This window comes from Mobula birostris, chromosome 1 (assembly GCF_030028105.1).
Source record: "Mobula birostris isolate sMobBir1 chromosome 1, sMobBir1.hap1, whole genome shotgun sequence".
Lineage (NCBI taxonomy): Eukaryota > Metazoa > Chordata > Chondrichthyes > Myliobatiformes > Myliobatidae > Mobula > Mobula birostris.
Window position 1 is genome coordinate 241,155,787 of NC_092370.1, and position 72,089 is coordinate 241,227,875.

Here is a 72,089-nt window from a genome sequence, read left to right on the forward strand (position 1 = left end):
TTTAATTTTACTGACATATGCCATGAAATTTGTTGTTTTTGCATCGCCACTACAACGCATTACAGAATAATAGAAAAAACATGTGAATTACCATAAGCACATACAAAATTGTCACATTATAAAAAGTAGTGCAAAAATAGATATAAGAGAGTAGTGAGGTAGTGTCATGGGTTTTATGTTCATTCAGAAATCAGATGGCAGAGGGGAAGAAGCTGTTCCTGAATCACTCAGTGTGTGTCTACAGGCTTCTGTACCTCCTTCCCAATGGTAGCAATGAGAACAAGACATGACCTGAGTGATGGGAGTCCTTAGTGACAGTGCTGCCTTTTCAAGGCATTGCTCCTTGAAGATGTCCTGGATACGCCAGAGGCCCATGTTGACTAAATTTATAAGTCTCTATGCGGCTGATTTTGATCCTGTGCAGTAGCCCCAACATCCACCTTAAGATCTGTGAGATTGCTTAACACTTTTCCTTTTGTAATAGCAATGGCGTTCACTCCTGCTCCCTGACACTTACAGACCTCTGACACACTGCTAGTGTCTTCCACAGTAAAGACTGATGCAAAGAACCCATTAAGTTTATCTGCCATTTTTTGTCCCCCATCGTTACCTCACCAGTGGTCCAATATCAAGTCTCACCTCCCTTTTACTCTTTATATAACTGAAAAAAAACTTTTAGTAACCTTTATATTATTGCCTAGTTTGCCCTCATATTTCATCTTCTCCTTCTTATACCTTTTTTAATTGCCTGTTGTTGGATTTCAAAAGATTCCCAATCATCCAACTTCCCACTCACTTTTGCAATCTTATATGTCCTTTCCTTGGCTTTTATGCAGTCCTTAACTTCCCTTGTCAGTCATGATTTCCTACTGCCATTTGTGATGACTTCTGTGGACATATCTATCTTGCACCACGTGAACTATTCCCAGAAACTTCAGCCATCTCTGCTTTGCCGTCATCCTCACCAATATCCTCCTCCAATCCACTTGGGCAAGCTCTCATGCTTCTGTAGTTCCCTTTATTCCACTGCGACACTGATACATGTGATTTATTCTTTTCCCTCTCAAATTGCAGTATGAATTCAATCATATTACGATCACTGCCTCCTAAGGGTTGCTTTACATAAAACTCCCTAATAAGATCTGGGTTATTACAAAACACCCAATCTAAGATAACCCTTCCCTGAGTAGGATCAAGCACAAGCTGCACTAAAAAGCCATCTATTAGGCATTCAACAAATTCCCTCTCTGGTGTACTGACACCAACCTAATTTTCCCAACCCTCTTGCAGATTTAAGCCCTCCATTACAATTGTGACATTACCCTTATTACATCCCCTTTCCAGCTCCTGTTGCAACCTCAGCCCCACATCTTGGCTACTACTTGGAGGCCTATATATGATTCCCATAATGTTTGTTTTTACTCTTACAGTTTCTTAACTCCACCAGCAAAAATTCAACATTCTCTGACGCTACGTCACCTCTTTCTATCAATGTAATTCCATCTCTCATCAACAGAGCCACACCACCATGTATGTCTTTCTGCCTATCCTTTCGATACAAAGTATATCTTTTGACGTTAAGCTCCCAGCTATGGCCTTCTTTCAGCCACGACTCAGTGATGCTCACAATGTCATACCAACCAATCTCTAACTGTGTCATGAGTTCGTCCACCTTATTCCAAATGCTACGCGCATTTAAATACCGCACCTTCGGTCCTGCATTTTTTGCCCTTTTGAATTTTGCCTCTGTGGTACGATTTAGTTCTTTGCTCTGTCTGCATTTGTACCCAATCATTGACTTGTCCTTCCATACATTCATGTTACACCCATCATCCACTTGTAAACCTGCTGGCTGATCTTCAGCTCTATCATACTGGTTCCCACTTCCTTTCCATATTAGTTTAAGCCACTCCCTACAGCTCTAGTATAGTCACCTTTTGAGTTCCCCAAGGAGGCATTAGGGTGGCGGAGTAGAGACACTTCTTTACCACAGGAGGTGTAAGGCACTCCTTGCTTCCACTGGTCACCCTTGGGCAAGGTGTAACATCTACTCACTCCCTGATCAGGGTCACGTGAAGCCATGGGAGCAGGTAGCGGATGATTGTGTGAGCAGTTGGTGCATATCACTAGTCCTGGTTATATGACCACTGACACCAGGCAGACAACCTCTGAAGATTATTGATAACAGCAGGGGTCATTTATCCTGTAAAGACACTGGCCAGAAGAAGGAAATAGCAAACCACTTCTGCAGAAAAACTTGCCAAGAACACTTATGGTCATGGAAAGACCTTGATTGCCCATGTCATACGACACAGGACATAACGAATGAATGAACAAAGGAGAGTGGTGAATCTGTGGAATTCATTGCCACAGGCAGCTATGGAGGCCAAGTCATTTGGTAAATTTAAAGCAGAGGTTGATAGATTATTGATTGGTTAGGGCATGAAATGATACAGCGAGAAGGCAGTAGATTGGGGCTGAGAGGGAAAATTGATCAGCCATGATTGAATGGTGGAGCTGACTCGATGGGCCAAATGGCCTAATTCTGCTCCTATATCTTATGGTCTTATATTGATAGATCCTCTCTAATCCACACAGAGACTGTACTGATAGAATTGGGGTTTGGATTTCCCAAATGGAAAATGTTGCTTTGCTAAGCAAAAACTTGAAAGGACCCTCATTTGCTTTCAGTTTTCGACACTACTTCTCTCAGCAAAGATATACTGTACTAGCTTTTGAGTCAAAGAAGCACAAAATCATGGAACAGTAGGGAATGAAGCCATTCAGCCCATCTTGTCAATGTGGCTCTCTACCAGAGTAATTTACTAGTTCCACATTCAGATCTCAACCTCACAAATATTTTCGCGCCATACTCCATCTTGGAGACCAGAGTGAAACCTGTCTCTGACAAATCAGCAGATAGTGTAGTCTAGATTCCAAACAAATGCTGCTTTAAAAGGTTTTGCTTCATGACACCACTAATCCCCATTACCTCTGCTTTGTACCTGGGAAATCTGATCCTCATATCTTCTACAAAAGGTTGTTATACCTTTTATAGTTATTATAAAATTAATAGCTTAGAATAGAATAGAACTTTATTGTAATTGCTCAAGACTGTGGTGTTCCTCCTGTGCAAAACAGATATTTACAATGCATGCAGTACGATTTAAAAAGTCCCATATTTACATACAACAAATGACTTTGAGAGTCCATAACAAACAAAGGCTACTGGCAAGCCAGGGTGTAGCATTATTCAGCTGCAGAATGGCCTTTGGGAAGAAGCTGTTTTTCAGTCTAACTGTTAAACTAAGTTGTTTCTGTATGTTTTACCAGATGGCAGGAGATTGAACAGACAGTGTCCTAAATGGGAAGGGTCCTTAATGATATTACAAGCATGCTATAGGCATCAAGAGTTTTAGATTGTCTCCAGGTCTGGTCATTGTCCCAGTGATGTGCTGAGATATCCTAATCACCCATTGGAGACTTTGTGATCTGTCTTGCTGCAGCTGGAATAAACACGCTCTCATTCCGTATGTTAGTATACTCCCTACTGCATATCGATAAAAGTTGGATTTACTATTGATTTCTAGGAATTACTGCGTTTACTTTCCTCCACCAAACCTCCCAAATTCCATTCTGCCCACTCCCATTATAATTTCATATTATGGAACCAGAGGAATCAACTTCATATTTTGTTAGAGTCAAAAAACCAAAGAAAAGTACAGCACAGAAACAGGCCCTTCTGCCCAACAAGTTCGTGATGAACCACTTAAGCTGCCCATTCCCATTGTCCTGCACCAGCCATGGGAGCAGCTGGTGGATGGTCCTATGAGCAACTGGTGCATAGCACACAAGTCCTGGTTATGTGACCACTGATGCCAGGCAGGCAATCTTTGAAGAGTGTTGATAATGGCTGGGGTCACCCGCCTATTAAAAACTCTACCCAGAAGAAGGCAATGGCAAACCACTTCTGTAGGAAAAATTGTCAAGAACAATCATGGTCATGACTAGAGAAAAGATTAAGAACAGTATGCAGATTAAAGACAGATGGAAGACCATCGTCGCTCATGTCATGTGACACGGTACATAATGATGACATCAAAAGATACAACGAAATGTGTCATTTGTGCTATCATCCTGCACAACCTTAGGATGTGCTGAGGCTGCCCACGAGTGTCACCACACATACCGGAGCCTACATAGCCAGCTACACAGCTCGGCAGAACAACATAAAACACAACAAGCAACAAAATAACAGCAAAACAAACCCCTTTTCTCCCTGCCATCCAACCACACACACACAGACAGTCTTCCAATCCAAAGACAGGACTCTAGGCCTCCAATCTCCCGTTTCCTGGCTTTGTCTATTGGCTTTTGACTTGCAGACTTCCAATTAATCTTTGAGGTTTCATCCTTGGTATCATCCCCAAGATCAACCAATGACAGGACCCTGAACTCCAGGCCTCACCCCGTGCCTCTGCTACTGGCCTGTTATAGCCAATATCCTTCGTCACATGTTCATGTTGTTTGCCTTTGAGAGGTATCCTTTGTCCCATTTCCACTTTACTGGCCTTTGAGACTGACCAGAGGTCTGGACTCCAGATGTCTTTCATCCCGTTTCCACATCACCTTTCGTCGAAAGCTGACTGAAGGCCTGGAGTCTGGCCATCCTTCGTCCAATTGACATATCACTATCATTTGAGTGTGGAGCAGAAGCCTAGGCCAAGGTCTTTTCCTCCAGATCTCCCTAACTCTTCCTGAAATCTTTTTAGTATATTGCTGTTTATTCCATATTTCCTTTCTCTTTTCTTCCTATCAGAATGCAACAGCTCACATTTCTCTGGATTAAACTTTACCTGTCACGCGTCCTGTCAGTTCTACCAGCCTGCTTAATTCCTGCTGAGATTTATCACCATCCTGTTCACAGTTCACAATGCTGACAAGGGTTTCTTTTTCCCTCATTTACACAGTTAGAAGTTGTGAATGAAGTTGCAGACTCTGGGTTAATTATATTGTTATGATAAAAGAAATGGCTTTAGCACTGACTTCTGAGGAATACCACCATTCACTCTCCTTCAATCTGAAACTCACAGTCACCACAAGCCTTATTTAGCCAGCTGTTAATGCTATCTATCAACCTTTCACTGCACATGCTTCAGCTTTGCTGATAAAACCTATTATGTGGCACCTTATCAAAAACCTTCTGAATTCTGTAGACATCACATCTACCCTCATCACCTCTGTCCATTCATTACCATCATTATGTGTCATATGCTATAACTTGGGTGATCATGGTTTATCCACGACCATGATAGTTCTTGTCAAACTTTTCTACAGGAATGGTTTGCCATTGGCTTCTTCCGGACAGTGTCTTTACAAGATGGGTGAGCCCAGCCATTATCAATACTCTTTAGACATTGTCTGCCTGGTATTAGTGGTTGCATAACTAGGACTTGTGATATGCACCAACTGCTCATACAATCATCCACTACCTGCTCCCATGGCTCCACGTGACCCTCATCCTGTGGCTAAGTAGGTGCTACACTTTTCCCAAGGCTGAACTGCAGGCTAGCAGAGGGAAGGAGTGCCTTATACATCCCTTAGTAGAGATGTATCTCTAATCTGCCAGTCTATCCATTACTTCATCAAAAAATTTTATCAACACGGTTGATTCTTGAACCTTGGCCAGCAGAGAAGAACCAGTGGACATTCAGTAAACTTCTTCATGATTGAACCTGATTTGCCTTTAACAAATCTGTGCTGGCTTTCTGTCATTAATCTATTTTTCTTCAGGATACCCAATCAATGTTTCTAAAACGTTCCCTAATGCCAGAGTTAAACTGATTGACCCATAGTTACTGAGCTTATCCTTATTCTCTTCTTTGAATGATAGAGCAATGCTTGTCACTCTGATATCCTCTGGCATCATCTCTGTATACTAAGAACTCTAAAAGATTGTAGTCAGTGGTCCATGATTTCCTCCATACTTCTCTCAAAATCCTAGCATGTATACCTTGTGGTCATGTTGACTTGCCTACTTGAAGTCCAGTCATTTTTGTTTTAACTAAAATGTCCATGCTAACAATTTTTAACAGATCCAGTCTCTCAACTATCTCTCAACTATCTCCTTCTTCAATTTCCACTGGGTCCCTCCTTCCCTTTCTCCTATGGTCCACTCTCCTCTCCTATCAGATCCCTTCTTATAGTCATAGTCATAGTCATACTTTATTGATCCCGGGGGAAATTGGTTTTCATTACAGTTGCACCATAATAATTAGTAATAGAACCATAAATAGTTAAATAGTAATATGTAAATTATGCCAGTAAATTATGAAATAAGTCCAGGACCAGCCTATTGGCTCAGGGTGTCTGACCCTCCAAGGGAGGAGCTGTAAAGTTTGATGGCCACAGGCAGGAATGACTTCCTATGACGCTCTGTGCTACATCTCGGTGGAGTGAGTCTCTGGCTGAATGTACTCCTGTGCCCACCCAATACATTATGTAGTGGATGGGAGACATTGACCAAGATGGCATGCAACTTAGACAACATCTTCTTTTCAGACACCACCGTCAGAGAGTCCAGTTCCATCCCCTCAACATCACTGGCCTTAGGAATGAGTTTGTTGATTCTGTTGGTGTCTGCTACCCTCAGCCTGCTGCTCCAGCACACAACAGCAAACATGATAACACTGGCCACCACTGACTCGTAGAACATCCTCAGCATCGTTCGGCAGATGTTAAAGGACCTCAGTCTCCTCAGGAAATATCCAGACCTTTACCTTTCCCTCACCCTTGGTTTCACCTATCACCTTCCAGTTATCCTCCTTCCCCTCCCCATCTTTTTATTCTGGCGTCTTCCCCCTTCCTTTTCAGTCCTGAGGAAGGATCTCGACCTAAAACATATACTGTTTATTCATTTTCATAGTTTCTACCTGACCTGCTGAGTTCTTCCAGTAATTTGTGTGTGGTTCTTTCATCACTATTACCTTAGAAGTGCCCCTTTCACTGAGAGAAATCATACAGATACAGTAGACTTAAAGTGGGGAATAACAAGTTAAACTATGTGGACACATTGCATGAATTTGATCTGTATCCTGGAGGCTAGAAGGTCAAGGAAATGTTAAAAATAATAAACTGATTTAATAAGATGTGAAAAAACAAAATCTTCCATTTGAATCTCAAGAGAACCAACAATAAACTTAGACAATAAAACCAGAAAATGTCAGAATAGCTCGGCAGGTTGGGCAGCATCTATGGAAAGAGAACATTTCAGGCTGAAACTCTTGTACCTCCTGTTTCCCTTTTCATCTAATAGTCAGTGTCAAGTCACTTATAAATAAAATCAGGCTACATTTCCTTCAAAGTGTAATGAAAATCGAGAAGCCTTTCATACAAGATGTCTATTAATGCTGGGTCAATCTGAAGATTCAAGATAGATTGTGATAAATTATAAGACCATATGATAGAAAAGCAAAATTAAGCCATTTGGCCCATCAAATCTGCTCTGTCATTCTATCATGACTAACTTAGCATCCCTCTCAATCCCATTCTCTTGCCGTCTCCCTGTAGTATTTCATGCTCCTAATAATCAACAAACCTATCAACCTCCACTTTAAATATACTCAATGACTTGGCCTCCACTGCCACATGTAGTAATGAATTCCGCAGATTCATCACTAATGAGATTACTCCTCGTCTCTTTTCTAAAGGGGCTTCCCTCCATCTGAGTCTGTGCCCTCTGGTCCGACACACCTCCACTATAGGAGTCATCTTTTCCACTTTCACTCTAAATAAGCCTTTCAACGTTCAATAGGTTCCAATGAGATCAAGTCTCATTATTCTAAACTGCAGTGAGTACTGGCCCAGAGCCATCAAATGCTCCTCATATGTTAACCCTTTCATTCCTGGAATCATTCTTGTGAATCTTCTCCAGAACATCTCCAATCCCAGGACATCTTATCTCAAATAAGAGGCCCAAAACTGCTCAGAATACTCCAAGTGCAGTCTGACCAATGCTTTGTAGAGAGATGTCCATTTAGAAGGGAGATGAGGAGAAATTTCTTCAGTTGGAGGGGGATGAATCTGTGCAATTCATTGCCACAGGTGCCAGTGGAGGGCAGGTCATTGGGTGTATGTAACGTGGAGGTTGATAAGTTCATGATTCGGTAGGGCATGAGAGGTTATAGTCATAGACATACTTTATTGATCCCGGGGGAAATTGGTTTTCGTTACAGTTGCACCATAATAATAAATAGTAATAGAACCATAAATAGTTAAACAGTAATATGTAAATTATGCCAGGAAATAAGTCCAGGACCAGCCTATCGGCTCAGGGTGTCTGACCCTCCAAAGGAGGAGTTGTAAAGTTTGATGGCCACAGGCAGGAATGACTTCCTATGACGCTCTGTGCTACATCTCGGTGGAGTGAGTCTCTGGCTGAATGTACTCCTGTGCCCAACCAGTACATTATGTAGTGGATGGGAGACATTGACCAAGATGGCATGCAACTTAGACAGCATCCTCTTTTCAGACACCACCGTCAGAGAGTCCAGTTCTATCCCCACAACATCACTGGCCTTACGAATGAGTTTGTGGATTCTGTTGGTGTCTGCTACCCTCAGCCTGCTGCCCCAGCACACAACAGCAAACATGATAGCACTGGCCACCACAGACTCATAGAACATCCTCAGCATCGTCCAACAGATGTTAAAGGACCTCAGTCTGCTCAGGAAGTAGAGATGGCTCTGACCCTTCTTGTAGAGTGCCTCAGTGTTCTTTGACCAGTCCAGTTTATTGTCAATTCGTATCCCCAGGTATTTGTAATCCTCCACCATGTCCACACTGACCCACTGGATGGAAACAGGGGTCACCGGTACCTTAGCTCTCCTCAGGTCTACCACCAACTCCTTCGTCTTTTTCACATTAAGCTGCAGATAATTCTGCTCACACCATGTTACAAAGTTTCCTACCGTAGCCCTGTACTCAGCCTCATCTCCCTTGCTGATGCATCCAACTATGGCAGAGTCATAAGGAGCAGGAAAGAGAATGGGGTTGAGAGGGAAATAGTCAGACATGATGAAATGGCGGTGCAGACACAATAGGCCAAACAGACTAATTCTACTTCTATGTCTTATGGTCTTATGCTCTGTTAAAGCTTCAGTATTATATTCTTGTGTTTATATTCTAGTCCTCTTGAAATGAATGCTAACATTGCATTTGCCTTCCTTATAAATGATTCAACCTGCAAGTTAACCTTTAGGGAATCCTGATCAAGGGTTCTGTAGTCCCTTTGCACATCTGAATTTTCTCCGAATTTAGAAAGAAGTCTCTGTCTTTATTACATTTACCAAAGTTCATAACCATACATTTCCCTACACTATATTCTGCCATTTCTTTGCCCATTTTGCTAAACTGTCTAAATCCACATGCAGACTCCCAGCTTAGACCAGAAGATCATAAGACATAGGAGCAGAATTAGGATCCTTGACCGATCAAGTTTGCTTCACCATTCCACCATGGCTGATTTGTTATCTCTCTCAATCCAATTCTCCTGCCTTCTCCCCATAACCTTTGACTAATTAATATGCTGTCAACCTCTGCTTTAAATATATTCAATGACTTGGCCTTCACAGCAGTCTGTGACAATGAATTGATTCACCATCCTCCAGGCAAACAAATTCCTTCTCTTCTCTGTTCTAATTAGATGTCCCTCTGTTCGGAGGATGTGCTCTCTGGTCCTAGATTCACCCACTATAGGAAACATCTTCCCCCCAATCACACTGTCTAGGCCTTTCAATATTTGATAGGTTTCAATGAGATCCCCCATCATTCTTCTAAACTCCAACATGTACAGGCCCAGAGTCATCAAACACTCCTGGTATGTTAATCCTTTCATTCCTGGAATCATTTTCATGAACATCCTCTGGACCCTCTCTGATGCCAGCACATCTGTTCTCAAATCAGGGGCCCAAAACTGGTCACAATATTCCAAGTGTTGCCTTATAAAACCTTAGTATTACATCCTTGCTTTTGTATTCTAGTCCTCTCAAGATCAATCCTAACATCACATTTACCTTCCTTTCCACCAACTCAACCTGTAAGTTAACTGTTAGGGAATTCTCTCAAGTCCCCTTCCTCTTCTGATTTTTGAATTTTTTCCCCATTTAGAAAATAGTCTACACCTTTATTCCTTGCACCAACATGCATGACCATAAACTTCCCTACACTATATTCTATTTGCCATTTCTTTGTCCATTCTCCCAGTCTGTCCAAGTCCTAAAGCAGATTCCCTGCTTCCTCAACACTACCTGCCCTTCCACTTATCCACTTATTTCACAAATTTGGCCCAAAATCATCAATTCCGTCATCAAAATTCTTGACATATAATGTGAAAAGAATTATATGCAGTCCCAATACCAGCCTCTGCAGAACACTACTAGTCACCAGCAACCAACCAGTATCGGCTGCCTTTACTCCAGCTCCTTGCCACCTGACAATCAGCCAATCTTCCATCCATGTTGCTATTTTTCCTGTGATATCACAGGCTCTTATCTTGTTATGCAACCTCATGTGTGATACCCTGTCAAAGGCCTTCCGAAAATCTAAGTAAACAACATCTACAGACTTTCCTTTGTCTATCATGCCTGCTGTTTCCTCAAAGAATTCCAGCAGATTTTGTCAGATAAGATTTCCTCTTAAGGAAAACATGATGATTTTGGCTAATTTTATCTTGCACCTCCAAGTGGACCAAGTGGTGAAGGTGTTCGTTTAGTGATCTGAAGGTCGCTAGTTCGAGCCTCAGCTTTGGCAGCTTGTTTGTGGCCTTGAGCAAGGCACTTAACCACACATTGCTTTCATGTCTGTGCGAGGAGTGGCGCCCCACAAAGTCTTCCAATCTGCGCCTTGTAAGGCATGAAAATGCCCAACGCAGGCCTCTCATGGTCTGAGTCAACGTTCCCTCCCTCCTCCAAATACCTCAAAACTTCATCCTTAATAATGGACTCCTACCATTATTGGAAAAGACTCCAACTTTTCACCCCTGAAGTTATAACTTCAAACAAGATAAAATCTGCAGATGCTGTAAATCCAAGAGACACACACAAAACTTAGCAGGCAGCATCTATGGAAAAGAGTGAACAGTTGATGCTTTGGGCTGAGAACCTTCATCAGAATAGGAGAAAAAAGAAGAGAAGTCAGAGTAAGCAGGAGAGGGGAGATGAGGAAGAAATACAAGGTTGTAGGTGATAGGTGAAGCCAGAAGATGGGGAGTGATGAAGTAAAGAGCAGGGAAACGGATTGGTGAAAGAGATAAAGGGCTGGAGAAGGGGGATTTCAATAGGAGAGGGTAGAAGCCCATGGACGAAAAGGAAGGGAGGTGAGCAACAGAGGGAAGGGGTGGGCAGTTAAGAAGATAAAGTGAGAGAGGGAAATGTAGCTCCTCCCCTACTGCGATGATGAGGCGACACTCAGGTTGGAGGATCAAGCTGATGGCATGAACATTGATTTCTTGAACTTCTGGTAATGCCCCATTCTTCTCCTTCAGACCTGATGGTCTGCATCCCAGGGTACTTAAGGAGGTAGTTCTAGAAATCGTGGATGCATTGGTCATCATTTTCCAATGTTTGATAGATTCAGGATCTGCGAATTGGAGGGTAGCTAATGTTATCCTACTTTTTAAGAAAGGAGGAAGAGAGAAAACAGGCAATTATAGACCAGTTACCCTGACATCAGTGGTGGGGAAGATGCTGGAGTCAATTATAAAAGATGAAATAGGGGCATATTTGGATGGCAGTAGCAGGATAGGTCTGAGTCAGCATGGATTTATAAAGGGGAAATCATGCTTGACTAATCTTCTGGAAGGTTTTGAGGATGTAACTATGAAAATGGACAAGGGAAAGCCAATGGACGTAGTGTACCTGGACTTTCAGAAAGCCTTTGATAAGGTACCACATAGAAGGTTAGTGGGCAAAATTAGAGCACATGGCATTGGGGGTAGGGTACTGACATGGATAGAAAATTGGTTGGCAAACAGGAAACAAAGAGTAGGAATTAACGGGTCCTTTTCAGAATGGCAGGCAGTGACTAGTAGGGTACCGCAAGGCTCGGTGCTGGGGCCGCAGCTATTTACAATATACAAACGTACATTAATGATTTAGATGAAGGGATTAAAAGTAACATTAATAAATTTGCAGATGACACAAAGCTGGGTGACAGCGTGAAATGTGAGGAGGATGTTATGAGAATGCAGTGTGACTTGGACAGGTTGGGTGAGTGGGCAGATGCATGGCAGATGCAGTTTAATGTGGATAAATGTGAGGTGGCAAGAACAGGAAGGCAGATTACTATCTGAATGGTGTCAAGTTAGGAAAAGAGGAAGTACAACGAGATCTGGCTGTCCTTGTACATCAGTCACTGAAAGTAAGCATGTAGGTACGGCAGGCAGTGAAGAAAGCTAATGGCATGTTGGCCTTCATAACAAGGCGAGTTGAGTATAGGAGCAAAGAGGTCCTTCTGCAGTTGTACAGGGCCCTGGTGAGACCGCACCTGGAGTATTGTGTGCAGTTTTGGTCTCCAAATTTGAGGAAGGACATTCTTGCTATGGAAGGAGTGCAGCGGAGGTTCACTGGGTTAATTCCAGGGATGGCGGGACTGTCATATGTTGAAAGATTGGAGCGACTGGGCTTGTATACACTGGAATTTAGAAGGATGAGAGGGGATCTGATTGAAACATATAAGATTATTAAGGGATTGGACACGCTAGAGGCAGGAAACATGTTCCCAGTGTTGGGGGAGTCCAAAACCAAAGGCCACAGTTTAAGAATAAGGTGTAGACCATTTAGAATGGAGTTGAGGAAAAACTTTTTCACCCAGAGAGTTGTGGATCTGTGGAATGCTCTGCCTCAGAAGGCAGTGGAGGCCAGTTCTCTGGATTCTTTCAAGAAAGAGTTAGATGGAGCTCTTAAAGATAGTGGAGTCAAGGGATATGGGGAGAAGGCAGGAACGGGGTACTGATTGTGGATGATCAGCCATGATCACAGTGAATGGCGGTGCTGGCTCGAAGGGCTGAGTGGCCTACTCCTGCACCTATTGTCTATTGCCTATTTCCCACTCTCACCCTATCTCCTTACCTGCCCATCACCTCCCTCTGTTGATCCTTCCCCTTCTCTTTCTTCCATGATCTTCTACCCTCTCCTATCAGATTCCCCCTTCTCCAGCCTTTTATCTCTTTCACCATTTGTCTTCCCAGCTCTTTACTTCATCCCTTCCCCTCTCTTGGTTTCACTTATCACCTACCACCTTGTATTTCTTCTTCCCCTTCCCCCCCCCTTCTTAATCTAACTTCGTCTTTTTCTGCAGTCCTGATAAAGGGTCTCGGACTGAAACATTGACTGTTTACTCTTTTCCATAGATCTCAACTGGCCTATAATTTCCTTCCTTCTGCCTCCCTCCCTTCTTAAAGAATGGATTGACCTGTGCAATTCTCCAGTCCTCTGGAACCATCCAGAATCTAGAGATTCTTGAGAATCACTACTAACGCCTCCACAATCTCTTCAGCTACCCTCCTCAACACTACTTGCCCCTCCATCTATCAATACCAACTTGGCCACAGAGTAACCAATTCCATTATCCAAATCGTTGACGTATAAAGTGAAAAGAAAAGGTCACAACCTGCCCCCAGGGGAACACCAGTAGTCACCGACAGCTAACAAGAAAAGGACCCCTTTACTCCCACTCTTTGCCTCCTGCTAGTCAGCCAGTTTTCTATCCAAGCCAGTGTCTTTCCTGTAATACCACGGGCTTTTGTTAAACAACCTCATGTGCAGCACCCTGTCAAAGGCCTTCTGAAAATCTAAGTACTCTCCTTGGTTCAATGGTATCTTTTTGCTACTGGGTTAATTGTTTATAGGTTCAGACCCACCAAAGAAACTTTATTAAACTGAAACTTCAAAAATGACAAACATTTTAGCTAATGAGAAAAAAAAACTTAAATCATTGAAAGCTCAGTCATCTTGAGCTGTTTATATAATTATTACGCTTGAAGAGATTGTTAGATATATGCTGAGTGGAGAATGGAAGAATATAGGAAGACAGGTAAATTTATCTCTAAATAGGTTGATCCCATGAGATGAAGTACTTCTGAAGTTGTGACTATTTCATAGGCAAGTAGTGCAATTGTAGGATGGTCCCAAAAGCTACATTTAATTAATGATCAATTAGTTTAAAGTTGAATTTACTAAAACAGGAATGCTTACAGGGCAATGTTAGGAATTTCTCATGTGATTTGAATAATCCCATTGGGGTCTCTAACATTCACTGAGTGGACAAAACTTCATATAAATCTGAATTAATGAATAGCTTATCTGATAATGCAGAATAGCCTAAATTACAAAGAACGCTAATTCAAAAGCACAACTGTATAAAATGCATTTCTAGCTTGTACTCTTTCCTTTTCCCCCCGCTTCTTATTCTAGCTTCTTCCCCCTTCCTTCCCAGTCCCAATAAAGAGTCTCACCTTTGGTTCCTTAAGATTGTTATAGCCGTATGTGGTAATGGAGAAAACCTCCTACTACCTATTAAATGCTCCCTATAGTGTATGCCTCAAATAGCCTCCGACAATCAATTCCAGCACCTGGCCTTCACGTATGACTTAGCTACTAAGCCCGGCAGAGCTGTTTCTGCTAACAGGGGAAGGAGCAAAGGCAGGTTACTGGCACCTTAAAACCAGACGCTTCAAGCAGATGGGACTCACCACCTGTGGTTAACAGCTCATCTAGGAGAAGGAAATCTCTGATCTCAAACCTCCACTGTCTTGCAGCAATACCTATTCGTGGGGGAGTCTTCAGAAGTAAACTCCGAGGGAAGAGTCCAGAGCTGGTGTCCCTAAGGAAGTCCTACTTGAGTTCAACGCTGGCTAGCAACTTCTGCGATGCTGCTGGTACCAAACTGCATCGGTCTCTTTTGTATCTTTGGGTTCATCAAATGCATGAAGAGGGGGAGCTTGTTGCATGGGCAACAGCTTGCTCTCCATATTGTACTGCTCTGGATTGCAAATCTTTTCAGTGAGGACACAGCATCCATGTTCGGCCCTGATCAGCAGAAACCTCAGAAGGGTTTCAGCCTTCAAAGTCAACTCTTTATTCCTATCCATAGATGCTGCTTGGCCTGCTGCGTTCCTCCAGCATCTTGTGTGTGTGCTGTGTGTTTGAAGCATCTGCAGAAGTTCTTATGTTTATTGTATACTAGACAAAGATCCTCAGCTCCCAGGCTTTTCTCACTGCAGCCATCGGGTAGAAGGTACAAGAACCTCAGGACTCACACAACCCTCAACCATCAGGCTCTTGAACAAAAGGAGATGACTACACTCATCCAACAACTAATTATCTCACTTTAAGGAGTCTTTATCTTTTTATTTCATGCTGTTGTTATTTATTGCTATTTATTTATATTTGCATTTGCACAGTTTGTTGCCTTCTATGCTCTACTTAATCTTTCATTGATCCTGCCAGAGTTACTATTCTATAGATTTCCTGAGTATGTCTGCAAGAAGAATCACCTCAGGGTTGTATGTGGTGACATATATGTACTCTAATAATAAAATTTACTTTGAACTTTGAACTTTAAAATGACAATGTTAGAAATCAAATGTGTAAGGTGAAGGCAGTGGTGAATCACTGAAGACAGTTTAACAGAGTCTCTGTGCCTTCGTTTAAATTGCCCATCTTATCCGCTGAGGATACTGCATTGTCTATGGTCTCTGGTCTACAAACGGGAGAGCGAGGTTGGTGACTGCTCTTATTTCCATGCTGGCTATGAATGCAAAATATTAAAAACTCTGACATGATGCAATATTACATAGCCAGCTTAATATCACAATATTCACAATTCTTTCTCACAAAAATAAAATTATCCTCACTACAAATGCTGATATTAATATTATCACTAAATCACTGCAGGCACTGAGATATGAATGTGATTAACTGTGAGCAACAACTGAAAAAGCAACACTGGAAAAGAGCCTAATTTCTTTTATATTGTCTCTGCATACTCAGAATTATCCAACTGCACCAAGTAACCCAGAGTGGAAAGGAAAGCCCGTTCTTTATGTGGTGCTTAATCCTGACCCTCACACTAGCCCTAACCCTAATCCTGTGAGATCTACTTCTTGTGAATATCAATGCAAGGTGTATATGTAGGGGTCATTTCCAGCATAAATTTGCTGCTAGAAAACAAAAGGTAATCAGCAGATATTTTTAAGCATTGTTTGGTTGCACTCTCCACTAAACCCAACGACTGCTGGGCAGTGTAAAAAGAAATACTCCATCTGATTTCTTGGGGAAAAATTTCATCTCCATCTCATGTATTGGTAGCAAAATATAAATACTGTGTATGTGTTGCATGGGTAGCAGGGTGGAGATAAGTCTCTACCAAAGGAGGTGTAAGGTGCCTCTTCCCTCCAATAGCCTGCGGGTCACCCTTGGGCAAGGTGAGGTAGCTACTTCAGATGCCTGCCCCCAGATCATCAGGATAGCATGAAGCCATAGAAGCAGATAGTGGATGAAGGCAATAGCAAACCACTTCTGTAGAAAAATCTGCAAAGAACAATCATCGTCATGGAAAGACCCTGATTGCCCACATCATACGACGCGGTACATAATGAATGATTGATCTGATAATCTGCTGTAGAGTTTTTGATCAGGGATGGAGAGGCAGGAGAGAGCGGCTGTGGCTACTCTCAACATTCAATCAAGAACATGAGAAAGTCTGCAGATGCCGGAAATCCAAAGCAACACAGACAAGTGCTGGAGGAACTTAGCACACACAAAATCTGCCAAAAGTATAAATATTAACTGTCCATTAGAATAATTAGCACAGTTGACAAAAAAAAACGTTATCAATTAATGGAGACTATGGAGGGTGGGAACCACAGGGGTAAGTCAAAAGTGGGCCCGAGCAGGGAAAGGTTGAGAACCACTGATATAAGCTTCTTTTGTGGGTTTTGTTTGTTCGTCTTTATTTAGCTAAGATAAAATTTGCTTAAGTGAATAATTCCCTAAGCACAGTCTCCATACTGGTCTAATTTTCACAAAGATCTTCAGAACCAAAATCAGAATCAGACCCAGGTTTAATATTAATGGCATATGTCATGAATATATATGTGTTAAATTAAATAGTGCAAAAAGCGGAAAAAAAGTAGTTCAATGTCTGTTCAGAAATCTGATGGAGAGCGGAAGAAGCTGTTCCTGAATCAGTGAGTGTGTACCTTTAGGTTTCTGTACCTCCTTCCTGATGGAAGCGATGAGAAGAGGTGATGAGGGTCCTTAATGATTAATGCTGCCTTTTTGAGGCGTCACTCCTAGAGGCTGGGGAAGCCAGTGCCCATGATGGAACTGATTGATTTTTCAACTCTCCGTAGTTTTTTCAAAGGGTGGCCTTATGTCAACCTAAGTGTTTGGATGGAAATCAGGGCATCAGTGCTTACTCTTTGCCTCGTGCCACTCCACCATGCTGATTGCTAATCAGTCTTAACATCTTTTATTTTAGTTCCTAACTTTAGTTCCTAATTTTAGTCTCTCACATTGTTCTGTGCATGCCAAGAAGGAATTGTTGATAACTCTTTTTGAAATATACTAATACAAATCCACAGCTAATTTTCACTCTTGTGATCTGAGTGACACCCTGCTGTAATATTTAATAAGAGCAAGGAGGTAATCTTGAGGCAATATAAGGCATTGGTCAGACCACACTTGAAGTATTCTGAACGGCTTTGGGCCCCTTATCAAAGAAAAGATGTGTTGCCCTTGGAGAGATTTCAGAGGAGGTTCATGAGAATAATTCCAAGAATGAAAATATTAACATATGAGGAATATTTGTTGGCTCTGTGTCTGTATTCACTGGAACTTAGACAAATGAGTGGGGATCTCACTGAAATCTATCGAATCTTGAAATACGGTGACTATAGAAAGTATTCACCCCCCTTGGAAGTTTTCATGTTTTATTGTGTTACAACATTGATTCACAGTGGAATAATTTGGCATTTTTTGACACTGATCAACAGAAAAAGACTCTTTTGTGTCAAAGTGAAAACAGATCTCTACAAAGTGATCTAAATTAATTACAAAGATAAAACACAAAACAATTGATTGTGTAAGTATTCACCCCCCTTTAATATGACACTCCTAATCATCACTGATCCAGCCAAATGGTTTTAGAAGTCACATAATTAGTTAAATGGCAATCAACTAATTAGATTAACTAATTAGCAACTCCACCAAAATTGAGCTTTTTGGCCATCAGACTAAATGCTATACTTGGCATAAGCTAAACACCGCACATCATGAAAAACACACCATCCCTATGAAGCATAGGCGTGGCTGCATCATGCTTTGGGGATGCCTCACTTCAGCAGTCCCTGGGAGGTTTGTGAAGGTAGAGGGTAAAACAAATGCAGAAAAATACATGGAAATCCTGGAGGAAAACCTGATGCTATCTGCAAGGGAATCGGGACTTGGGAGAAAATTTGTTTTCCAGCAAGGCAATGGCCCCAAGCATATAGCCAAAGCTACACAGGAATGGCTTAAAAACAACAAAGTTAATGTACTGGAGTGACCAAGCCAGAGTCCAAGCCTCAATCCAACTGAGAATTTGTGGCTGGACTTGAAAAGAGCTGTTCGCTCACGAACCCCATGCAACTTGGCAGAGGTTGATCAGTTTTGTAAATAAGAATGGGAAAAAATTGTAGAGCCCAGATGTGCAAAGCTGATAGTGACCTATCTACACAGACTCAAGGCTGTAATTGCTGCCAAAGGTGCATCTACTAAATACTGACCTGAAGGATGTGAGTAATTATGCAATCGATTATTTTGTGTCTAATAATTGTAATAATTATACACCAATTAGTAGAAATTTGCTTTCTCTTTGACATGAGTCTTTTCTGTTGATAACATTAAAACATGAAACCTTCCAAGGGGAGTGAATGCATTTTATAGGCACTGTATCTGGATAGAGTGGACGTGGAGAGGATATTTCTGATTGTCGATGAGTCAAGGACCAGAGGACACAGCCTCAGAATAGAGGGATGTCCAATTAGGAAAGAGATGAGAAGGAATTTCTTTGGCCAGGGAGAAGTTAATTATGTGGAATTCATTGCCACAGATAAACGTGGAGGCCAAGTCACTGAATATATTTAAAGCAGAGGTTGATAGTTTCTTGAGTAGTCAGGGCATGAAAGATCATGGGAAGAAGGCAAGACAATGGGTTTGAGAGTGAAAATAAGTCAGCCATGGTAAAATGGTGGAGCAGAGTCATTGGGCTAAATGCCTAATTCTACTCCTATATCTTACGGTCATATGAGCTTGATGATAGTTTCTATTTATAACATTGTTATAGCTAAAAGCAGAATTTCAGATGCAATGTACATATAGACACTGCTAAAGTGCAACACATAACTTTGTTATGTGATGTGGAGTATGACTTGGCTGAACATTGTCCTTCCAAGACCATGATGGTTCTTGACAAATTCTTCTACAGAAGTGGTTTACCATTTGCCATTCTGAGCAGTGTCTTTACAAGACAGGTGGCCCCCAGCCATTATCAATACTCTTGAGAGATTGTTTGCCTGGGGTCAGTGGTGGCATAACCAGGATTTGTGATTTGCACCAGCTACTCATGCGACCATCCACCACCTTCTCCTTGATTTGGGTGGCTAAGCAGATGCTGCACCTTACCGAAGGGAGACCTGCAGGCTAGCGGAGGGAAGGAGCGCCTTAAACCTCTTTTGGTAGAGAATCTCTACCCTGCCACCCCAGATTATCATATCCACATTATGATTTTTACTTTCCTGCTATTTGCCTATCTCATATTCTATATTATAACAGCAGATTAACTTTAAAAATGACCTGCAGTGGCTATAAGAAAAAAAAGACACTTTGGAGAATACTGAGTAGAGCCCACTCTCATTTCGATAAGCAGAGCAGGGCAGCACTGTGAGGATCATGTTTGTTCATTTCTCAAGTGCCTTCAATACCATGTAGCCCTCATTGCTAGGGAAAAAGCTCCATTCAATGTAGGTTGGCACTTCCATTGTATCCTGGATAATAGCAGACCACAGTCTGTGTGGCTTCAGAGCTGTGTGTCAGACATGACTATAAGCAGCACTGGCGCCCCATGGGGGACTGTATTGGTTCCCTTCCTGTGTCCCCTGTATACCCCGGACTTTAGATATAACACTAAGTCATGTATTTTGCAGAAATTATCTAATGACTCAGCAATGGGTGTGTAAAGGGAGGACAGGAGGATGAAAATGGCCCTGGTGGAGGATTTTGTGAAAAGGTGCAAACTGGATCATCTATAGCTCAATATCAGTAAGACAAACGAGATGGTGATGGACTTTAGGAAGACCAAGTTTGCACTGCTCCCTGTTACTATTAATGGTGAGGACTTGAATGAGGTGAGGACCTACAAGTACCTGGGGGTGTAACTGGATGACAAACTTGAGTGGAGTACCAAAACCGTGACTGTGTACAGGTAGGGCTAGAGTTGCCTTTACTTCCTGAGGAGACTGAGGCCCTTTGGAGTAGGCATACCTCTCCTTCACATGTTCTACGAGTCTGTTGTCGCCTGTACAGTGTGCTGGGGCAATGGCATCAACATGGGTGGTGGAGACAGTCTCGACAAACTGATTAGAAAGGCTGGCTCTGTTATAGCAGTCAAACTGGACACACTGGAGGCTGTGGTAGAACAAACGACCCTCCGGAAAATCCTGGCAATGCTTCTCACCCTCTGCATGTCACAATAGCAGAACAGAAAAGGACTTTTAGTAAAAGACTAAGACCAACTGTGTTGCTCCAAAGAGTGCTACATAAAATCATCCTTACCCACGACCATTACGTTCTATAATGAGTCCAACTAAAGCCGGGGAAGTGATCTTGTAATTTTGTACATCTTATTTTTCAGGTAACTTATTTTTATTCTTTCTTATTTCTCTTCTAATATTTGTATATCTGTGCACTGTAATGCTACTATGACACTAATTTCCTTTGGGATCAATAATCCATCTATCTATCCATCTGAAAGGGAAGCAAAAAGCCTTAAATGAATCAAACATTATTTCATTGTATATTATAAAACATAAGAGATTCTGCAGATGCTGGAAATTCTGAGGGTTGACGTTGTGTGCAATCAGGTTCATGGGAGCAGAAGACACATACTACAGGTAAGCAAGTTAACTGTTTATTTACGGGACACTAAACATTCAGTAAACACTTTAGGTTCCACTCAGTTACAAAGACTTATCTAAAGTGTGCGCTCTTGGACACTTTCTCATTGTAACGTACTTGCACTGTTACCATGGCACCGTTCGTAACTCAGTCCATCGAAACAAAGAAAAGGATGATTTCAGTGTACTAGATTTATACTCTGTTGGCGCCATGACGTCCTCAGCCTCTGCCGTGGCATCAAATGCTAGCCAGTGGAAGGGCTGCAATGCTCCTTAAGCGGCCAATCCCTAGCTAGCATGGGGAAGCGACTTTCAATGATTGACATTTACTGTGACAGCTGGGTCTCATCGATGTAGCGGAAGCCACACCAGAAGGACCAGGATGCACTATAGGACCCTGACAAACTCGCAGGTGAAGTGTCGCCTCACCTGGAAGGACTGTTTCGGGTCCTGGATGGTAGTGAGGGAGTAGATGCAGAGCCAGGAGTAGTACTTGTTCTGCTTGCTCCTTTCCCCTTCCTGTGCAATCCTGATGAAGGGTCTTGGCCCAAAATGTGGACTGTTTATTTTTACACTGTTGTGTAAAAAATAAAGCACAAATCTTATAACTCTTTTCAAACTTGTAGGTAACTGAGGATACACTAATAATGAGAGTACGGTGCTTAAGCTGCAAGTATTCAGGTCATAACCACAAAATCCTGGTGGACAATTGATACAAAAGTACTTTTTATGCTCCTATCACTGCAAAATTTAATTGGTTCATATATTTTCCAGCCATAAATAATTTGGGACTAGATTTTGCTTTAGCCAGATATACCGGTATTTCATTTCTCAGACTGCAGTATCTATCATTGCTGCGTACGCCGTCTAGGTGAAATATTCATTGGAACATGCCAGTGAAGATACAATCATTAAAAAATATGGAAAAAAATGTGTTTATATGGCACCCTGTCAAATCTTTGAGAAATGCACTTTGAAGTGTAGCGATTATTGTTATGTAGGTTAATCCAGTAGTGATTTTGTAAACAGCCCAGATCCCACAAGCAGAAATGAGATGACTGTGCCATTAATTTATATTGAATTTCCAGAATCATTGGGAAGACTTATTTCCTCCAACAAATGAGGAATTCGATTTGTATGTTTGTCCATATCTTACTCAACATCCCAAGTCTACTTTCTGACAATACTTTACTCTCCTGAGTTAATATTAAAATATAAAATACTTGCATGAGTTATTATTTTGTTGCATTTTAGCAAAAACATTACCAAGATTTTATTTAGTGTGAGAAACCAACCTCTTAAATGTTTAAATAAACTTAGTCCGAATCAGCATCACTGTCTTACATGACATGAAACTAGATGTTCTGTGTCAGCAGTACAGTCCAAGACATAAAATTATTTTGAATGGCAAATAAATAAGGAGTGAAATAAAGAAGGAATAATGAGGTAGCATTCATGTTTTCATGGGTGCACAGACAATTCAGAAATCTGATGGCGGAGGGGACGAAGCTATTTCTGAATCACTGCATGTGGGTCTTTAGGCTCCTCTACCACCTTCCTGATGGCAACAGTGAGAAAAGAGCATGACTTGGGTAGTGGAGGTCCCTGACGATGGATGTTGCTTTCCTGCAACAGTACTCTGTGTGGATATGCCTCATGGTGGGGAAAGTTTTACCTGTGATGGACTGATCCATCTCCATTACTTTTTGGAGGATTTGGCCATTCAAGGGTATTAATGCATCCACACTAGGCGGTGATATAGCCAGTCAATATATTCTCCACTACATATCTATGGAAGTTTTTCAAAGACTTCGATGTCATGCTGAATCTACGCAAACTCCTAAGGAAAGAGAGGCACTGTTGTGCTTTCTTTGTAATTGCACTTGCGTGCTGGGTCCAGGACAGGTCCTCTGAAATGATAGCACAAAGGAATTTTGTGTTATCTCCACCTCCAATCCTGGCTAATAGACCTCTGGTTTCCTTCACTTAAAGTCAATAATACCTTTAATGTTGAAAGGCATGGACAGGGTGGATGTGGCAAAGTTGTTTCCCATGATGGGGGAGTCTAGTATGAGAGGGCATGTCTTAAGGATTGAAGGGCGCCCATTCAGAACAGAGATGTGAAGACATTTTTTTAGCCAGAGGGTGGTGAATCTATGGAATTTGTTGCCACGGGCGGCAGTGGTGGCCAAGTCATTGGGTGTATTTTAGGCAGATATTGATAGGTATCTGAGTAGCCAGGGCATCAAAGGTTATGGTGAGAAGGCGGGGGAGTGGGACTAAATGGGAGAATGGATCAGCTCATGATAAAATGGCAGAGCAGACTCAATGGGCCGAATGGCCGACTTCTGCTCCTTTTTCTTATGCTCTTATGTTCTAATAATCGGCTCCTTGACCTTGCTGACAATGAGTCAATCTCCTTCATTTATTCTGGTTTGTCACCACCTTTGATTCAGCCTAGGACGGTGGTGTCATCAGCAAACTTAAATACGGCATTGGAGCTGTGCTTAGCCACACATTCACAAGTTTTAAGGGAGTAGAGCAGGGAGCTAAGCAACCGTGTTGTGGTGCACCGATGAGTGGAGATTGTGGAGGAGATGTTGTTGCCTACTGGCCTGACTGGGGTCTACAAGTACTGAAATCATGGATCCAATTGCGCAAGAAGGTGTTAAGGACAAGGTCTTGAAGATTATTGATTAGTTTTGAGAGGATGATGTAGCTGTAGTCGATAAACAGCATCCTAATGTTTTTAGACAATCACTGTCTCAGGTTGTGGATAATGTGGACTACAATCTCGGTGAACACTCCAGCCAGTACCTTAGTAGTCAGCCAGGTACCCTATCTGGGCCGGATTCTAACTGTGGATTCACCCTCCTGAAAAATACTCTCACATCAGACTGAAATCACGGGATCATCAGGGGCTGTGGGAGTTTCTGATGGTTTCTCCAGGTTTTGACGGTTAAAACAAGCATTGAGCTCATCTAGAAGGGAAACCCTGTTGCCACCTATGTTGCTTGATTTCACTTTGTAAGAGATGATAGCATTCAAGCCCTGCCCCAGCTGTCGAGCATTCTTATTTGATTCAATTTTGATCTGGAGTTGCCACTTTTCTTGTGAGATGACTTTCCAGAGACTATACCATAGAAACCATAGAAACTACAGCACAGAAACAGGCCTTTTGGCCCTTCTTGGCTGTGCTGAACCATTTTCTGCCTAGTCCCACTGACCTGCACACGGACCATATCCGTCCATACACCTCCCATCCATGTATCTGTCCAATTTATTCTTAAATGTTAAAAAAGAACCCGCATTTACCACCTCGTCTGGCAGCTCATTGCATACTCCCACCAGTCTCTGTGTGAAGAGGCCCCCCCCCAATGTTCCCTTTAAACTTTTCCCCCCTCACCCTTAACCCATGTCCTCTGGTTTTTTTCTCCCCTTGCCTCAGTGGAAAAAGCCTGCTTGCATTCACTCTATCTATACCCATCATAATTTTGTATACTTCTATCAAATCTCCCCTCATTCTTCTACGCTCCAGGGAATAAAGTCCTAACCTATTCAACCTTTCCCTGTAACTGAGTTTCTCAAGTCCCAGCAACATCCTTGTAAACCTTCTCTGCACTCTTTCAACCTTATTTATATCCTTCCTGTAATTTGGTGACCAAAACTGAACACAATACTCCAGATTCAGCCTCACCAATGCCTTATACAACCTCATCATAACATTCCAGCTCTTATACTCAATACTTTGATTAATAAAGGCCAATGTACCAAAAGCTCTCTTTACGACCTTATCTACTTGTGATGCCACTTTTAGGGAATTATGTATCTGTAGTCCCAGATCCCTCTGTTCCACTGCACTCCTCAGTGCCTTACTATTAACCCTGTATGTTCTACCTTGGTTTGTCCTTCCAACGTGCAATACCTCACACTTGTCTGTATTAAGCTCCATCTGCCATTTTTCAGCCCATTTTTCCGGCTGGTCCAAGTCCCTCTGCAGGCTCTGGAAACCTTCCTCACTGTCTACTACACCTCCAATCTTTGTATCATCAGCAAATTTGCTGATCCAATTTACCACATTATCATCCAGATCATTGATATAGATGACAAATAACAATGGACCCAGCACTGATCCCTGTGGCACACCACTAGTCACAGGCCTCCACTCGGAGAAGCAATCCTCCATTACCACTACTACCTGGACCCCTAGTCTTGAAAAGTCCTTACTATGCTGCACTGCCACTTGACATTCTCATCTTGGAGATGTTCAATAAGAATGGAATTCAATTCCCATCGGAGTCAAGGTGACATTTTGGCAATTAGAGATTAGCGGTGCATTAATCCTCTGGCCCGTTAATCCAAAACTTGAGCCAAGTATGTTCAGGACACTGTTAATGACTTGCCAGCAAATCTAAGATCTTACAGGACTGGAATTAAGTTTACAGACTGGAACGTTTCACATTTGACTCCAGAATTGTTGGTTAAGTGAGAGATTCCTTAAACCTAATACAAATTGTTTCAGTCAGATTTGCCTCCTATGACCCTCCATTGTCCACTAATGCAGAGTTCTGACCAGAGACATCAAAAATTGCTTCCTCTCTACGGATGTAGCTCTACCTGTTGCATTCATCCAGCAGATTGTTTATTGATTCTGATTCCAGCATTTGTGGTCTCTTGATTAATAGAGTGGTGGTTCGCATAACTTTATTACAGTGCCAGTGAACCAGGTTCCTTCCTGCCACTGCTTGTGTGTTCTCTCTGTGTCCCGATGGATTTGCTCTAGAGGAGGGGAAAGGGGCTAGCTGGAAGGCGGTAGGTAATCGAGGTAGGTGGGAAAGGTTAAGGGCTGGAGAAGAAAGAATCTTATTGGAGAGGAGAGTGGATCAAAAGAAAAAAGGAAGGACCTAGAGGAAAGTAAGATAATGTAGATGCTAGAAATCTAAAGCAACACATACAAAATGCTGGAGGAACTCAGCAGTTTAGGCAGCATCTATGAAAATGAATATCTTGTGGATGTTTTGGGCTGAGGCCCTTCTTCAAGACTTAAAAATAACACATTTTTTACAAGAAGAACACAACCAGAAGAAAAACAATGCACGATTCAGTGCAAATTGGTCAACATAGTCCTAATGTTGCTAAACTGTAGTGATTTGAGCTTTGCTAGTTGTTCAAGAACCGAATGGCTGAAGGGAAGTAGTTGTTCTTGCACCCCAAAGGTGGCATTTTCTGCTGGTCATCAGTGTGGCCCAGGACACCACAGACCTTCTTGAGGCACGTGTGGTCTGACATGCTGCCAGAAAAGCTTTGACAGCCAGGGAAGCTCCACACACTGGAGCTGCCATGGAATATTTCTCGGTCAGAGAGCATCTGTGAAAGAGAAACAAAGTTAATGCTTCAGGACAAAGACACTTCATCAGAGCTGAATGTCTTCTGCATCTTCCCTTCTTATTTCGTTTTTTCAAACATTGCAGTTGCTCATTTGATTTTCATTATATAGTTGGGAATTCTTTTAACTTCTAAAATGACTGAACATTGAAGTAATATTCATTTTTAATATAGGACAATATCCCACGGTGGCTGCATTTCTTTAGCAGTTTGAGAATATTTAGTATCTCACCACAAATCTCTACAGATGTACCATGGAGAGAGCATTCTAACTGGTTGCATGGTGGGGTGGGTGTGAGGCTCCTGTATGGTATGGTGGGGCAGTGGGGGGGGGGGGGTTGTGGGGCTACTGAACAGGATCGAAATAAGTTGCAGAGAGTTGTAAATCTGGTCAGCTCCATCATGGGCACTAGCTTCTGTAGTACCCAGGACATCTTCAAGGAGTGGTGGCTGAGAAAGGCCACATCCATCATTACAGACTACCGTCACCCGGGACATGCCTTCTTCTCATTGTTTCCATCAGGAAGGAGGTACAGAAGCCTGAAGCACACACTCAACGATTCGATTTCTGAATGGACATTGAACCCATGAACACCTCCTCACAACTTTTTATTCCTACTTTTTTTGTGGAAATGTGGGTCTAACTTTGAGTTTACTTTAAGCGTGGTGTGCATGTACCTTATGGAAACGTGATAACGGCTGCAACTCACGTATTTATACATATAATCTGTAATGGATATTTAAACAAACAGGAATGCTTAATCAACCAATATATACACAAGATTACTCAAATGTTACTTAAATATTAAATACATAACAGTCCTCCATTTCTCTTTCATCCATGTGACTATCTAAGAGTTTCTTAAATTTCCTTAAAATATCAGCCTCTGCCATCCTTTCTGGAAGCACGTTCCATGCATACTCCAACTATACTTTAGATTGTTTGAATAATAATGTTGCTTGACTTAAAACAAATGTGTCCATAATAAAAAAACAACTAAGTGTGCAGCAGCAAATGAGAGAAAAGAGTTTTAATTTCTGTAAAGACCTCATAGCAATCTAAAGGTTTTCACAGTGAGTAAATAACGATTGAACAGGTCACTCCTGCAGTTCGGTGGGCAAACAAGAGAAAGGAGAGAAATGCAAAATGGTTTAAAAGAGAAGAATAAAAGTGAACAATGAAGCACCCCAAGACTGGTGAAAAGTTGCAGAATAAAAATAAAAACAGAACGAAAGGAAAGAGACGTGAACGTCTGTCACTATCTCAGCCCTTCATGCAGTTAGCCTTAAGTATTATCACTGCCCACATTAAGAATTTATTATTCTGTATCTATGCTAGATATTCTTGGTTGCACTGTCCAGCTTTCAGAATTTACTTTGAGTTATTTTAAAAATAAACCCAGTCAGGTTTGAGTGCACTCGTCTAACACTTTTTGAAGTGCTTCCAGCTGCACTATTTACCTTTGTGGTATTCAGTTCAGATGCAAGCCACAAAGCTGGCCAGCATCATCTTGCCTGTATTGGGTCACCATTCCCAGGCAGCTATAAAAAGCCACAAGCGGAGCTCTGCATTCAAAAGCTGTGCAGATGTTTGCATAATATCAAGTTAATGAGTGTACAGCCCAAGCCACTGCAAAAACCATCCTCCCATCCATGGACTCTGTCTAAATATCTTGCTGGCTCTGAAAACCAGCCAATCCGGTCAATCAGGCCCCCCCCCCCCATTCTTCTGAATTCCAGTAAGTAGAGGCCCAAAGCCATCTGTTGGCACAAGCGGAGAAGAAACCATTTCTATGTTGTGCAGCATATGATTCTATAGGCTTGCACTGTCACGCCACCATAAAACTCCATCCAGCTGCAGAGGATTGGCAAAGAGTTATTGCAAGTCTCGGTCTTTCTTCAACCCCTCCATTGTATGCACTTTGCAGGGAGTGACCTGAACATGGCTGGCAGAGCTGAGCGGCGTGCAGAGCCTGGGTTTCCATTGAAAGTGGCTGTGTCAAGCTCTGGCTTATCCAAGTTGACAGTGGGCTGCTGCTTGCTCGCTAGACAGCTTTGTGACTGAGGTGACGGGAAGAGCCACAAAGAAAGAGTTTATTTTTTTATTAGGGAAATTAATTTTGAACAAAGAACCCATCTCCTTTGCCCTTCTCGTTCGGGTCTGACAAGATTGCCTACCGGAGCTGCTAGAGAAAGAAAGAGCAAGTGAGAGGGAGAAAATAAGGGGCATTGAAGGGAGCTTAAAAGAAACAAAATAATAAAAAAAACAGCTGAACATAAAGTTTGTGTGTCACATATGTGTGGGAGTACTGCACTTGTGCACAAGTGCAGGAAAATGTCCTAATTTCTGTTCAAGATGAACCACTAAGCCCAGATTGTTATACTTTAATTGTGCCTTCAGCACAGTGGGGAATAGAAGCAGCAGATTACATCATAGTAAAGAATTCTTTAAAGTTACAAGTTGTATAACCAAGCCTTGTAAGCCCAATACTGGCTTTGTCAGCAAATTCAGGGAACGAGCACATCTTTTAAAAATTAGTGCCAATCTTTTCAAAAGTGATTGGGAAAGAACTCGATACACTGAGGTGGATATTTCACTTATTTTTTTTAACAGCACCCCCCCCCACACACACACCCCCCCCACCTCGAGGTTATGCTGACTCAGGAGAGATAAAATCTCCTCTCCCAGGAGTGAAGTCCTACTTTAACCTAATTGTCATAGAATATCCTGTATTTTTTCCAGCATTATCACTGAATGTAATGATCATTTTTCAGTTCCCTCCCCGACTCTGATGGCCTTCTCAACGTATCTTTTCTCCTCCCCCACCCTCACAACTTGCCCCATCACCTTCCTCAGGTTCTCCACCTCTTCCCCTTTCTCCCTCGGTCCACTGTCGTCTTCTATCAGATTCCTTCTTCAGAAGCAGAATCAGAACGGGGTTTATTATCACTGGCATGTGAAATTTGTTAACTTAGCAGCAGCAGTTCAATGCAATACATGAAAATATAGAAAGAAGAGGAAAAATAAATAAATAAGTCTTCAGCCTTTTCCCTCTTCCAGCTATCACCTCCCATCCTGTCCCATTTTCCACCCTCATGCCTTCCTTCATGCCTGGTCTCAACTATCACCTGTTAGCTTGTATCTTTCCCCCTCTATCCACGTTCTTATTCAGGCTCTTGCCCCTTTCTTTTCCAGTCCTGCTTGCTATCACCCTCCCCTCTTTTCTATTCCCCACTCTGGCTTCTTACCGCTTCTCACCCGCCTATCACCACCCTTTGGGTCCTCTCCTACCTCCCATTCTCCTACGGTCTCCTCTCCTCCACTATCAGATTCCTTTCACTCCAGCCTGTTAACTTTCCCACTCAACTGGCTTCACTATCACTTTCTTGCTATTCTCCTCCTCTCCCACTTCCTTTCCAGTCCTGGAGAAAGCCCTTGGCCCAAAACATTAACTGTTTATTCTTTTCCACAGATGCCGTCTGACCTGCTGAGTTCTTCCAGCATTTTGTGTGTGTGTGTGTGTGTGTGTGTGTGTGTGTGTGTGTGTGTGTGTGTGTGTTGCGTGTTGTGTGTTGCTTTGGATTTGCAGCATTTGCAGAATCACTCAGATTCAGACTTACTTATCACATGTACATTGAAATGTACGGTGAAATGCACTGTTTACATTAACAAGCTCAAAACCTAGGACTATGCGAGAAGCAGCCAGCAATTATTGCCACATGTTCCAATCTCTGGGCATCCACTTGACTTTTGGGCTCTGCTCATTGGTATCGTCCCCCGAATGAATTGACAGTGGGACCCCAAACTGCAGGCTCAAAACCTGGGCAGGGTGATTGACCAGCCTCGTGCCGTCTCATGCCTCCTGTTCTCGGGACCCACTAACCTGGGACAATCGACGTTTCCGGCCGAGACGTCGACTGTACCGCTTCCTAGAGATGCTGCCTGGCCTGCAGCGTTCACCAGCAACTTTGATGTGTGTTGCTTGAATTTCCAGCATCTGCAGAATTCCTTGTGTTTGCATTTTTAAAAACCTGGGACAACCCAGCTTCGTGTACTTTCCAGAAATGGAAGTTAATGAGGAGAAGAAGAGTTTACATTCCTAATCAATGATATTTGATTGTTCTGATGAGAAGTCAATGAGCTGAAAATTAACTCTACTCTCAAAATTTTCTATAATCAAAATGACAATAATAATTTTCTAAGTTCCTTGTGGTTGTCATAGCCAGGGGTGGTAATGGGGATAAGATCTGATTACCTATTAAATGTTCCCAAAGGCGTGCTTCTCAAATAGCCTCAGACAACCAAGTCTGGCACCTGACCTTCACATTTGGCTTAACTACTAAGCCCAGCAGAACCATTTCTACTGACAGGAGAAGGGGCAAAGGCAGGTTACTGGTGCCTTAAAACCAGTTGCTTTGGGCAGAGTGCTCTTCAGCTATGGTTGGCAGTTCATCTCAAACTTCTGCTGCCTTGCAGCTATACCCACACATGGGGGAGGCGTCAGGGGGAAATCCTGAGGGTAAAATCTGGAGCTGGAGTTCCTCATGCCGTCCTACATCGAGTTCAACACTGACTGGCAACTCCTACGACACTGCTCATGCAAAACTGTATCAGTCTCTGCCGTTCCTTTGGGTTCATCAGGTGCGTGAAGAGCGGAAGCTTGTTACGTGGGCAACAGCTTGTTCTCCATATTGTACTGCCCTGGCTTACGTATTCGGGCAGCTAGGACACAACACCCATGGTCAACGCTGACCAACGGAGGCCTCATCAATTACAGGACAATTTACAATGATCAATTAACCTACTAATGCCTTTGGACTGGGGGAGGAAACCACAGCACCCAGAAGAATCAAAGGAAGGGTGTACAACTTCTTGCAGAAAGTGCCAGAATTGAACTCCAAATTGTGATATTAACCTCTAGGCTACTGTTGCATCCTAGTGACCAGCGGCCAGTGTATTCTAACTTCTAACGTGCTTTCTGAGTACATATAATTACATAAAACATAAATCAATCTGCCACCTGGATGTTAATATTCCAAGAAATCTGACTCGCATTCACTTTAATTCACCCCCTCGCCCCCTACCCCCTCCCATTGTCCTGTGTGCCGATCAGGATCTGCTCAGCCTAAGTGCATCTTGCACCCATTATGGGTCAATTGGTAACATATTCCTTTTGATCTCCCATTTAATTGTATTTTCTGTTCCTTTTTAATTTTTGGAATCTGCCAGCAAGTCAGTGGTGTTAGATTTTGTCACCACAATTACAGGGTTTGAACGAGGAAGTGGGTTATTTTATAAATTTCCTTTGAGGCTGATGATAGCAATACTGTTTCTTTTCTCTCATCAGAAGTCTGGTGATCCCACTCTCATCTGCGTCGTTCACCCAAAAAACCTCCTATGTTAACCTTGTGGTCTCTTTTTATGTAAATCTCTGGTGCTAATTAGTAGCAGAACCATACCATTCAACCATACACTTGACTGGGGCCATTTCAGTTTTGTGCTGATTATGTCCTTATAGTGTGGAGGATACTGAAGACAGAAAAAAAATCTTCAAAGTTGAGTTTAATAATATCATATTCACAAGTACAGGTGCAATGAAAAACTTACGTTAGCAGCTTAGCTTTGGGAATATAATATACAATATTAACAAGACTGTGACACAAACTTGAATGGAAGAATGGAAATGATAGGATAAATCTGTCATTAATTTTGACTGAAAATGTATCACCATTGATCTTTTGCAAGTCACTGACATTATACAACATTCTTTCACTATGGTTTATAGCAGGGGAAATCTGATTTTTAATGGGGAGGAGTTCTTGCAAGTTGCGGGTGTGCATGGTGAATTTTATTTTTTTATTTATTGAGATACAGCATGGAATAGGCCCTTCTAGTCTTTCAAGCCACACTGCCCAGCAATCCTCCGATTTAACCTCAGCCTAACGTGGGATGATTTATAATGAGTTCAGTCCAGAAATGTCAACTGTTTACTCTTTTCCGTATATGCTGCCCGACCTGCTGAGTTCCTCTAGTATTTTGTATATGTTGCTTTGGATTTCAAGCACCTGCAGACTTTCTAGTGTTTGTCAATGATCAATTAACCTACCAGTCTTTGGACTGTGGGAGGAAACCAGAGCACCCGAAGGAAATCGCATGGTCAAGGGAAGCATGTATAAACTCCTTACCTGTAGCAGTGGGAACTGAACCCCACCTCTGGTACTGTAAAGCTTTCTGCTAACCACTTTGCTACTGTGCTGCCTATCATTTGGCTGCAGTTCACAGATAGTCACCAGAAGTAGGTTCTGTAAACGGGCTGTGTTTGCTTTGCTTGTTGTAAACCTTACTCCACTCTCAGATTGCCAAATGAGCTAAGGTCCATTAACAACCTGAGAGAAATCTGACAACTCTTCCCTTTTCTGCTCCATGCATTCTGTTGGATAGTTGATGCCAATAGTATTGAGATCATCCCAGGCGCTCCCACAATGGGGAGAGTGACATAGGGCAAGAGCAAAGCCTTGATTGACATGCTGGACCAAGAAGAACTATATAGCAAGTATGCCTGAAGTGTTTGCACATTACTGTAGTCATTTTATGCATTGCACTGTACTACTGCCACAAAAACTAAAACAAATTTCATGACATATGTGAGTGATGATAAACTTGGTCTTGATATGGATCTTTTTTGTGGACTGAAAGTAGTAAGAAGGCAGGGAGAGGGAAGTCATGGCTGGGAAAAGGGGCAGGGACAGGATAAGGGGTGGGAAGCCTCAGAGAGACATTCAGTAATGATCAATAAACTAATTGTTTAGAATCAAATGACCTTTCCTGGTGTCTCGGGACTGGATGTGTCCGCACCTGCACCACCCCCCTCCCCTGGCACTCTGTCTCTGCCAGCTCTTCCTCACCCTTCCCACAGCACTCCACCCTCGCCATTCCCAACATCCATTGCTCCCGCCAGATTTACATACTCTCTATCTGCTTCATGCTTGCAAATACACTACCGTGCAAAAGTCTATATACGTATAGACCATATACATATATGTGCCTAAGATTTTTGCACAGTACTGTATTCAGGGCACAACAGATGGCGATCAAATATCAAACTAACAAAAACTGTAGATGCAGGAAATCTGAACTAAAAGCACAGAATGTTGGAAACACTCAGTATACTGTCAGGCAACATTTCAAGTCAGAGATCTCATGTCAAAACTGTCATCAAAGTTCCAAATGCAAAGTAAATTTATTACCATATCTGCCCTGAGATTCATTTTCCTGCAGTCGTTCACAGTAGAACAGAGAAATACAATAGAGTCAATGAAAAACTACACACAAAGCCTGACAGACAACCAATGTACAAAAGAAGATAAACTGTACTAATACAGAAGTAATAAATACATAAACAAACAAACAAATAAATAGAACTGAGATCGTGAGTGGTAGCGTCCTTGAAAGTAAGTCCATAGGTCGTGGAATCGGTTCAGTGCTGAGGTGAGTGAAGTTATCCACACTGGTTCAGTGGACTGATGGTTCTACAGTGGGTGGTTAATTGGAACTGTCATAACAGCAATTACTAGGTTTTTGGTTAGTTACTAGCCTTATAGCCACTTAGCCTATGGAAAGTAATAAAGTTAACCACATCAATCAAACACTAGCTTCTTCAGAAGGCTAAAGAAACTTGGTATGTCCCCGTTGTCTCTTACTAAATTTTATCACTACAGGGGGCATCCTATTTGGATGCATAACAGCTGGATTTGGCAGCTGCTGTGCTCATGACTACAGGAAATTGCAGAGAGTTGTGGACACAACTCAGCACATCACAAGAACTAGTCTCCGCTCTCTGGACTCTGTCTGTACTTCTTGCTGCCTCAGTAAAGCAGCCAGCATGATCAGACCCCAGCCACCCTGGACAGTCTCTATTCTTCCCTCTTCCATCAGGGAAGAAGGTGCAAAAGCCTGAAAGAATGTGCCACCTGGCTTAAGGATGCTTCTATCTCACTGTTATCAGACTCTTGAATGAGCCTCATACGATAAAGTGGACATTTGACATCATTATGACCTTGCACTTCATTGTTTATGTGCATTGCACATTCTCTGTAGCTGTAGCACTTTAGTTTGCATTGTTATTGTTATCAATACATTTTGTAATGATTTGATCTGTATGGAGAGTATGCAAGGCTAACATTTCACTGTACCTTGGTACATTACTTACTGCTCATTACGCTACTGGTGTTTAGGGCTGCAGTGAAGGTCCTCTATCTCTGGCAGTGTTCAAGTCTTCCTTCATTGTGCCTGTAGCTTCCTCTCAGTTTTCATTCCCGTCAGTCATGCAGGTCCCAGGTGGAAACTCGGGAATACCATCACACACAGATGTAGAAGGATTCTTTATTGCTGTTTCTGTAACAGTTTTGTTTTGTCAGTCAGGGATGTTGTGGAAGACCAGTCCTCTACCTTTTGACCTGTTGGCATGGGTGACCCTTCCAAGAGCCAAAGCATAAAGCCCTGACTCCAGCTAACATAGCTCTCCAGGTCATTGAAATATGCACACCTCCAAACCACGATAAGGTTGTGGTCCTCTTGAAGTATCTTGGTAGATTGGCAACACGTACACATTATTCCATATCCATACTTCTGACTTACTTTAATATAATTCCGTACCTTTTATAATTGTTATACATTGTTCTTTATTGTTGCATGTTACACCAAAACACCACAGCATCTTCTTCAAACATGTACAGTAATTGTACATAGCAAATAAAATCGATCATTGATCCTTGAATGAGGCAATGAATGGTGTCCTCCTGTTCTTATCTTCCCATGGAATTCAGTATAGAGGAGGGCAAACAGAAAAGCATACATCTGTTTAATGTTTACATGCATAAGGGGTTTCTAGGCTTAGTAATCTAAATACCTACTAGTAATGACAGTTAACTCCAAATCATTTTGTTACTGCAACACAATGTTCTGTACTCCCAGGTAAATGGACTATTGAAGAGAAAAACAGAGTGTTGGAAATGCTCAGCAGGTCAGTTAGTATCTATGGAGACTGAAGCAGAGTTAATGGGCAAGGTTGAGCAAGGCATTCGCTGTTATTATTATCTCCCTCCCGCCACTTATCCCTGCAAACTGCCTAAGTGCTACACCTGCCCATTCACCCTCTCCCTCACCTCCATTAGGGCCAGAAACAGTCTTTCCAGGTGAGGCAACCTGCAAATCTCCTGGGGTTGTCTACTGTGTCTGTTGCTCCAGGCGTGGCCTCCTCAGCATTGGTGAGAACCGTTGTAAATTGGGGGACCACTTTGTTGAACACCTCCGCATCATCTGCCACAAACAGGACTTTCCGTTGGCCAAGTATTTTAATTCCCATTCCTGTTCTGACGTATCGATCCATGGCCTCCTCTTGTGCCAAGATGAGGCTACCCTCAGAGTGGAGGAGCAACACTATATTCCGTCTGGGAACCCTCCAATCTGGTAGCATGAATATCAATTTCTCCTTCCCGGGAAAACATTCCACCCCACCCCTAATTCATCTATTCCCCATCGTGACCTTTCACTTCTCCTCACCTGCATATTACTTCCCTCTGGGTCCTCTCTTCCATCCTTTTCTGCTATTGTCCATTCTCTCCTATTAAATTCTTTCTTTCTTTCTTCTCCGGCCCTTGACCTATCCCACCCACCTGGCTTCAGCTAGCCCCCTTCCCCTGCCCCCCACCATTTTATTCAGGCACCTTACCCTTCTTTCTCAGTCCTGAAGAAGGTCTAGGCCCGAAACATCGACTGTTTACTCTTTTCCATAGATGCTACCTCACCTGCTGAGTTCCTCCAGCACTTTGTGTGTGTTACTTTGGATTTCCAGCATCTACAGATTTTCTCATGTTCACGGTTACAAAAGGTCATTGTTTAAGGTCATTCCCAATACACAAGTATAAAGGAGAACAAAATAATTGTAATTCTGGATGTGATGCAGCACCAAAAAAGAACACAATAAGATAAAGCAACACGCACAAGATGTTGGAGGAACTCAGCAAGTCAGGCAGCATCTATGTTCTGGGACCCTTACTCTTCGTGACTTTTATAAATGACCTAGATGAGGAAGTGGAGGGATGGGTTAGTAAGTTTGCTGATGACGCAAAGGTTGGAGGTGTTGTGAATAGTGTGGAGGGCTGTCAAAGGTTACAGCGGAGCATTGATAGGATGCAAAACAGGGCTGAGAAGTGGCAGATGGAGTTCAACGCAGATACAGTAAGTGTGAGGTGGTTCATTTTGGTAGGGCAAATATGATGGCAGAATATAGTATTAATAGTAAGACTCTTGACAGTGTGGAGGATCAGAGGGATCTTCGGGTCTGTGTCCATAGGACACTCAAAGCTGCTGTGCAGGTTGACTCTGTGGTTAAGAAGGCATACGGTGCATTGGCCTTCATCAACCATGGGACTGAGTTTAAGAGCTGAGAGGTAATGTTGCAGCCATATAGGACCCTGGTCAGACCCCACTTGGAGTACTGTGCTCAGTTCTGGTCACCCACTGCAGGAAGAACATGGAAACCATAGAAAGGGTGCAGAGGAGATTTACAAGGATGTTGCCTGGATTGAGGAGCATGCCTTATGAAGATAGGTTGAATGAACTTGGCCTTTTCTTCTTGGATCGACAGAGGATGAGAGATGACCTGATAGAGGTGTATGAGATGATGAGAGACATTGATCATGTGGACAGTCAGAAGCTTTTTCCCAGGGCTGAAATGGCTAGCACAGCAGGGCACAGTTATAAGGTGGTTGGAAGTAGGTACAGAGGAGGTTCTAGGGGTAAGTTTTTTACGCAGAGAATGATGAGTATGTGGAATGGGCTGCCGACGACGGTAGTGGAGGCAGAAACGATAGGATCTTTTAAGAGACTCCTGGATAGGTACATGGAGCTTAGAAAAATAGAGGGCTATGGTAACCCTAGGTAATTTCTAATGTAAGGACATTTTTGGCACAGCTTTGTGGGCCGAAGAGCCTGTATTGTGCTGTAGGTTTTCGATCTAGATCCTGAGTATTTCTGAAATAACACATACAAAATACTTGTGTAACTCAACAGGTCAGGCAGCATCTATGAAGAAGAGTAAGGAGTCGACATTTCAGGCTGAGTCCAGATGAAGGGTCTCAGTTTAAATTGTTGACTCTTTATTCCTCTCCGCAGATGCTGCCTGACCTGCTGAGTTCCTCCAGCATTTTGTGCATATCTCTATGACCATAATTCTTTCTTCATAATTTTGCTTCATATTTTGAATTAACATGAAGTATACATGACTTACAGTAAAATGAATAAAAATAAGCACAATAACATGAGCAACACACACAAAATATTGGAGGAACTCAGCAGGTCAGGTAGCATCTCTGGAAATGAATAAACAGTCGATGTTTCGGGCTGAGTCCCTTTATTAGGACCGTTGAAGGGTCTTGGACTGAAACATTTACTGTTCATTCTTTTCCGTAGATGCTATCTGATCTGCTGGGTTCCTCCAGCATTTTAAGACCATAAAAACTATAAGATATAGGAGCAGAATTAGACCATTTGGCCCATTGAATGTGCTTCACCGTTTCATCATGGCTGATCCGTTGCCCTCTCAGCTCCAATCTCCTGCCTTCTCCCCAAATCCCTTCATGTCCTGACTGATGAAGAACCTATCAACCTCTGTCTTAAGTATACATAAAACTTAGCCTCCACAGCTGCCTGTGGCAACGAATTCCACTGATTCACCACTGTCTAGCTAAAGAAATTCCTCCTCATCTCTGTTCTAAAAGGATATCCCTCGATTGTGAGGCGTGTGTGTGTGTGTAATTCTGCATTCTCATTATCTGCAGAATCTTTTGAGTTTCTGAGTGCTTCCAGTTGTGTTCTTCATTCTTGGATATTTTCTCTTGAGCAAAATCTGATCTCTAATGTGCTCCCTCTCTGATGCATAAATCCTACATTAGGACACCAAAGTCTGGTGATGCATAGGTAGGCTTGGCAGGATGCAATTTTTAATCAGGACACATTGATAAATGTCCACTTCAACCCACACTCATAGATCAACAAGAAGCATATTCCATCATTAATAATCACAATTGATTGCAGAAATCTAGCAGTTACACAAACCTTTCAAAATAAAGCTGGTAGGGCTAGGAAGTGGGCATTTGTAGTTTCCAGTTTATGGTTCTTCAGGGTGTAATGCAACTGCCAAGTTAACACCAGGATTTAAGGCAGGTAAGCTTTATATTATTGATTGATGGATACTTACTTTTTATTTGTATTTTGACTGGAGGTATTATTTTAAAGGTATACTGTCTTTCCCTCACTTCCCTAATTTTGTGCAATCTGAAAATTCATATTAATTAAGATCAAAATACTGTAATTACACCTCAGCGGATCAGACTACATCAGTACTGATGAAGGGTCTTGATCTGAAACATCGACTGTTTATTCTTTTCTATCGATGCTGCCTGACCTACTGAGTTCCTCTAGTATTTTGAGTGTGTTGCCCTGGAGTTCCAGTGCCTGCAGAGTCTCTTGTGCTTATAATTTTGTTGCAATTGCAGAAATGTAGGAACTGATTTCTGTCAGTCAACGTGTAGGAAGAAGGGTCAGTGCTATGCCCAAATGGGCAAAAAGATTTATTTTTGCTGCACACATTCATTGTATTTGTGACGCATACAGTAGTCTGCAAAAGCCTTAGGCATATATGTAGCGAGGGGGCCCAAGAATTTGCACAGTATGGCATTTGTCAACATAGATTGGAGAGTGAGGTTGTAAATCTGGAGGGAACAAAGGATGTAGAGAATGGCAGGTGTGCAGCACCATGGGAGGAGTGTGGGACAGGTAGCAGAGAAGGAGTGCCAGGGGCGGGATCTGGCATGGGTACAGACACATCCAGCTCTGAGACACCAGGCAAGGTCATTTGATTCCAAACAATTGATTTATTGATCATTACAGAAATTTTCTCTGGTGCTGCCCACTCCAACCTTTCTCCCTTCCCCTTTTCCCAACCACAATTCCCTTTATCACTGGCATATGTCGTGAAATTTGTTAACTTTAGAACAGTAGTGCAATGAAATCCATGATAGGTAAATTTAGAGAAAAAAAAACTTAATTATAGTAAATATATATATTCGTGGCCTAAGGTAGAAGGAGATGAGTTATACAACTCTCTTTGCATGCACATGCAGTTCAACTCTTTGAGTGATTATGCAGAAAAGTTTGAAGTTAATAATGCATCAGGGGTGATTGATAAGTTCATGGTCTAAGGTAGAAGGAGATGATTTATTAACTTACCTACTGAAGTAAGACTCACTGGTCTATAATTTCCTGGGCTATCTCTACTCTCTTTCTTGAATAAGGGAACAACATCTGCAAACCTCCAACCCTCCGGAACCTCTCCCGCACCCATTGATGATGCAAGATCATCGCCAGAGGCTCATCAACCTCCTCCCTCGCCTCCCACAGTAGCCTGGGGTACACCCCGTCTGGTCCCGGTGACTTATCCAACTTGATGCATTCCAAAAGCTCCAGCACATCCTCTTCCTTAATATCTACATGCTCAAGCTTTTCAATCCACTGTAAGGCATCCCCACAATCATCAAGATCCTTTTCCGTACTGAATACTGAAGCTCTTCTTTCTTAAGCTCCTTCCTGCTAGCTTTATAATTTTCTAGATCTCTAACATTACCTAGCTCTCTGAACCTTTCGTAAGCTTTCCTTATCTTCTTGACTAGGTTTATTGCAGCCTTTGTACACCATGGTTCCTGTACCCTACCATAACTTCCCTGTCTCATTGGAACGTACCTAGGCAGAACGCCACACAAAAATCCCCTGAAAATTTGCCACATTTCTTCCGTACTTTTCCCTGAGAACATCTGTTTCCAACTTAAGCTTCCAATTTCCTGCCTGAGAGCCTCATAATTTCCCTTACTCCAATTAAATGCTTTTCTAACTTGTCTGTTCCTATCTCTCTCCAATGCTATTGTAAAGGAGATAGGATTATGATCACTATCTCCAAAATGCTCTCCCACTGAGAGACCTGACACCTGACCAGGTTCATTTCCCAATACCAGATCAAGTACAGCCTCTCCTCTTATCTACATATTGTATCAAGAAACCTTCTTGAACACACCTAACAAACTCCACCTCATCTAAACCCTCGCTCTAGTGAGATGCCAGTCGATATTTGGGAAATTGAAATCTCCCACCACAACAACCCTATTATTATTACACCTTCCCAGTATCTGTCTCCCTATCTGCTCCTCAATGTCCCTGTGACTATTGGTGGTCTATAAAAAACACCTACTAGAGCTATTGACCCCCTCCTCTTCCTAACTTCCATCCACAGAGACTCCGTAGACAATCCCTCCATAACTTCCTCCTTTTCTGCAGCCGTGACACTATCTCAGATCAACAGTGCCATGTCCCCACCTCTTTTGCCTCCCTCCCTGTCTTTTCTGAAACATCTAAAGCCTGGCATTCAAAGTAACCATTCCTGCCCCTAGGCCATCCGAGTCTCTGTAATGACCACAACATCATAGCTCCAAGTACTGATCCACACTCTAAGTTCATCCATCTGCTTTGTTCATAATACTCCTTGCATTAAAATAAACACACCTCAAATCAGTCTGAGCACATCCCTTCTTTATCACCTGCCTATTCTCCCTCTCGCACTGTCTCCAAGCTTTCTCTATTTGTGAGCCAACCGCCTCTTCCCCAGTCTCTTCAGTTCGGTTCCCACCCCCCCAGTAATTCTAGTTTAAACTCTCCCCAATAGCCTTTGCAAACCTCCCCACCAGGATATTGGTCCCCTTGGGATTCAGATGCAACCCATCCTTTTTGTACAGGTCACACCTGCCCCAAAGGAGGTCGCAATGATCCAGAAATCTGAATCCCTGCCCTCTGCTCCAATCCCTCAGCCACGCATTTATCCTCCACCTCATTCTATTCCTATACTTAGGGTCACGTGGCACAGGCAGTAATCCCGAGATTACTACCTTTGTGGTCCTGCTTCTTAACTTCCATCCTAACTCCCTGTAGTATGTTTTCAGGACCTACTCCCTTCTCCTACCTATGTCATTGGTACCAATATGTACCACAAGCTCTGGCTGTTCTCCTTCCCACTTCAGGATGTCGTGGATGTGATCAGAAACACCTCGGACCCTGGCACCTGGGAGGCAAACTACCATCCGTTTTTCTTTCCTGCATCCACAGAATCGCCTGTCTGACCCCCTAACTATAGAGTCCCCTGTCACTGCTGCCATCCTCTCCCTTTCCCTACCCTTCTGAGCCACAGGGCCAGACTCTGTGCCAGAGGCGCAGCCACTGTTGCTTCCCCTAGGTAGGCTGTCCCCCCCCCAACAGTACTCAAACAGGAGTACTTATTGTTAAGGAGGACAGTCACTGGCGTACTCTCTAGTATCTGCCTCTTGCCCTTCCCTCTCCTGTTACCCACTTATCTATCTCCCGAGGCCCCGATGTGACTACCTGCCTATTACTTCCTCACTCCCCCTGACCAGAAGAAGGTCATCGAGCTGCATCACCAGTTCCCTTGCGGGAGGCTGGGAGTCTCCCGGAATTCCCACATCTGACACCGAGCACAGAACACCGTTGCAATATTACTTGCAATGTTGCAAATAAACTTAATGTATCATTTTTTAGACATTGGAACAGAATTAGGCCACTTGGCCCATCGAGTCTGATCTGCCATTCCATTATGGGTGATTTATTTTCCCTCTCAACCCGTCTTTTCCCTGTAACCTTTGACATCCTGACTAACCAAGAATCTATCAATTTCTGCTTTAAATGTACCCAATAACATGGCCTCCACAGCCATCTGTGCCAATGAATTCCACAGATTCACCACTTTTGGCTAAAGAAATTCTTGCTCATCTTCATTCTGAATAGATGCCCTTCTTAGATGTTAACCATATAATATAACCATATAACAATTACAGCATGGAAACAGGCCATCTCGGCACTTCTAGTCCGTGCCGAACTCTTACCCTATCCTATTCCCACCGACCTGCACTCAGCCCATAACCCTCCATTCCTTTCCTGTCCATATATCTATCCAATTTAACTTTAAATGACAACATAGAACCTGTCTCAACCACTTCTGCTGGAAACTCGTTCCACACAGCTACCACTCTCTGAGTAAAGAAGTTCCCCTCATGATACCCCTAAACTTTTGCCCTCTAATTCTCAACCCATGCCCTCTTGTTTGAATCTTCCCCACTCTCAATGGAAAAGGTCTAACCACGTCAACTCTATCAATCCCCCTGATAATTATAAACACCTCTATCAAGTCCCCCCTCAACCTTCTACGCTCCAAAGAATAAAGACCTAACTTGTTCAACCTTTCTCTGTAACTTAGGAGATGAAACCCAGGCAACATTTTAGTAAACCTCCTCTGTACTCTCTCAATTTTATTGACATCCTTCCTATAATTCGGTGACCAGAACTGTACACAATACTCCAGATTTGGCCTTACCAATGCCTTATACAAGTTCAACATTACATCCCAACTCCTATACTCAATGCTCTGATTAATAAAGGCCAGCAAACCAAAAGCTTTCTTCACCACCCTATCCACATGAGATTCCATCTTCAGGGAACTATGCACCGTTATTCCTAGATCCCTCTGTTCTAAAGCGTTCTTTAATGCCCTACCATTTACCATGTATGTCCTACTTTGATTAGTTCTACCAAAATGTAGCACCTCACATTTTTCAGCGTTTCACTCTATCTGCCATCTTTCAGCCCACTCTTCTAACTGCCCTAAATCTCTCTGCAAGTTTTGAAAACCTACCTCACCATCCACAACACCACCTATCTTAGTATCATCTGCATACTTACTAATCCAATTTACCACCCATCAACTAGATTATTAGTATATATTGCAAACAACATTGGACCCAGTACAGATCCTTGAGGCAAACCACTAATCACCGGCCTCCAATCTGACAAACAGTTATCCACCACTACTCTCTGGCATCTCCCATCTATCAATAATGGAATGATAGATTGGGTGTGGTGTTTGGTGGTGTGTGGACTGAGGGGGACAGGGGAATGAAATGCTGAGGATAAATGATCTGAATGTAAATAGCTGGTTGGTTTTCTGGAACTGGAAAATGAGGGAGTAGAGCTGAGGAGTGTGGATTGATGGATCAGAAATGATGGGTACAAAGACCAAACAAAAGGATCGAAGGAAAATGAAAAAACAAAAAAAAGTGAAGATGTAGACTGAATTGTGTTGCTGGGAGTTGAGAAAATGTGGAAGTGAGATTGGTGAAGGAATGGAGGAACGGAATGAGGATTGAGTATTTAAAAAAAACTTAAATTCCAAAACCTTACTCCTGTGTGTTTGTGTTAATGCGTCTCTGGGCTGCTCCTTTACAGTGGTTTTGCAACCTGTGTCAAAATAACAAATCTGATCTGAAATCCAGTGAGATAGGTAGCTGGTAGGCACAATGATGAAATTCCTGTATAGGGGTGACAGCTATTTGTTAAGCATTAAATTGAACCAACAGTTTGAAGATAAAATTCACTCAAAATAGCACAGAGTTGAAAAGTGAAGCCAGAATTTTCCTAAGCCTTCGGAAGTTTAAAGTGAAGTGGGGAAAATGAAAAGCAGCTGTAAATTGGATGCTTGGTGGATTTGTTTACATTTCCTCCAGATTTTTCTACATTCCTTCTCCTCTAGGGATTCTTAGTTATAAAGCCACCTCCAGGAGGAACGGTTGTGGATAACTGGAGGACAGGCAGCTCATCAAGTATTCCGAATGTTATCCCACCACCCTCAGTCTCTCTGGGCTAAGATACCTGTTGAACTGTAAATGCAATTCTAGTCAGCAAAGCTAACATAGTTGTAACAAGTTTTAAGACCATAAGATATAGAAGCAGAATTAGGCCATTTGGCACATTGAGTGTTCTCTGCCATGTCATCATGGCTGATCCATTTTCCCTCTCAGCTCCAAATTCCTGCCATCTCCCTGTATCCCTTCATGCCCTGAACAATCAGGAATCTATCAACCTTTGCCTTAAATATATGTAATGACTTGGCCTCCACAGCTGCCTGTGGCAAAGAATTCCGCAGGATCTCCACTCTGTCTAAAAGGACACCCTCTATTCTGAGGCTGTGTCCTCCGGTCTTAGACTCTCTCACCATAGGAAACATCCTCTCCATATCCACTCTATCAAGGTCTTTCATCATTTGATAGAGTTCAATGAGGTCACTCCTCATTATTCTGAGTTCCAGTGAATACAGGCCCAGAGCCATCAGACACTCTTCATATGACAAGTCGTTCCATCCTGGAATCATTTTTGTGAACCTCCTTTGAACCCCCTCCAATGTCAGCTCATCCTTTGTAAGATAAGGGGCCCATAACTGCTCACAATACTCCGAGTGAGGCCTCACCATTGCTTTATGAAGCCTCAACATTATACTCTTGTTTTTATATTCTGGACCTCTTGAAATGAATGCTAACATCACATTTGCTTTCCTCACCACTGACTAAACCTGCAAATTAACCTTTAAATTACATTTAAATATGGTTAATAATTGATATATAAAAAAGAAATGGCTGTAAGAAATCAATGGATCAGGCATTATCTGTAGAAGGGAATTGATAATCACTATCTCAGGTTGAGACCCTTCATCTGAACCAGACTGCACCAGCTAGCTAAATCACCTTTGATCCCATGTGATCCAGCCTTCTGGAGCTGCCTACCATACAGGACCCTGTCAGAGGTCTTGTTAAAGTCCACGTAGGCAACCTCACCCTCTTCAAAAAATTCGCCGGATTGCCTATGCTCAAAGCCATTCAGACCACTCAGACCATTCTTACCTTTCCAAATGCAGGTAGATCCTATCTCTCAGAATCCCTTCTTGTAATTTTCCCACCACTAATCTAAAGCTCCCTTGACTGTAGTTCCCTAGTTTATCACTGCAGCCCTTCTTAAATAAAGGCATAACATTAGCTACCATTTAAGCTTCTGGTAGCTCGTCATACACTAATGATGATACAAGTATCTCTGTCAAGGTGTCAGCAATTTCTTCCCTACTTTCTATAATCTCCAAAGATATGGTTGGTCAGATCCTAGGGATTTGTCTAACCTTAAGTGTGTTAAAACCACCAAAAGCTCTTCATTTTGTCCCAAGGCATCTTTATACTCTTTCCTTACTTCTTTAGCTTCCATGTTCTACTCCACAGTAAAAAGAGATTTTGAAAATTATACATACTTTAAAGACCTGGCCCATCTTCTGTGGCTCCACACATAAATCAGAATCAGCTTTAATAACACTGACTTATGTCATGAAATGTTACATTTTGCAGCGGCAGTACATTGCTATATATAATACTACTTTAAATTGCAATAAGAAATATTAAATTAAATAAGTAAGACCATAAGACCATAAGACAAAGGAGCAGAAGTCGACCATTCGGCCCATTGAGTCTGCTCTGCCATTTTATCATGGGCTGATCCATTCTCCCATTTAGTCCCACTCCCCCGCCTTCTCACCATAACCTTTGATGCCCTGGCTACTCAGATACCTATCAATCTCTGCCTTAAGTACACCCAATGACTCGGCCTCCACTGCTGCCCGTGGCAACAAATTCCATAGACTCACCATCCTCTGGCTAAAAAAATTTCTTCGCATTTCTGTTCTGAATGGGCGCCCTTCAATCCTTAAGTCATGCCCTCTCGTACTAGACTCCCCCATCATGTGAAACAACTTTGCCACATCCACTCTGTCCATGCCTTTCAACATTTGAAATGTTTCTATGAGGTCTCCCCTCATTCTTCTAAACTCCAAGGAATACAGTCCAAGAGCGGACAAACGTTCCTCATATGTTAACCCTCTCATTCCCGGAATCATTCTAGTGAATCTTCTCTGTACCCTCTCCAACGTCAGCACATCCCTTCTTAAATAAGGAGACCAAAACTGCCCACAATACTCCAAGTGAGGTCTCACCAGTGCCTTATAGAGCCTCAACATCACATCTCTGCTCCTATACTCTATTCCTCTAGAAATGAATGCCAACATTGCATTCGCCTTCTTCACTACTGACTCAACCTGGAGGTTAACTTTAAGGGTATCCTGTACGAGGACTCCCAAGTCCCGTTGCATCTCAGAACTTTGAATTCTTTTCCCATTTAAGTAATAGTCTGCCCATTTATTTTTTCTGCCAAAGTGCATAACCATACACTTTCCAACATTGTACTTCATTTGCCACTTCTCTGCCCATTCTTCCAATCTATCCAAGTCTCTCTACAGACTCTCCGTTTCCTCAGCAGTACTGGCCCCTCCACCTATCTTCATATCATCGGCAAACTTAGCCACAAAGCCATCTATTCCATAATCCAAATTGTTGATGTACAATGTAAAAAGAAGCGGCCCCAACATTGACCCTTGTGGAACACCACTGGTAACCAGCAGCCAACCAGAATAGGATCCCTTTATTCCCAGTTACTGCTTCCTGCCAATCAGCCAACGCTTTATCCATGTACGTAACTTTCCCGTAATTTCATGGGCTCTTATCTTGTTAAGTAGCCTCATGTGTGGCACCTTGTCAAAGGCCCTCTGAAAATCCAAATATACAACATCCACTGCATCTCCCTTTTCTAGCCTACTGGTAATTTCCTCAAAACATTGTAATAGGTTTGTCAGGCAGGAATTTCCTTTAAGGAATCCATGCTGAGTTCTGCCTATCTTGTCATATGCCTCCAGGTACTCTGTAACCTCATCCTTGACAATCGACTCCAACAACTTCCCTACCACCGATGTCAAGCTAACAGGTCTATAATTTCCTTTTTGCTTCCTTGCCCCCTTCTTAAATAGCGGAGTGACATTTGCAATCTTCCAGTCTTCTGGAACCATGCCAGAATCTATCGACTTTTGAAAGATCATCGCTAATGCCTCCACAATCTCCACAGCTACTTCCTTCAGAACACGAGGGTGCATTCCATCTGGTCCAGGAGATTTATCTACCTTTAGACTATTCAGCTTCCTGAGTACTTTCTCTGTCGTAATTGTTACTGAGCACACTTCTCTTCCCTGCCACCCTTGAGTGTCCGGTATACTGCTGATGTCTTCCTCAGTGAAGACTGATGCAAAATACTTGTTCAGTTCCTCTGCCTTCTCCTTATCTCCCATTACAATTTCTCCAGCATCATTTTCTATCGGTCCTATATCTACTCTCACCTGTCTTTTACTCTTTATATACATGAAAAAGCTTTTAGTATCCTCTTTGATATTATTTGCTAGCTTCCTTTCATAGTTAATCTTTTCTCTCTTAATGACCTTCTTGGTTTTCTTTTGTAAGGTTTTAAAAACTTCCCAATCCTCTGTCTTCCCACAATTTTTTGCTTCCTTGTATGCCCTCTCCTTTGCTTTAACTTTCGCTTTGACTTCTCTTGTCAACCATGGTTGCATCCTTTTTCCACTCGAAAATTTCTTCTTTTTGGGAATATACCTGTCTTGCACCTTCCTCATTTCTTGCATAAACTCCAGCCACTGCTGCTCTGCTGTCTTTCCCGCCAGTGTCCCTTTCCAGTCAACTTTGGCCAGTTCCTCTCTCATGCCACTGTAATTTCCTTTACTCCACTGAAATACCGACACATCAGATTTCGGTTTCTCTTTTTCTAATTTCACAGTGAACTTAATCATGTTATGATCACTGTCTCCTAAGGGTTCCTTCACCTCAATCTCTCTAATCACCTCCGTTTCATTACACAATACCCAATCCAGTACAGCCGATCCCCTAGTGGGCTCAACAACAAGCTGTTCTAAAAAGCCATCTCGCAGACATTCTACAAATTCTCTCTCTTGAGATCCAGTGCCGACCTGATTTTCCCAATCTACTCGCATGTTAAAATCCCCCACAATTATCATAACACTGCCCTTATGACAAGCCTTTTCTATTTCCTGTTGTAATTTGTAGTCCACATCCCTGCAGCTGTTTGGAGGCCTATAAATAACTGCCATCAGGGTCCTTTTACCCCTGCTATTCCTTAGCTCAACCCATAAAGATTCTGCACCTTCCGATCCTATATCACCTCTTTCTAATGATTTAATATCATTTCTTACCAATAAAGCCATGCCTCCCCCTCTGCCTACCTTCCTATCCTTCCGATACACCGTGTATCCTTGGACGTTCAGCTCCCAGAGGCATGCATCTTTTAGCCAGATCTCAGTGATGGCCACAATATAGTGTAAAGTAGTGTAAAAATAGAGTAAAAATAGTGATGTAGTGTTCATGAGTCTGTTCAGGAATCTATGGTGGAGGGGAAGAAGCTGTTCCTAAAATGTTGAGTGTGTGTCTTCAGGCTCCTGTACCTCCTCCCTGATGGTAGTCACCAGGATGCCCTGAGTGATGGGATCCTTAATGATGGATGCCACCTTTTTGAGGCATCGCCTTTTGAAGGTGTTCTCAATGCTGAGGAGGCTTGTGCCCATGATGTAAATGGCTTAGTTTACAACCTTCTGCAGCTTTTTACTATCCTGTGCAGTGACCTCTCATTTCTAGGTGGTAATCTACAGTTGGAATCTGTAGAAATATAATTCTCACAGGAACATGCTGGCCATGAGCTTTATATATATATATCTCACACAGACACACACACACACACACACACACACACACACACATACATATATATATATATATATATATATATATATATATATATATATATATATCTCATAAAAGTTGCTGGTGAACGCAGCAGGCCAGGCAACATCTCTAGGAAGAGGTACAGGTGATGTTTCGGGCCAAGACCCTTCGTTAGTCCTGACAAAGTGTCTCGGCCTGAAACGTCGACTGTACCTCTTCCTAGAGATGCTGCCTGGCCTGCTGCGTTCACCAGCAAATTTTATGTGTGTTGATTGAAATTCCAGCATCTGCAGATTTCCTCATGTTTGTGTATATATATCTCACATACACACACTCACTCACTTTTAAAAGCCAGATTTGCCTTCAACCACAAACACCTTCTCCCCATCATTCTTGGTAAAATCTTGTCTAATGCCATCAACATTAGCTTTGCCCCAAATTTGACTTGTTAATAAGACTTATTAATAAAAATTATTGTCTTTGGTCTCAAAATGCTCCAACACAGAGACCTCTATCACTTGCCTCAGTTCCCAATGGGAAGTCAAGTTTTTCCTCTCTCTCTTGTAGCATAATTTACATATTGCTGGAGAAAACTTTCCTGGGCACAGTTAACAAACTCTGCCCTATCCATTCGCTCAGCACTCTGGCAGCCCTAGTCAATATTAGGGAAGTTAAAATGACCTACTATTAAAGCCCCTTTATTCTTACAACTACCTGTGATCTCCTTACATACCTTTTCCTCTAATTCTCACTATGTCAGGTAGGGGGCACAGTACAATCCCATCAAAGTGATCATCTACTTCCTACTTCTGAATTCCTTCCATACAGCCTCACTGGTTTGCCCTCAATACCGTCTCTAGGTGCACTTGTGATGTTCTCCATAATAAAAATAAGAAATCCCATCTCCTCTCTTACCTGTACCTCTGTCATGCCTGTCGCCTCTACCTTGGAAAATTCAGTGATCAGCCCTGCCCATCCTTCAGCTATGTTTCTGTGATAGTTATAATATCACAGTTCCTTGTCCTGAGTCTATCTGCCTTACCGGTCAGTCTTCATGTACCAATATAAATGCAGTTTGGTCTATTAGACTCCCCTCACTCCCTGACCAGCTCACCCCGACTACTGAGCTTGTTCTCATTAACTTCTATATTTGCTTTAACTTTCTCATCTGTTACATAACTGCTTTTGGTTCCCAACGCCCTGCCAGAAGGTTCACACGAAGTAAAAGAAGAAAGGTCAAGATAGTGTCAAGAGCAATAGTGTAATATTTAATAGTGTAAAGAATAATAAATACTATGAGAAAATCTGAAGTTAAAATGGAACATGTTGAAAATACACAACAGGACTGATAGCATCTGGGGTGAAAGTGAGATAGAGGTAGATGGAGAGAGAGACAGAGAGACAGATAAAGATAGAAAACAAGGGAGAGAAGGAGGGAGAAAGTGAGAGAGAGAAAGAAGGAAAGATTCACTAGAATGATTCTGGGGATGAGAGGGTTAATATATGAGGAACGTTGGTCCGCCCTTGGACTGTATTTCTTGGAGTTTCGAAGAATGAGGGGAGACCTTATAGAAACATTTCGTATGTTGAAAGGCATGGACAGAGTGGATGTGGCAAAGTTGTTTCCCATGATGGGGGAGTCTAGTACGAGAGGGCATGACTTAAGGATTGAAGGGCGCCCATTCAGAGCAGAAATGTGAAGAAATTTTTTTAGCCAGAGGGTGGTGAATCTATGGAATTTGTTGCCATGGGCAGCAGTGGAGGCCAAGTCATTGGGTATATTTAAGGCAGAGATTGATAGGTATCTGAGTAGCCAGGGCATCAAAGGTTATGGTGAAATGGCGGGGGAGTGGGACTAAATGGGAGAATGGATCAGCTCATGATAAAATGGCGGAGCAGACTCGATGGGCCGAATGGCCTACTTCTGCTCCTTTGTCTTATGGTCTTATGGAAAGGGAGAGAGAGAGAAAGAGAGAGAAAAGGGAGAGGAAAAAACAAGAGAGAGAAAGAGGAGAAACAGGATTGTCTTCTCAAAACAATAAATTTACATCAATGAACGCTGTTAATTTGTTTTGAAAGCTTCTTTATAAATTTGGAACAGTTAAATGTAGATAGATTGAATTGCTTTCTTGTGATCTAACACATTTCTTAGCACTCTGTCTCTGTACCATTTTATCCAGATTTGCTTTTGAGATTTAAACTGAGGGAAAGTAAAGACACCGGTTGTTGAATTGTCCTTTTGTTTCTAATTTTCAGACATTCTTTCTGCACACACACAAACACATCCAAACATATGTTCAAATTCTTCCTATATTTACTGTTGTTAAATTACAATTACTCATGGCATTTCAGTGATTACGTTAATCCCATATAAGCTGCAGTTTACTGTCTTTCTAACAATATTAGAGACTGGAAGTTTTGAAAGTTTAAAGAGGGAACTTTGGCATGTTCATCAATTTCGTTTCTCTCATACTGTAATAATTTGATCCATTCCATGGCTTGCTCCTGGAAATTTCTGTGGTATATTAATCTATTTAAGATTTTCTATCTGATCCAGCAATATGTAGTTTAGTTCCATGGATTGTCCCTCACACTTGTTCAATTAGTTCATTCTTTTCCTTATTTTAATTCTAGAATTTGCTCTAAGTTTTGATCTGATCCATACCTTCGATCACATTCTGTAAAGTAATCATCCATTCCACAGGTTTTTGTTTCTGACCCTTATCTAATAGCTCGATCCACACCAAATTCTATTTCTGATGCCTGATGGAACATAGTTTTCAAGTCCACAGGGATGAATTTCATCAGTACAGGAGCAATGCTGATTGATAAAGATTTTTGTTGGACTTTCCTGATATTTTCTCATTTAACTTGATTCTTTTAATGTCCAAAAATCTATCAATCACAGTCTTGAAAACATAAATAGTGTAGGAACTGCACTGCAGCAGATAGGAAGTCTCTCCAACGTGTAGTCAAAACTGGCCAATGCATCACCAGCACCAGGCAATCCGTCATCATGAAAGCAGTCGGGAAAAGGCCAGCTATATCATGAAGAGTGCGACCTACCCTGCTCATGGACTGTTTGTTCCACACACATCAGGGAGGAAGCTACGTAGCATCCACCCCAGGACCACCAGACCCAAAAACAGTAACATCCACCCACTAGTCTACCCCTTCACACCCCCAACACCACTACTTTATCATTTCCTGTCAGTCTCCTTATGTACAGGCACTGCTGTGTCCAGCGTTACTTTATGGATGTATTATTGATCTATGCGTATAAGCTACCTTTTGTATTTATACAGTACTTATTGCACCTTTTTTATTATTGTGTTCCTTATCTTGTGTTTTTGTGCTGCATCAGATCCTGAGTAACAATTATTTTGTTCTCCTTTACACTTGTGTACTGAAAATGACATTAAACAATCTTGATTCTTGAATATTGAAGTTTTAAGGCCTGCACAAATAAAACAAGGTAACTTGGTGAATTTTCTGGTTTAGTCCATTCATGTATAATTTGAAAATGTTGCTGGCTAAGATTCAGACCAAACTGGAGATACGGCATGAGAATCTATCAAAACTTGTGAAAGATAGAATCCTGGTATTAGAAAGGTGTTAGTTGGCTAACGGAGTTCATATCATAATTTGGAATTATCCAGTCTAATCCTACTTCTAATACCGGGGGCATGCATTTATGTTGAAATGGGGTGATTTTAAAGGAGAAATACATAAGCGGCAAGTTTTTTAAACAAAGAGTGGTGATTGCTAGAGTGTGCTACCTGGGGTGATAGTAGAGGCAGATACATTAGGGATTTTTAAGAGACATTTAGGTAGACTCACGAATGTGAGAAAAATGCATGGGCATGGACATTGTATAGGCTGAAGGGATTACCAACTTTTTGGTTCCTGGTCCTGTGCTATACTGTTCTAAATTCTATTCCCCTTGGTCCATAGCTTTGTAGGCTATCAAACTCAAAAATAATGGAGGTTTGTTTTCCCATTATTACACTGCATATATTGCATTCTCGACCCTTCTAACAGTAAACATCGGTCTGCCTATTTCAGCGGCCGCAAGTAAAGAATAACATTTAAGGAAAATATTCTAATGGTGGAAATCTGAAGCAAGTTTTTGAGATTGTCCACAACACTGATCAAACAAAGGTTAAGGAGCCACAGGTAGCAAACTGCTGGAGGAAGTCATTGGGTTGAGTAGAATCTATCCCGAGGAGGCGGGGTGAAGGTGGTGGAATTGTTGATCTTTTGGGTGAAGACTCAGTTGAAACATTAACACTTTTATTCCCGGAATCATTCTCGTGAATCTCCTTTGGACCCACTCCTTGCCAGCACATCTTTACTTAAATAAGGGTCCCAAAACTGTTCACAATACTCGAAGTGTGGGTAAACAATGCCGTATACAGCTTCAGAATCACATCCTTGTTTTTATATTCTAATCCTCTAAAAATGAATGCTAAGATTGCATTTGGCTTTCTTGACACTGACCCAACCTGCAAGTTGATCTATAGGGAATCGTGTACAAGGACTCTCAAGTCCCTTTGCACTTCTGATTTTGAATTTTTCCCCATTCAGAAAATAGTCCGTGCCTTTATTCCTTCTACAAAAGTGTATGACCATACGCTTCCCTGCACTATATTTCCTCTTCTACTTCTTTGCCCATTTTCCTAATCTGTCCAAATTCTTCATTGAATATTTTAATCTGATAATCAGGAACTGGATCTCCCTCAAGTTGGAGGCTTCACTTCAAGGCCTTTCACTCTGAGAGGAGGCTAAGCCATTTTAAACTGAGCCACATAAGGACAAATTTCTGAGAGAAGTGGTAATGTTTTAGCACATGCTGAAAAGAATGCAGTCAGAAAGAATTCCATGGCTGAGGACCTTAACTGCTGAATACACCTCAGTATACTAGTGAAATTGTCCCGAGTCAGTGACACAACAAGGGTTCAATTCTGACCTCTACTGATTTTGATGCGGAGTCTGCAATTTTCCAATTAACTATTTGCGTTTCCTCCATTATGTTTTGTAAATACAAAACTAATCAAAAGAAAAACACTGAAGCCCAGGTATTAACATGTCTACTTTGTTTTACTTTTAGTGAGGCACACGCCTATGACATTCTGGCATATTGACATTTGCCGTTCATGTACCTTGTACATATAACCCACAATAAATTAGGTAAATAAACAAAGAATGTTAATCAAACAATACATTCACAATATTTTTCAAATATTACTGAAATATTAAATACACTCTATTCCTCCTGAGAGCCTGTTTCCTTTGTCTTCCTAAAGACATGCAGTTTGATACCTTTGTCAGTGGAACATAAAACATAGTGCCGGATCCTTGCCCCACAATGTTGTGCCAACTTTTTAACCTATTCCACAATCAGTTTAACCCTTCCATCCTACATTGCCCAAATTCTCTATTTTTTCCATCCGTTTGTCTATATCAGACTCTCTTAAATGTCCCTAATGCACTAGCTGCGTGGCAGGGTGGAGATACATCTCTACCGATGGAGGTATAAGGTGCTCCTTCACTCCACTGGCCTGCAGGTCACCTTCGGGCAATGTGTAGCACCCGCTTAGCCCTCTGATCAGGGTCACATGAAGCATAGGAGCAGGTGGTGGATGGTCGTACGAGAAGATGGTGCATATCACAAGTTCTGGTTATAAGACCACTGACACCAGACAGACAATCTCTGAAGAGCATTGATAATGGTTGGGGTCACATGTCTTGTAAAGACACTGCCCAGAAAAGGACAATGCAAGCCAATTTTGTAGAAAAATTTGCCAAGAACAATCATGGTCATAGAAAAACCATGATCACCCACTTCATACAACACGGCACATACAAATGAATGGAAGTATTGGCCTCTATGACCATCCCTGGCAGTGTATTTCAGGGACTTTTCATTTTTAGCATCTCCTGTAATCTTTCCTCCACTCAGGTTAAAAGGATGTCCTCTGGTATTAGCCATTTCCACCCTGGGGAAAAGATACTGGCTCTCAACTCTGTCTATGCTCCTTATAATAATATACTCTCATCTCAAGTTACCTCTCATCCTCCTTCACTACAAAGAGAAAAGACTTAGCAACACACACAAAATACTGGAGGAACTCAGCAGGCCAGGCAACAACTATGGAAAAAAGTACAGTAGACTTTTTGGGCCAAAACCCTTTGGCAGGACTAAACCCTTCACTGAGAACTATAAGAAAATAATGAATAGGCTGAGAATACTCAGCAGATCAAGCAGCAACTTAGAACCAGAAGCAGAGCTAATGTTTCTTGCCAATTACTGATGACTTTTTTCCAGAGCAGATTTCCAACATCTGCAAGCTTTTACTTTGAGGAGGCTGTGCCTACCTCTCCTTTGTAAAGGGTCAGCTGAAAAGTGATTGAATAGCGATCTTTAACTACTCTGTGCTTCTCACTACTCTGTATCAGCTCAGATCCCTGCCTGAGCCCATCATGTCTGCCTGTGTCTGACCCGTTCCCTCTCTTCTTGGTACTATCATCAGGTGTAAGGTGCAGAAGTCTTTACCTGCTGCACTGGCATCAGACTGAACTGGCTCTCTGGCCATGGACTCACTTTCAGGGACTTTGCAGTTCATGTTCTGTGTGCTATTTGTTTATTTTCTTATTGTTTACAGGATTCGTTCCTTTTTTCGAACATTGTGTGTTTGTCGGTCTTTCTTGTGTGTATGTGCGTTTTTGTGGATCTTATTGAGTTTGTTTATCTTATGGCTGCCTGCAAGAAGATGATTATCATGGTTGCATATGGTATGCATACCTTGATAATGCATGTACTTAGAACTTTGAACTTTAAAATAATGAGGAACTTTGATAACACATTGAGAAAATTTGAAAAACAATACACGGATAGTAGAGGTATGGAGGGCTATGGTTCCATGAAGGGCAATGGGCCTAAGCAGTTTAAATGGTTTGGCACAGATTAGATGGGCCAAGGGGCCTGTTTCTGTGCTGTACTATTCTCTGACTCTGTGACTAAATCACAAGAAATCAAATAAGGAATTTGGAGCCAAGTTTTTCTTCCCATTGAACTCAAGGCCACGGTCACTTTTTTAATTATTTACTTGTTCAAATGAGCTTGAATTTACTGGCAAGGCCAGAATTTATCATCACTCTGTAACTGTCCCTTGAACTAAGGATAACTTCAAGAGACAAACTACATTAGTTTGTCTGAAATCACAAATAGGTCAGACTGAGTAGGTATAGTAGTGCGCTATGCCTGAAGGACATTGTTAAAACCAATAGCTTTTTGGAAAATAGCTTTGTGATAACCATTGCAGATATTTAACTTCTCTTTAAAGAGTTGTTTAATTTGCTGAATTTAAATACTCTATGTGTGGTCGTAAAATTTGAACTTAGGACACCAAGTTTTCATTGATTTACTAGTCCCGTAACTTAGCAGAATGCTAATGCAGCCAACCAAAGTTCCAAATATATTTATTATGTATACATTATATAACCTTGAAATATGTCACCTTACAATCAGCAAAAAAAACAAAGAAACCCAATAGGTCCCATAAAAAAGATCCATCAAACACCCACTGTGCAGAGAGAAATAAAAAATCGTAGATGAGATACATGGCGTATAATGATGTCTTCTTACACTTGCAACCACATCATTTTACAGACTGCTGAATTCTGTTATGGGGGAGCCATAGAGTCCTTCCGTTGGATAAACCCATGATGCAATATGTAGCATGGAGACACAAGTGGTGGAAGCAGAAAGGAAATATGCTGCTGGAGGAAATCTGCAGGTCTGGGGGGAAATGGACAGTCAATATTTTAGGTCATGAAGATGCATGCTCTATGTTTTAGGAGGAGGTTCTTCTCCTTTGCTATCAGATTTTGAATAGTCCATGAACCTAATATTTTTGCTCTCTTTTTTGCATTACTTAGTTATTTTTAAATATATTTCTTATTCTAACTTACAGTAGTATTTTTATATATTACACAGAACTACTTGTGCCAAACAACAAATTCCATGACATACGTCAATGATTATAAACCTGATTCTGATTCATTAAGACTCAATGTGATCTTTGTTATCCCAGTGTTTATTAAATGCCAATGAGTCCCAGGGAACTTTCTAGTTGGTTGCCAGTGACTATTGGTGTTCTGCAGAGGTTGGTGTTAGGAACACATTCTTTTACATTTGTGACGAGAGTACACATAGATTAAGATGTTAGCTGTCCTGTGCTGGCACCAGTGGGATCAGCAGTTGGTCTGCCACCTGCCTTCAGGAGAAAGAGAGATAAGGAAAACAATGGAGCAGCATTGGAGATGTTAATGAAGGGACGGGAGAGTTTAACGGAAGGAGAGCTGTCAAGATCGGCCCCCCTTTGAACCCTGAACTGTTTGAAGTGATGGACAGGCGATACCCCAGCAGGGGGATAAAAAGGGACAGGTTCGCTAAGGCAAGACACACGTGACACCACGAGGTAACGAGACCCTGGAAGCGGTGCGCCTCCCACAAGTCGGTGGGAGTTTTGGACGGCTGGTTGCGGGACCAAGCCATAGACGCACAGGGTGGAAAGGTACGATCGGCGGGAACCTGGTGTGTGTCTGCCCTTGCCTGGGTGCCAGGTTCACCGCAGAGAAATGATCGTATCTGGAAACGGAGGGGTCACAGTCAGTGACCTCAGAAGACATCACAAAGGGCTCGCCCGAAAGCTGGCTGCAAAGAATATCGAAGGTCTGTGTGGAAGCCGTTTGAATATTCATTCGTTTTTGCTCTCTCTCTCCTTCCTCCCACTGTCCATCACCACGGCAGTGATTACTGTGAACTGAACTGAATTCAGTTGAACTGAACTTTGCGTCACTTTGAAACTGGTCATTTACCCCTAGATGACGATAGAGCGTGATTGATCCTGTTATCCTAATTCTGTGTACATGTGTGTTTATCATTGCTGAACTGCTGCATTTATTATCCTTTTGATTAGAGTATGTGTTGCTTGTTTCTTTAATAAAACGTTCTTAGTTTCAGTAATCCAGACTCCAACTGAGTGATCCATTTCTGCTGGTTTGGCAACCCAGTTACGGAGTACGTAACACATTATATATCAGTGATTTGGATGATGGAATTGATGACTTTGTTGCAAAGTTTGCAGAGAATATGAAGATAGATGGGGGGGCAGACAGTTTTGAGGAAGTGGAGAGGGGAATTAGACAGATTAGGAGAATGAGCAAAGAAATGGCAGATGGAATATGGTGTCAGGAAGTGTATGGTCATGCACATTAGTAAAAAGAAAGAAGAGGACTGTTTTCTAAACAGGGAAAATTCAAATGGGTTCACCTCAGCAATGTTGACCACTGTGGCTCTACAGGGGTTAATAGGAGTGCCCAAGGGAGCAAGAAGATGCAAGAGAGACCCTGTGTGTTCATCTAGTCCTCAGATGTGGTCTGGTATCCAGCTTAGAAAGATCAAGCAATTCAGAAGAATAAGAGCAATCGAAACTTCACGTGCCGCCTGCTTATTTGGATAAAAAATTCTAAGTCAAGTCGCAAAGCAAGTACATCTCTCGTGTGGACTCAACAGTTTTTAACTCACTTTAAAGTAAAAAGATCATCCACTCAAGAGTGTTTACCAACCCCATTAATAGCCCATTGCATTTGTTGGCAAGTCACTGGCTTTAGCTCTTGAGTCTAGCCACAGTGGAGATGTGTTTAGTGTTTGCTTCTGTTCATTCTTTGGCCACTTACAGTATCTGAGAGCATTTTTCGTTTAGTTGTTTCTTTTCTCTCTTGTCTTCCCTGTGCTGGGTTTTGTGTTTCATCTGGTCTTTATTAATCGGATTCTAGGCAGCCATCTGATCTTACTGACTGTAGCAAAATAAAACGAAAGCTTTAGAGCTAAATATAGGCGTGTGCCACCCAGAGACAGCCTCGAATGTAAATACTGGCCTGTTTAAGTAACAGATTTTTACAGTGCTTTTATTGGTAGTAGCAAAAGTTTTCACTTAGTTGCATGAAACAGCAGGTTTGTGAATGAACTGCAGAGGAAGTTGGTCTTTGTCAGGTGATGACAGTACCAGTCCATGCTAATGTTGCAAAATTTGGCTACTGGTACACCTTCATGGATGATTCCATCCATCCATCCAATCATGCAGAATTACTATAAATAAAAATAAATTAGGCATTTTATCAGTAATTTCTGTGTCGTATGACATTGGGCAGCCAAACAACACTAGCCTGGTTGTAACAGTTATAAGGCCAATAAAGCTATTAATGTTTGCTGGCATTGGTGCATGAAACCCAGATTAACTTCTGAAGTACAATCATGTGCATTGAAGATTTGGAAGTCAATGGTAAAAATTGCATGTACCTCCCTATGATGTAAATTTAGCCAGGTCCGTCATGGGCACTAGCCTCCGTAATATCCTGGACATCTTCAAGGAGTGATGCCTCAAAAAAACACCATTCTTTCATTTAGGCCCCCAATCACCCTTGCTCTCATTGCTGCCGTCAGGGAGGAGGTACAGGAGCCTGAAGGCAAACACTCAACGATTCAGGAACAGCTTCTTCCACTATACTCAGACCCTGTCTGAGATATCGAAGTGCTGGAGTATGGACTGCAGTTGTTGACAGACTCTAGATCAAGGTCTCTCTGTGGGCTTTGCTATTGCTTGCATGGTGGGCGGAGGGGCAAGTTGGTGCTTTTGCTTGTGTAAGTGGGCAAGGGGGAGAGGGGAAAGTTGATGCTTTTGCATGGGAGTGGGGAGGGGGAGGCCTTGGGGTTCTGATGTTTCTGTCATTCATTCATTTTTTTTTCTGTTTCGTGGATGTCGGTGACAAGTAAGAATTTCAGGGGTATATTGTATACATTCTCTGATATTAAATTGAACCATTGATTGACATTGAACCATAAATACTACTTTACTAGTTTTCATATTTTTATTTTTGCATCATTTATTTAATTTAATTTATTATCAGTGTACTATTATGATACTTAGGTACATACGAGCTAACATCACTGTAAAGTATAGTGAAAATGCTGTGTTTTTTAGACGAACTGCAGGACATTAAAAGATCTAAGCTCTGGTTACTGCTGAGCAACCTTTCCAACATTAATATAATTATTTTTCAGTGTGTGGAGCCCATGATTCCAAACATAGTGAATTCCAAAATATATGTTTTTATAATTTATGTTAAGTTTTTAAAATAATATTTAGCTTGGCATATACACTCAATTGCCATTAAATTAAGTACACCAGCATATCCACTTGCAAATGCAAATATCTAATCAGCCAATTCTATGAGAGCAGCTCAATGCATAAAAGCATGCAGACATGGTCAAGAGGTTCAGCTGTGACTCAGACCAAACATCAGATTGGGAATGAAATATGATCTAAATGAACTTTGACCGTAGAATGTTTGTTGGTTCCAGAAGGATTAGTTTGAGTATCTCAGAAACTGCTGACCTCCCGGGATTTTCACATACACTAGTCTCTGGAGTTTACAGAGAGCGGTGCAACAAATGGAAAAACATCTAGTGAGCAGCATTTCTATAGGTGAAAATGGCTTGTTAATGAAAGAGAACAGAGAAGAATGGCCAGACTGGTTCAAGCCTACAGGAAGGCGACAGTAACTAAAATAACCATATGTTACAACAGTGGTGTGCAGAAGAGCATCTCCGAGTGCACAACATGTTTATCCTTGAAGTGGATGGGCTACAGCAGCAGAAGGGAAGATGCCAGGATAAGAAGATGGGGGAGGAGAAGGGGTTCAATCTGGCAGGTGATAGGTGAAGCCAAGTGAGAGGGAAGGTGGGTGGGCAGAATGTCTTGTGTTTAAAATTTACATGATCTAAGATGTTCAGATCTCTCTGGATTTCAGATTTCCGCAGTCTATCACCATTCAGATCTCATACTTGTTTTTTTAATCCCTGTCAAAAGAACAATTTCACATTTTCCAACATTTACCACAATGGATTGGTTTCACCTACTACGTTAACCTACCTAAGGTACTGTACCATACTTATGTCCTCTTCACAACTTACTTTCCCACCTGCCTTTTATTATTAGTGAATTCAGCAATCATAACTTTAGCATAACCCCTATTATTATGCACCTCCATCAACTGGACTGTGCACTCTTCTTGTCGCTGCTGTCAAACAGGAGGAATAGCAGGCTGAGGACCTACACCTCAAGTTTCAACAACGGCTCCCTTCCCACTGCCATCGGGTTCTTGAACTGACATAAAAAACCCCAATTCTATCTCGGACTATATTTCCCTCAACTTGCGCAATAGCTGCTATGTTTATTTTTGTTTGTTTTACCATGCAAGTTATGCAAAGTTTATGTTAATTTAATTGTATACAATTCATGTTTGTCATGCTTGCAATGTACTGCGTTGCTGCTGAGAAAACCTAATTTTCATGATATTTATACATTTGGTAAATATGCCCATGACAATAAGCTTGAACTTGAATTTGAACTTCATCCAAAGGTTGCATAAATTATAGAAAAATTAGGCACAGTGGTAACCGTTGATTATACCTTGCCAGCCATTGATGTCTATTTAGTCTCCTGCTACCTTGCAAATCTATTAACCATGCCAAAATGTTATTTCTTATCTTGCAAAAAGTTCTTTAAATCTTTTTTTGAAATCTTTTTATTAATTATTATTGAAAATCAACAACAAAAAATACATTAAAGTAATTAAATCAACACATCAATATGTACAATAAGAGTTAAACTATCAAGCAAAAAGTTACATTCAGCAATAACTTTTGATATGGCATCTTATCAAATGCCTTCTGAAAATAAAGTTCAAAGGTCAAAGTAAATTTATTATCAAAGTGCATATATGTCGCGATATACAACATTGTGATTTATTCCCTTGCAACCAATGCAAACTCCTAAGGTAGTAGAAAAACATAAGACATAGGAGCAGAATTTGGCTATTTGGTCCATTGAGTCTGCTCCGCTATTCCTTCATAGCTGATTTATTATCCCTCTCAACCCCATTCTCCTCCTCCCCCCCATAACCTTTGACACACTGATTAATCAATCCCTATTTTAAATTCACCCAATGACCTGGCCTCCACAATTGTCTGTGGTATTGAATTCCACAAATTCACCACTCTCTAGCTAAAGAAATTCCTCCTCCTCTCTGTTCTAAATGGATGTCCCTCAATTCTGAGGTGTGCTGTCTGGTCCTAATCTCCCTCATTATAAGAAACATACTCTGCATATCCACCCTATCTACATCTTTCATTATTTGATAGGTTTTAATGAGATCTCCCTGCCTCATTCTTCTGAACTTCAGTGAGTCTAGGCCCAGAGCCATTAAGCACTCTTTCAATATTAACCCTTTTGTTCTCTGAATTGTTCTTGCAAACCTCCTTGAGATCCTCCCCAATGCAGCTATATTATTTCCACCAATTCCCCCTTTTGATGTAGTGTGTTTCTTTTTCAAGGAACTCAAGCAGTTTGGTCAAATATAATTTCCTTTTCATAAAACCCTGTTGACTTTGCATGACTACTTTGAAAGTAGATTGTTATAATGTCTTTCATGAGATCTAACACTTTTCCTATTTCAAGTGTTAACTGTCCTATTTTCTGTCTCTCTGCCACTTCGAAAAAAAAATTAGGTTTTCCAATCTAGAGCAATCTTCCACAAATGTTGAGAAGTTTGGAAAATTAAAACCAAAGCATCATCAAATATCTCACTGGAAATAATTCTCTGAGCTCAGGTCTGGGGGGAGATTTGCACCAACTTCCTCAGCCTTGGTAGCAACGTGAACATCTGGCTTGAATCCAAGGTTTCAATTTAATTTTGCAGCCATGCTGAACCAGGCGACACCCACTTGCATTTGATGTCATTTCATGAACCTCCCTACCCCCCCGCCTACATTCTTTATTCTGAGTTTGTAATCAGAATAATATTAAATGTAACACATAAAGTTTCTGGATCATATTTCTTAATCTTCCACTGGAGAGAAGGTTGCGTGAAAGTACGTTGGAGCCACATGTTGGAAGCAGGACATTAACCCAACTAATACTTGAACGTCAAAGTTTGAAGTCAATTTATGGGGGGGGGTGGGAGCAGAAGATGGCGGTGTGATGCAGCACGCGCGGTCGCTCCGAAATGATATCGTATCTGTTAAGTAGGGGCCGTAGATAATCCTGATTTGATGGAGACAGCCGTGAGAAGCTCAGAGGAACAGCTGGAGAAACTTCTGAAATGCCCGCTTCGCTGCCGCTGCGACTGTACGATCAAGAATCAAGAAGGCCCCAAATCCTCGGCTTTGTCTAATGCCTGTTGCCGGGGCCGGGGTCGAAGCGCTCGGCAGAGATGGTGCTCGGTGCTCGGTGTTGGAGAGCTGGTCACAGGCTCGAAGTTTTCGGACGGACTCGAGTTGGTTGTGGTCGGGTGCTTCCAGGGTGCTGCATCGGCAAGTTTGCAGCGCTAGAGGTTCATGCTAGGGAGAGTTTTTTTTTTCTTCCTTCCACTATCTGCATGAGACGATGGGACTTTCGAGAGACTTTGAGACTTTTTTTTTACCGTGCCCATGGTCTGTTCTTCATCAAATTACGGCATTGCTTTGCACTGTTGCAGCTATATGTTATAATTATGTGGTTTTTGTCAGTTTTTCAGTTGGTTTGTCTTGTGTTTCTGTGATATCATTCTGGAGGAACATTGTATCATTTCTTAATACATGCACTACTAAATGACAATAAAAGAGGATTGTGTGTCCTCATAATCTAATAATCTAATCTAATCTAATTTATTATGAATATATCTCCATATACAACCCTGAGATTCATTTTCTTACAGACAGTCACAGTAGATACAAAGAAATGCAATAGAATCCAAGGAAAACCACATAACAAAGATAAACAATGAATGTGCAAAAGGACAACAAACTGCAAATCTGAAAAGAAAGGAAGAACAAGAAAAGAATAATAAACTAGCTGTTATACTTTATAACTTCAGAAACAAATTGAAAGAAAAGCATGGGAGCCAGGATAACTTGTCTACTTGTTTTTTTTCCCCGTTAGTGAGACGCTCATGTGTGGCCATTCACGCACTTTTCAATAGGTGCATCTAATATCGGAGAAATGTATACAATATACATCCTGAAATTCTTTATCTTCGCAAACATCCATGATAACAGAGAAGTGGCCCAGAGAATGAATGACAATTAAATGTAAGAACCCCAAAGCCCCCCACCAGATTCCCCCCTCCCGCACACAAGCAGCAGCAAGGCAACAACCACCACCCCCCTCCAGCGAAAAGCATCAGCACCCTCCACTGCGCACTCAAGCGTGCAGCAAGCATCAATAAAGATACAGACTAGCAGTACCTCGAAGAGACTACTCGTTCACCCAGTAATTCGACATACTACAGGCTCGCTCTCTCCTTAATAAGGGAAAAGAAGGTGTCCCTGTTGCACATTGAGTGGGGAGACATAACAAACAACTCACTGATTTATGATGTTAAAACTCTGTGGTGTCGCTTTTTCCCAGCACTGTGGTCAAAGAGTCGGCCCCAGAAAAGCGCAGATCTCTGTACACACAACCCACAGCAGCTAACCCACTGCTCCCGATGTTCTGTGTTCTCCCGCGGTGCCTCAGTCAGGGTCACCGGCCTAGAATCAGCACGTCTCCAGAGCCACGAAAATATGGAACCCTGAATGCTGCTGGTCTTCCAGACTGAGCCTTTGGGATATCAAAAAGCGGCCGGTCGTGAGGCCCTGGGAGCAGGACCCATTCCTGCAAAGAACCAAAGGCAGAGTGTAACTCCAGGTCAGAGTCTTCAAAAGAACCTTGAAAAGGAAAAAGAGAGATCAAAGATAGAAATAGAGCTGCTTCAGAAAATGCAAGCAAAGGAGTCGCCATTTAGCGCCATCTTGACTTTGCTCTGCCCTCTGTATAACCCACGATAAATTATGTAAGCAAACAAAGAATGCTTAATCAAACAATATATTTACAATATCACTCAAATATCACTGAAATATTAAATACTACACTCCTCCCTGTTTAGCTATAAACTCCAGCTCAATATAGAATGCATATCAATTCACATAGGTGAGATATTGTTCTTTAGTCTATATATATATACGTGAGTTAACATAGGTGAAAGCCCAAACCAGGGATTCCCAACCTTTTTTAATGCATGGATATCAATACAATTAAGCAGAAACAGAAACCTTCCTGGCTAAACAAAATCATGTTACTGTTATTGCAGGGACGTATACCCTAGACAAATGCGGATTTAAAGATGAAGCTCGCAGAAAGTGCAAAAAAGTAGGACATGTACAATGAGCATATCAGACAGACAAAAACAAATGTACTACACAAGGAAGAGAAAAAGATAAAAGTCAAGTTGCAGTTTCAAAAAGAGAACAAATCTGCATGCTGTTAATGAAAAATCTGTTAATGATGACAGTGACAAAGGATTAGCTTTGCAACTTATAATGGGAAAACTAACAAGAGACAAAGTATTATTCTGGATCCTCTGTTCTTTTGATTGGCTTCTGGAGTTTCAAAACGTAACATAATTAAGTAATGGATATCGGGAACATAACTTGTAGAATCCTTGAGAGTGTGTCCATAGGTTGTGGAATCAGTTCAGTGTTTGTGTGATTGAAGTTGAATGAAGTTATCCCCTCTAGTTCAAAGTAAATCAATATTACAGAGCACACAGACAAGCAGTGCACTCTTAGGAAGACCTTAGAAGACATAAAAGTCTTGGAAGACTTTTGAAGAGAGAACTTTGCAGTGTCCACCTATAGTGAATTATAAATTTAGAAAGAGACTCAGCATGTCCACTCTATCTGCTACATGTGCAAACCTTTTCGAAGGGCCTGCAGGAAGGCCTATCATTAAAATAAGCTGAAAAATTCGTCTGGTAATAATGTCTGGAGTTTGATGTGTAGGAGGATATTCCTATTCCTATTATCTTTATGAGAGTCATGCTGCAGAGAATTATTTGTGGAGGCAGACAGACTCTGGGCTAATAGCAAACCTACTGACTTAGAAGAGCAATAATAGAAAATGGAATTGTTAATTTATTGAATTTATAAGTATTTAGATATTTTCCTTTCCTTTGTCAGGTTCCTTTTGGAAACAATTATTTACGAGTTTTGGAAGCCACACTCCTAACTTTGATAAAGAGCATTCTGAAAGGGACACTCAAATGTGTAAGGACTGGAGATGAGAATTATGGTGAATAATTTATCAAAGGTTAGTTGCCTGAATGTGGGCATATCTTCAAGGATGTTTTTGCTGATCTACCCAATGATAACACCATCTTTCATGTTCATAAGATGGTCGAAATAAACTCCAAAGTTCAAAGTAAATTTTATTATCAAAGTTCATATATTTGCACCATCTACAACCCCGAGATTCACTTTCTTGTGGGCCTACTTGATAAATCTATAGAATTACAACTATAACAGAATCAATGAAGGACAGCCCAACTGGGGCATTCAATTAGAGTGCAGAAGACAACAAACTGCGAATACAAAAGGAAGAAATAATACTACTAATAATAACAACAACAATACATAAATAAACAATAAATATCAAGAACATCAGATGAAGAATCCTTGAAAGTGAGTCGATTGGTTGTGGAAATATTTCAATGATGAGGCAAGTGAAGTTGAGTGAAGTTATCTGCATTGGTTCAAGAGCCTGATGATTGAGGGGTAGTGCCTGTTCCTGAACCTGGTGATGAGAGTCTTGATGGCAGCAGTGAGAAGAGAGCATGTCCTATGTGGTCAGGGTCCTTGGTGATGGATGCTGCTTCCCTGTGACAATGATTCATGGAGATGCACTCAAAGGTTGCGAGGGCTTCACCCATGATGGCAGCTGAGTGTAGAAAACATAGCAGTTCAGGCAGAATCTCTGAAAAAGAATAATACTTACTGCTTCAGGTCAAAGACTTTTCATTACAACCGACAAAGAATTAAAACATATAAATTAGAGGTTCTGAAAATGATGGATTTCTAGAACAAACCACTCAAAATGCTGGAAGAGTTCAAGTCAGGCAGCATCTGTGAATCTAGAAACAGACAGTTGATGTTTCAAGCTGAGAGTTTACATCAGGACTGAAGAACAAGTTAGTTGGTGAAACAGAAGATAAAGGAGGGTGAGGTGTTACAGAGACAAAGGAACTTAACATTCCTGGAAACTTCATTGAACCGTCGTCCCGGGCCGAGTCTCTTCTTCAGGACTGAGAAGGAAAGGAGGATATGCCAGAATAAAAAGGTGAGGGGAGGAGAGGAAAACTAGCTAGAATGTAATAGGTGAAGCCAAGTGAGGGGGAAAGGAAAAGGGCTGGAGAGGAAGGAATCTGATAGGAGAGGAGAGTGGACCATTTGGAGAAGGGAAGGAGGAGGGGACCCAGGGGGAATAAGAAGAAGTTAGAGGCCAGAGTAGGAAATAGAAGGTGGAGAGGGGGAGGGAATATTTTTTACCAGAGGGAGAAATCAATATCATCATGGTGGAGGCTACCCAGTCAGAATATAAGGCACTGCTTCTCCACCCTGAGGAGGAACAATAATTTCTGAACATCAGTTTTCTCTTGCAATCTTTAACAACACCATTGTTAAGTCTAGATGGTGCAAGATTTTTACGAAGCATTAATTTCAGTGGAATCCTGAAATGCATCCTCAAAACTCAGATATAAAATATAGGAGCCTTGTAGACAATGGAAGCCAGAAAGTCTTCAGAAATACCTTGGACTTTTTGACTTTAGGACCTGCAACATTGGGATTTTGATTTCACATGTCTCTGGAACTGACACACACCTGTGAGTCAGTTATGTAAAGACTCAGGTTTCCACACCGGATGTCTCTACCAGTCTGCATTAGCGATAATTCTGATTGTATCTCTCTTTCAATGCATATTCTGCAGAGCACAGGCCTGTAGCTGGAACGAGTCCAGCAGTTTGTATTTTCCCACTGTCTTATAATACCTTTTCACATTGGTGATGTTTCAGATTCCTGGGGTTAATATACCTGAATTGCTGGTGTGAGCAATGCCAAGAACTGTGACTGTTGATTTTTTGATGACGGCTCAAGTGACCAGCTTACTCCTTAGATCTTTAGATGAAAACAAGATCAAAAATGAGTTTGAATAGATCTTGTATTTATTATGGTTGTGAGGAAGGAATTGAGTTTGTGTGTGTGAGAGAGAGATGGGAGAGAGAGAGAGAGGGAGAGGAAAGGGCGGAGAGAAAGAGAGAATTAGATAGAGAGAGAGAGGGTGGAGGAGAGATAGACAGAGAGAGAGAGAGAGAGAGATAGAGATCAGTCAGAATCAGGTTTATTACCATCGGCCTGTGTCATGAAATTTGTTAACTTAGCAGCAGCAGTTCAATGCAAAGCATAATATAGGAGAACAATAAATAAATATATTACAGTATATGTATATTGAATAAATTAAAAATCATGCAAAAACAGAAATAATATATATTAAAAAAGTGAGGTAGTGTCCAAGGGTTCAATGTCCATTTAGGAATCGGATGACAGAGGGGGAAAAGCTGTTCCTGAATCACTGAGTGTGTTCCTTCAGGGTTCTGTACCTCCTACCTGATGGTAACAGTGAGAAAAGGACATGCCCTGGGTGCTGGAGGTCCTTAATAATGGACACTGCCTTTCTGAGACACCGCTCCTTGAAAGTGTCCTGGGTACTTTGTAGGCTAGTACCCAAGATGGAGCCAATTAAATTTACGACCCTCTGCAGCTTCTTTCAGTCCTGTGCAGTAGCCCCCCCACCCCATACCAGACAGTGATGCAGCCTGTCAAAATGCTCTCCATGGTACATCTATAGAAGCAAGTGAAATATAATGACTTTACTAGTCTGGAATTTAGGCGCTCAGGAAATCCTTCAGCTTTTGTTATGACCCACTCCCAGGATTTCCTAAAGTCTGGGCAAAACCAGTGAAGAAGTTAACAGAATTGATGGACTTGGAGAATGGTACAGGAAAGACATTGGATCATTGAATGGCGAGGTAGGCTTCAAAGGCGAAGGGGCCTATGACTGACAACTGCTATTTTCTTGATTTCTTGAGTTCTTGAGTAAGATGAATGGGCTTTTCTGGCTCTTCTTTATTATTCCTATGTTTTTTTTGTGTGTGGTTCCACAGGAACTTCAATGAAGAAAATTTAGAGTGCTCATAGATGAGTGCTCACTAAATAGTTAACAGGAAAGTTGAGCAGACCAGTGGCTTCCTCTGTTCTCTGGGGCTTATTTACATGATCACTTCAAAGTACTTGCATTTATAGACTGTCTTTCACTACCTCAAGGCCTCTTAAGGTGCTTTCCAGCACAATGTACGGTTCTGGTCCAAATAGTTCCACATTAACATTTTGATGATGATATAGAAGGAGACCATTCAGCCCCTTGATTACATGCTAGCTCACAGAGAACCCATGCCCCTCACCAGTTCTCTGTGTAACCTGCTTTTCCTGGATTCCTCACCACCTCCCACCCTCCCAAATGTGGAGCAGCGGAGGATGAGGGAAGATCTGATAGAGCTTTAAACCCCTAATATGAGAGGCGTAGACAGAGTAGACAGACAACATCTTTCTTTCAGGGTTGAATTGTCAGATACCAGAGGGCATGCATTTAAGGTGAAAAGGGGTAATGTTAAATGAGATGTGAGGGGTAAGTTTTTTTTACACAGAGAGTGGTGGGATGGTGGGTGCTTGGAATGCACTGCCTGGGTTGGTGGTAGTTCAAAGTACATTTAATATCAGAAAATGTATACAGTATACAACCCGAAGTTCATACTCTTCACAAATATCCACAAGACAAGGATCTCTATAAAATGAACGATAGAAACATCGAAGCCCCAAAGCGCCCCTTCCCACAAGCAGCAGCAAAACCATTGACCCCCCCCGCCCACGCCAGAAAAAGCACCGACACAAACCCCCACACCTCACCTCCCCATCCTATGAGCAGCAGAATCACCATCAGACTACAGTTCACAAACCAGAACTTCGCTATCTCTCTCTCTCTCTCTCCGGCAAGAGGTTGAGGCAGAAACACAAAGGACTTCCGAGAGACATTTAGATAGGCACATGAATGTGAGGGAAATGAAATATATGGATATTGTGTAGGCAGAAGAGATTAGTTTAGTTAGCCGTTTGATTACCAGTTTAAGTGGTTTTGCACAGCAAAGAGCCCGTACTGCTCTATGTTCTGTGTGACTGGGTAACCTGTCTTTGGGCATGGAGGGCAACAGAAAGACCCGGCTGAAAACCAGTCACAGAATGGGCATGGAAACTCCACGCAGGCAGCACCATAAGTCAGGATTGAACATGGAGCTGTGAGGCAGTAGCTTTATTGGTTCCCTTCTCACACCCTACTTTTCTCCTCACCTCCTCCTGGCACCCATCCTTCCCTTTTTTCCCCATGATCCACAGTCCTCCCCTATCAAACTTCTTCTTTTTCAGCCCTTTACCTCTTCCACCTACCATCTTCCTGCTTCTTATTTCATCCCCCACACACCCACCTTCCCCCTCATCTGGTTTCACCTATCACCTGCCAGTCTGTATTCCTTCCCCTCTTCCCACCTAGTGAGGTCAGAGATGGTATTAAACAGGAAATTAAAAATGTGTGCAATAAAGGAACAGCAGTTATAATGGGTGACTTCAATCTACATGTAGATTGGGTGAACCAAATTGGTAAAGGTGCTGAGGAAGAGGATTTCTTGGAATGTATGCGGGATGGTTTTTTGAACCAACATGTCGAGGAACCAACTAAAGAGCAGGCTATTTTAGACTGGGTTTTGAGCAATGAGGAAGGGTTAATTAGCAATCTTGTCGTGAAAGGCCCCTTGGGTAAGAGTGACCATAATATGGTGGAATTCTTCATTAAGATGGAGAGTGACATAGTTAATTCAGAAACAAAGGTTCTGAACTTAAAGAGGGGTAACTTTGAAGGTATGAGACGTGAATTAGCTAAGATAGACTGGCAAATGACACCTAAAGAATTGACGGTGGATATGCAATGGCAAGCATTTAAAGATTGCATGGATGAACTACAACAATTGTTCATCCCAGTTTGGCAAAAGAATAAATCAGGGAAGGTAGTGCACCCATGGCTGACAAGGGAAATTAGGGATAGTATCAATTCCAAAGAAGAAGCATACAAATTAGCCAGAAAAAGTGGCTCACCTGAGGACTGGGAGAAATTCAGAGTCCAGCAGAGGAGGACAAAGGGCTTAATTAGGAAGGGGAAAAAAGATTGAGAGAAAACTGGCAGGGAACATAAAAACTGTCTGTAAAAGCTTTTATAGATATGTAAAAAGGAAAGGACTGGTAAAGACAAATGTAGGTCCCCTACAGACAGAAACAGGTGAATTGATTATGGGGAGCAAGGACATGGCAGACCAATTGAATAATTACTTTGGTTCTGTCTTCACTAAGGAGGACATAAATAATCTTCCAGAAATAGTAGGGGACAGAGGGTCCAGTGAGATGGAGGAACTGAGCGAAATACATGTTAGTAGGGAAGTGGTGTTAGGTAAATTGAAGGGATTGAAGGCAGATAAATCCCCAGGGCCAGATGGTCTGTATCCCAGAGTGCTTAAGGAAGTAGCCCAAGAAATAGTGGATGCATTAGTGATAATTTTTCAAAACTCGTTAGATTCTGGACTAGTTCCTGAGGATTGGAGGGTGGCTAATGTAACCCCACTTTTTAAAAAAGTAGGGAGAGAGAAACCGGGGAATTATAGACCGGTTAGCCTAACATTGGTGGTGGGGAAACTGCTGGAGTCAGTTATCAAAGATGTGATAACAGCACATTTGGAAAGCGGTGAAATCATCGGACAAAGTCATCATGGATTTGTGAAAGGAAAATCATGTCTGACG